This window comes from Apium graveolens, unplaced genomic scaffold (genome assembly GCF_009905375.1).
Source record: "Apium graveolens cultivar Ventura unplaced genomic scaffold, ASM990537v1 ctg936, whole genome shotgun sequence".
Classification (NCBI taxonomy): Eukaryota; Viridiplantae; Streptophyta; class Magnoliopsida; order Apiales; family Apiaceae; genus Apium; species Apium graveolens.
This window is the reverse complement of record NW_027421870.1, coordinates 463-72551: the sequence shown is the minus strand read 5'-3', so window position 1 is coordinate 72551 and position 72089 is coordinate 463. Positions and strand designations below refer to the sequence as shown.

Below are 72089 nucleotides of genomic sequence, written 5' to 3'. Positions count from 1 at the left end.
ACTGCAAGTGTGTGTTAGCCCAGCTTTTATATATGATGCGAGTATTCTAATTCACCTTGATATATATGATCCAAGTGGTTTCAAATCTATCTTTCGTATTATATACAAATGCCATGAACCCTTAAGTATCTATTGCAAGTAGTTTAACTTTGCTTGGAGATTGCCATGCAAGTAATTCAAAAGTCATACCATGCTAATATACCAAACAAATTGTGATAGTGAACCATGTGTAAGTTATACACAGTAACCTTATCTTGATACCTAAAAGTCAGTTATTCCTTAAAGTCGTTCATGATTTCTTGATAACCCTATTCTTACCCATAAAACATGATACCCTGTTATACTTTGAGCTGATGCTCACATTCTTTACATTTTAGTACCTATGTCTTATCTGAAATCATTACCTTGAACCTAGTTTGACTTAGTTCCTTTATACTATCCAACAACCCTGTGAAACCTCATTGTCAGATTCCTTGTGAATAGAAACTTTGCGATTCCATTTGATAAGGTATCAGTCTAGTTGATCATGGCTTTAAAGTTGATCTAGAACCCTTGATAAAGATGTTCATTATTTAATAGTTTAACCGTCACTTGGCATCAAATACAATTTTTAAATGAAAAAGTTAAAAAGTGGATTTTCAGTCCCAAAGGGGGACAAATATTTTCTTTAAATAGTAGATGTGGACTGAGACGCAAGTCCTTTCCGCTCTTAATTTGTAGGCTTAAAGGTTGCCTAGGGATCCCCATTAATGTTCTAGAACCCAGCGAGGTTCGGGATTACTTCGCGGCTGATCACCGGCTGTAATCCGTAGCGTCATAAAATGGTTTTTTAATAAAGAAATGGTTTTAAATTGTTTTATCACAAGAAAAGATGCCATCACCCTGAAAGTTTATCTCTTGTTACTATATTGTTGAATCTTTCATTTCCATTGTTATTCTTTTATTCTTGTTTATGTATAGTATAGTGCTTGAGCATATGGCTCACTACTTGCTTTCACCCTGATCTTACAGCTAGAAGATATGGTTAGATTCAAGTAGACAGCGCATAAGACTTGTGATGCCGATTCGTATGTTCGAGCTCAGGTAGATTAGTGATCGTTTTGTGTGAGGACTCGATATTAAAATCAGGCTGTAATAGTTAATAGTGTTGGGCTGTTCCAAACCCTAAACTATAAGATCTTGGATTCGGATGTATTTATTTCCTTTTTTCAACTATTGAAATAATTTGTATAATATCTATTGTAAAGTCGGGGCATGACAGGTTTTGGTATCAAAGCTACGGTTTAGAGTCCCTGGACAACCCAAATAGGTTATATACGTATATAGGTTTATAATATTATATGAGAGTGTAGGTATAGGTTATTCGAGTCATCCACTAATAATTCTCTTATATATATATGTATTATTTGGTAGCAAATGGCGCATTCTTCATCATCCTTTTTGGGTATATATTCACATGCTTTACTTACCCTTCACATTCCTGAAGGTCACTTCCTTCATCCAATTTCCTAATTTTTTGCTTTCCTGTCTCCTCAGTTCATCAGTGTTTTCTTAATAGCCCATCGATCTTGTTACAACCGGTATTTCTAATTCTTATATATATAATTGTGTGTTTATAATTAAGATTTAAATTGTGTGGAATGATAAATGCGGGTGATTATTGTGTTGAGTGCTTATAAATTTAGTGTTTACTGTATTAGTATATATATATATATTTTTTTTTTGAGAGGAAAATCTTATCATTTAGTATTTTTAAATGATAATCAAAAGTACCTCATTTATTATGAAAAATCGATTTTAAAAATCTTTTAACAATAAATTTTCAAATCTTATATCATTAAATTTCTAAAATCATGAGCTATGTTATGGTATAATTTTTTTGATTTATGGAATTGTACTTTATTTATTAAAATTCATTCTTTTTAAGCATATTTTGATTCTAGAAAAATGATTACTAGATTACTAATGTACCCTTGCATGCAAAATCCCTTATAATAGAGACCAAGGATAAGACCGTCATTTTTAACCCCACTAACTCACTTTAACCAAGCAAAGTACTCATCTACCCTTGCATGCAAAATGGCTTAAACTTGTAGGAAGGGCATAGAGGTCATTTCTCAATTCCACTACCACTTTAACAAGTTAAAAACCAAAAACACAAGCTTACTCTCTCATTTTGCACACACACTTCACTCTCTCCCCTCCCTTTCCTCTCCATTCGGCTGAAGCCACCCCCACCCCCTCTTCTTTCTTTTTTTATTTTATTTCTCAAACACTTTGATCAAGGAGATAATTCAATCATATTCCCACATTTATACTTGGAAATTTGGCTATTAAAAGGTATGTTTTATTATGTGTTGATGTGTTCTTGTAGCCAAGATTTAGGCCTTGAATTCATATGGATTTAAGGATTAAAATCATAAGGGCTTAAAGATATGGACTTGATATGGTCTTGGAGAATTATTATTACTTCAACTTTCTAAGTCATAATCTTGTTCATAGCATTTGGGAATGATTTATTAAAAGAGCCGAATGTATATGGATTGTTCTTTAGAAATTTCTATAAAAATGACTTTGCATGTTGCTTATAAAACGTTTTTACTTCTAAAAATGATGAATTATAATGTTTAAACTTTTGAAAATCATTTTTTTAATTTAATTTCAAAAATCATTTACTTATTATTTTAAATTCTAATAATTATTTACTTAATTATTTTAAATTTCAAAAATTATTTTCTTTTATTATTTTCAAAAGTCCAAAACAATTTATTTATTTAAATTAAGACTCTAGCACATTGTTCCTCTCACTTAAAAATAGATTGTTTTCTTTAATTTTATAATTTTCTTTGGTGAGGGACTTAAGAGTAACATGTAAGTGATATAATTCTGTGGACATGTCATTAATTGTATCATCACACTCATCCTTTGTCAAATGTGCTAGGTTAGTGGTGATTACCCGATTACTTGAAAAACTTGTTTCTGTCTCATCAGACTTGGCCATCAAGGCTAGGTTGACATAGCTTGTTTCTTCATCTTCATCTAGTCCAGTAGCTGCCCAGTCATTTTCTTGTGTTATTAAAGCCCTTTCCTTTTGCTTGAGCAACTCAAAGTACTTCTGTTTATAATCAACAGGCTCAAACTTTTTCTTGGAATCTGACTTTCTGCATTCATTTGCAAAATGACCAGTTAAGCCACATTTGAAACATTTGAATTTTGATTTATCCACAATGTTTCTATTTGGCTTAGCAGCTCCAAAGTTCTTTTTGAACTTGAGCTTGGAAAACCTTCTGGATAAGAATGCTAAGTGCTCATCAATATCATTCATGTCATCTTGACTCAATTGATCTTCATTTTCAGCTACCAACCCTTTGCCCTTGTTTTCACAGACCTTTGATGTAGATTCAACAACTTCTACCTTCATCTCCTTCTCTTTCTCTAACTCAGCAACCAGTGTTATGGAACCTCCTTTCTTCATTCCTTTCTCCATCTTTTCATCTTGCTCTATTTCAAGCTCATAAGTCTTCAGAATGCCATACAGTCTCTCTAGGGTAAAATCCTTGTATTCTTGTGAATTTCTCAAAGAGATTGTCATTGGCTTCCATTCTTTTGGAAGAGATCTAAGGAACTTGAGGTTAGAGTCTTTAGTTTGGTAGACTCTTCCATGCAACTTCAGAGCATTTAGTAGCTTTTGAAATCTACCAAAAATATCAGTGAGAGTTTCACTTTCTTCACAGTGGAAATGCTCATATTGCTGAATCAGTAACTACATCTTATTTTCCCTTACTTGTTCAGTACCATCACAGATTATTTGAATTGTCCCAAACCTCCTTGGCTGTTTTGTAGTTAATGATGTTATCAAACATATCACCATCAACTCCATTGAATAAAATATTCATGGCCTTCTTGTCTTTCCTAGACTTGTTCAATATCAGGGTCTGATCATGCATGCCTTGGTTTAGGAACAGATGGTTCATTTCCAGTTGCAGCTCTCATTGGTACATGAGGACCTCTCTCTTTGCAATTCACATAGGCCTCATCTTGAGAAAGAAGATGAAGATGCATTTTCACCTTCCAGTGGTGGTAATTATCTTTATCCAGAAAAGGAATTTTGACTCCAACATCCTTCTTGTTAATCTTGATGTTTGTTGATCTTTACACTCTTTGTACTTTAAGAGCTTGCTCTGATACCAATTGTTAGTCCCTTACAATACAACAAGAATTACAGAAGGGGGGTTGAATGTACTTTTGGGAACTTTTTCAAAACTAAAATGTTCTTACTTGATAAAATATGAAAGTAATTAAAACAAATGCTTTTAAAACTTTCTGGTGGATTTGAAAGTATTCACCAGATATATATATATATATATCAAATAGAACTATGTGAAGCTAAAATGGTTCACAACTGTAACGCCCCCAAATCCAGGGTTAGAGGATTTGGTCGTCACTATGAAACCTTAATCCAATTCAACCTGTTAAATCAAAATGCAAATGCTAGCGGAAGATATTAAGCATCTATGACCCAAACTAATCCAAGATCTTTTAAGGTTACAGTTCTAGAAACAAGAAATCCAAATTCCACAAATATATTTTTCACTTTCTTTTAAAACTCTTTTCAATAATTCTCAATCTCAAAACTTAACCCGCTAGTATAACTTCGAAAAGAAGTATACTAGGCTCTACTATAAAATACACAACTATAATATAATATAATATAAACAACTTTACACAAATGAACTTACACTAGTCCGCAAACCCTGGACCAACCACCTTCCAAAAGCTTCTTATTTGCTTCCTCGAATTATGTGGCTAAACAACGCAAGTTAATCCTCACTGGAGGTTAAATTTAAAAATAGGAAAGTATGAGCGGAATAAATGCTCAGAAAGATCATTATAATATTTATGTATGGTCGTTTTGATATAAAACCGACATCTGCAATAGCGCGGAATATTTTAAAATCATAATTGTTGAAATAGAAAATTTATTAAAAAAAATCGGATAATTGTTTCTCACTGTATTCAAACCCCTTTTTGATATTTTCTAGCGAAATGCTTCATCAATAATTTGAATCTTGATGAGAATAAAACTCGTAAAACAGTGTTTACGGAAATATCGTAAACAACAATAGAAGAAGCAATGATTATGGATTGAATCGTAATCTTTACTTAAAATCGAACTCTTGATATTAATACTCATTTTGTTGTCATATCAAATTAGATATCAATACGAACTTTGATGCTCTCAACATCTTATACTGAAGTCAGCATCAATCATCTATACCGATACCACCTTTGATATTTAACAACAAAGTAAGTATTAGCATAAACCAGAAACTGCATTTCACCTTTTATTCAAAACCAAAACACTTGATAAATCATTTATTCTATAATTATCAAAATAATTTAGAAATAATAGTTTAGATTTGAACCAATTATATTTCATGTTGTTTCTGATGATCAGTCACGAAACAGCACCGGTATCCCGCAACCATACCGTAAATATAGGTAATGCCCGTATCCAGCAGCCATACGGTACCAATAGGGCGCCAGAAAAGGCATATACTTGCCTTGAAAGATAGAACAACTGGATCGATACCTCGGTCACCTACGCTGTAACAAGTAACTAGTAATCATTCCAATCTTAAAACCTTTTTATTGAAAAAGGAGCCGAATCAATCAACATCTTAAACAATTTTATTCCCCCATTCACTTGGGCAGAAATACTCGCAACAAAATTATAACGACCCGTGAATTTTTGAATTATTTAAATATGTGATTATTATGGAAATTATTAAATAAAATATGTGTATTGGTTTTGACCGCTATGTGTTGTTTGATTATTATCTAGGTGAGATTTATGATGTACTGGATTGTTCGCGTGATTAATTAAGGAATTGTATTGAATTGTCTCACTTTTAAAGTGGATTTAATGAAAATTTAATTGCATAAATATTTGGAATATCTTTTAATTTTTTTTATGATTTTAAAATTTCAATATTTATTTTGGGACTTTATAGAATTTAGAAATCAATATTTCATTAATTATTTAGCCCTGTATGATTTTCTGATTGCATTTATTTGTAAAATCTATATTTAATTCTAGAATTATTTAAAAATTATGAAACTCATATTTATTTAAGTTTGAAATATTCCGAGAATTTTAAAATTATTTTGGGAATTTTCAGGATTAATTTCACCGTCGTGTCGATTCGTTTAAATGCTAAAATCGGGTATAAATTATGTTTCAGAAATTATTTTAAAATTACGAAATTTATGTCTTTATTTACCTCGGGATATTTATAACATTTTAATACTATTTTCGTGATTTTCTGAAATTGTTCTAAGTGCAACTTGGTTCATTAATTATGAAATACGGGTATAAAGCATGATTCAAAAATATTTTAAAAATTACGGGAAATTTATTTTATTAGTTTTGGAATATTTATGAAATTTTTAAGATTATTTTAATATTATTTTGATTAATATTTAGTGGCATATTGTACCATTAAATTCGATTAAAACGGATCAAATTGGGCTTGCAGTCAATTAAAAAGACAACACGTGTCCTATTAATCGGACACGTGGCTTGTGCACGGCTTAGCACGAGGTGATTCAGCTTATTTTTGGGAGAGAAACAGTAAAATTTCTCAAATCCCTCGATCTCTTCTCTCTCTCTCTATCTCGTCTCTCTCTCAAATCTCTCCTCCTCCTTCTCGTTTTGCTTCTCTGTTCATTGAATTATATCTTGTTCCCCTCATTTCTTATCATCCCGTTCATTCTCTGTGCCTCTCTTTGATTCTCCTGTACCGTTGTTGTTTCCGGTAACCGGCCGCCGCCTGTTTCCTTCTTTTCCGATGGGTGTGTGTACGGTATATATGTGTACATATGTGTGTGTTGTCAAGTGTGTCTGCATGTGTTATTTCTCTATGTGTGCTTAGTCTGGGTATATAGGGCCGTGTAGTTTCCGGCCATTTCTGTGTTGCTGTTGTACGGTGGTTCTGGTGCGTGCGATTGCACACGGATGATTTGAGTTTCTCTTAATTAATTATTAATTATTTTACTTTCTGCAGGCATAATTTTGACTAGTATTCGTGATATAATCCTCGTGCGGAAAACTATTTAATCGGTGAAATACGCGTTGGAAACCCGAGAATTAATTGGGTACCCACGATATTTTTCCGCCGTCTGCGATGACTATTTACGAGTGGACGGTGGACTGTGATGTTTATTCTGAGTCCTAAAATTTTAAATTCTTAATTTAATTCGTAACGTTGTTTTCAAAAAGGATAAACATTTATTGGGTATGTAGAGATTGCGATTGGGATTTATGAAATTTGACGGAGATTGTTGTTAAGTAGTTTGGATTATAAACGGTGGTTATTGAATTAACAGTCTGATTGATTGGTTGTTGTGACATCGAATTGTTTCGACGGGCAGTCCGATAAACAAAGGAGACGCTGTCCGATTTCCAGGAAATCAAACTACGGAAATACGGGAGCGTATCCGTGGATTATCGGGATGACGAGCGAGTATATGTAAATACCTATACGTATGTTTTATACAGAACCTGATTGTAAGTTGTGTTGTATGTTTTGTCCAAAACAAAGTAACCCTAATTTCGTAAAATGACGAGTATACGTATTTTCTGAAAACGAACACTGGATCGATTTCGAGAATGTGAACCCTAATTGTTGTCTGTGTTATTCTAATATGAATAATTGCGAGTCGGGTTTGAATATTGTTGGGTAAGAATTAGTATTGAGGATATGTCAAGCATACCTAGACGTCTAACGTAGGGTATTTCGACCCTGTAGGTTATAGTCGGGAACCTGAAAGTGGATGATGGACTGAAGATAACCTAGTGGTCAGTCGACGAGCTCAGTAGAGTTTCAACAGAAAGACCTGAGTGTTGAAGTTGAATCCAATGTGATCTAGTGGTTGGACGTTAAAGCCTGAGCGACAGAGTCGGCTCAGAATTGATCAGTAATAGTTGTGAATCCTGTAAGCCAAGTATTTCTGAACTTTTCTTCAAGATATATATTACCAATGTTTTTGAACTGTTTTATAACATGTCGCTATTATTCAAAATAACTCATGTTTTATATTGCAAGAGCTTTAAACGATTTAACCTTGAACCCTGATTTTCTTGATCTTGAGCCATAAGCCTTATTCTTTGTAATCCGTCCTTTGTTGATCCTCAGACACCAAACCATACAAATATAATACTACTCCCCAAAGGTATAACTACCAAACACCAAACACTGGAAGAGAATGGTTTGAAAACCCAGAAACTTTTATACTCCAATCATTCTTTATAACATCAAAGAACCATATCCTGAAAAATCATTACTGGTATAATACCTGACCCTTGTACAAACTGAAAACCGTTTCTTATACATACTCTGATATACCCTTGAGATATCAATGAGTTTCCTTACATTTTTATTCAAGTGTTTAACCATCATTGATTATGATCTTGTTTTATTGAATTATATTATTTATCATATTGAACTGATTTAGGATTGGATAGTTTTTATATATGTGGACCAGATTCATGGTCAGACCATACCAATGGTCAAGTTAGGCCAATGTGTGCCTTGGATCCAGTAATTAGAGCAGTGATGTGTGCTTGCTCGGGGTTAGTGCGTGACTGATCAACATCCTAACCTTGGTTTTTAAAACTTAAAATGAATATCCAATTCTAATGAATAGTTAAAAAGAAACTTGATTCCTTTGAATCATCTCATTTGATCATTGTCTAACCTCAGTTATCGTTATCATGACTTGATGAGCTAGTTAGCTCACCCTTGTGATTCTTTCATATATTTTACAGTTGAAAAGAATATGGATGATAGTGAAGTTCCTCAGTCCAAAATGCGGGCTAAGTTTTCAGTTGAGTTGGATCGAGCTAGCAGAAGCTTCATACGGTAGAGAGATAGTCAAATTGTAAGAATAATTTTATTATCAGTTGTAAGTTAAATTAATGGGGATTTGGTACATTGTAATAAAAGTTAAGGTTATGACTTATTTTTATACTTTAACCTGTTGCGATCCGTGATTTTGTGAAGCAGGGTCATTATAAATAATATCTCCTATATAGGTTTATATATTGTTTATGTGTTATGGACCCCAAACTTCTGACCCGGGTTTGGAGGGCGCCACAGGTTGGTATCAGAGCTACAGGTTATAAGTCACTGAAACAAGCCTAGATTTTCAGGATTGGGTAGAGGGGTAGGATTAGGAATATGAAATAGAAAGATAAGACGTTGTAAGGTTGAGTGCGATGGTATAGTAGGTCTCCGGCACGGTTCATATTGCGATTCGGGATTCTCAGCTTGCGACGTGATTTCCAGACAACGGCAATGACAGATTTTGATTTCCCGGTGTTATTTGATCGTTTAGAGCTTTCCGTTCGAGGATCGTCATCTTTTCTCAGATTGGATTTGCACCTTGTTCTTCCATCAGTATTAATGGCACTACCTTCCTTTATGACAGTTGCACCTCTTCAAGCTATTCTACGCTATTCTACTACCTTTTGATATGAGACTACCTATTCAAGAACCTCCCTCTATTTAATTTTATTTTACTGGACATTCGGTTGTGAGTGTATCTCTTTAGTTTACCCTACACCATATTCTATTCCCTCAGTTTAAAACTTGTCCTATGAAGCAATTGTACCTATGAGGATGGATGGGGGAGTCGCGGTAAATGGTGAGTATTGAGATATAAATAAAGGTGACAAGAAGTCTAGAAAGAAGATTCATGTATTCCGAAGGATAGTTGTTACCAGATTAAAAGAAGCCATTAGAGATTAGGCCACCCATGACTAGCTTGTGGAATGAATTAGATAAGTATTGAAAAGAGAGTTAGAGGAGATTATGGTTCTGGAGCTTTCTTGAAGATAATTAATGGTGTTATGACCATGTGATATATTTATAGTAACAAGGTGATGTGACATCAGCCGATTTGTTGATTATTGAATAGCCTATTCTACTTAACTACTGCAACGATAATGACGGGAGTATTACCAGTATGGAAGCTTTGAAATGAAGCTACGAACAAGATAATATGCAACGACAGTTGAAGTTTTCATCGATTAAGGAAGGTAATAGACCCAATGAAGGAGAGGAAATAAATGGAAATGAATGGACCTTTGTGTGATCATTTCTTTAACTTGGTATCTGGTTATAGGAAGAACAACCAACTCATATAGTAAGGACAACCAGATTTGTGATTTTCAAAATTTTAAACAAGTTTTTGAAAAAGATTTTCCCTTACAAAATTTTCAAAAGCCTTTTTAAATAAAATAAGTTTTAAACATTGGTTGTCAAGTTACTACTTGAGTTTCCTGTTCTTTAAAAGACCCGGATTACGTGGAAGGATACTAATTTTAGACCCAGTATTGTTAATTCATAGAATAAAGTGATCCGCGACTATGAAGAAGTTGATTATTCCTAACGGTAAGGTGTAAATATTGTTTGACAAGGATGAAAATAGAATCCGCGTATGGAGTAATTATTTTTCCAGTTGCAGAGACCATTAGAGCTAAAGAATTCATTGTTTAAGTCTGGGCGTGATCGAAGGAGATTGGGAAGATTTCCAGACCTTTCCAAAAGAAAAGGATTATTAATAAAAGGATCGCTATGTTAAATAATTCATGTTTATTCCAAATTAAAGAGGAGGACACTCGAGGTTATCTGGTAAGAACGTCATTATGATCAAATTGTTAAAGTATTATACGTGTAGGTGCGATGTTAAAGACGCAAGACATGACAAGTAGGAATTTACCATAATGCTTAATTTACGAAGACATTTCAGTGTACCTTCTAAAGTTGTTATATGACACAATTAGGATATGATCGATCAAGATCGAAAGATGAATACAAATGAAATGTGAATGGTGACCAATGGTGTCATTCTTGTCTTCAATATTGCAGCGTATATTCCTTTTTAATCCCTAAAAATATATGAACTTCTTTTCTTAATAAACTCCTTATGATGATATCAAAAAGGAGGATATTGCATTCCTTTCAAATTTAATTATTTTCCTCAAGTTTTGCTTTCTGATTGGGACAAACAGTGTTATGATGAGACACTTTGTCAGAATGACGAAGGGTCGGGTGGGACGCCACCTAATCATGTGCTGTATGCTACATGGTATGAAAGACCGGCCATCTTAAGTACCAATGTGGTTATCTCATTCATATTCAAATCCTTACTTCTTCTTTCTTTTCAACTCTAATTTTTGTTAAATTGTGAATCCTTCTAGTTGCTTCGTTGTACTGTCGTTCTTTGCAAGAGTTTTCCAAACAGAAATCAACGTATTATGGACCAAGCCGGCAAAGTTCCATCTACTTCTCACGCATGGGAAGTAAACAAGGGCATATGATGGGAATTGCAAATCACTAACCCAGTCAGGGATGTACTAAGAATCAAGGTAATCTACCCCAATAAGGAATACGTCTTCGAGAACGAGAATATGCGATTTTCCTGCGAAATATGTTATTCAGAATACGGACGTGATAATATGGATGATTATGGTGAATACCTTATGCGTTAAAGTATTGAAAGAGGTGGAAGCAACTTGATTGTTTATTCCCTAAGGTATTGTTGATAAAATGATTTACCTCGTTGAATTGGTAAGATTTTGATTAAAAGACTAGAAAATTCGAGAACGTGTATTTGTTAAGTAAATAAGTATCAATGGTGAAAGTGAGATTTCTGACAATATGGTTGTGAGGATTTAATATTATTCTAAGGAATAAATTAACTATTTAAGCGTGATGTCCAGATAGATCATCGTGATGAAAAGATAGTTCTGAGGATGCCAAATGAAAAGGTGGTGAGGTTCAGAAAATGAAAGAAGATAAAGAATTTGCTAACGATGACTTAAGCTAAGAGGTTACGGTGACCAAGAAGTAAGCACTATGGTGATTATGGATAGAAGTCAGGAGTAAACAGACTTTGAAGATTTTATTGTTTCAAGATATATTTCCAGACGAATAACCAAGATTTTCTCCAGATAGGGAAATGAAGCTCGCGATTGACTTAACACTTGAAACGAAGCCAGTGACCAAGGCCTTCCACGAAATGGCACCAGTTAAAATGAGGAAATTAGCAAAGCAGATGCAAGAGATGTTAGAAGAAGGAGCGATTAGACCTAGTGTACCCCATAAGGTGCACCGATATTAATTATTAATAAGAAAGATGGAAGTAGGAGATTATGCGTCAACTAGCGGAAGCTCAACAAGTCTACTATCAAGAGCAAGTATCTGTTACCTCAACCCAATGATTTGTTTGATGAAACGAAAGAAGCAAAGTACTTTCATAAGACTGATTCAAGACTTGGTATTTCACCAATTGAAGATTAAACCTATGGATGTATCAAAGATAATTTTCAGAACCAAGTATTGTTCTCGTATTGTCATTTGTATTAACCAATATACCAGTAATATTTGAACTTGATGGACAGAATCTTTAAGGAATATCTGAATAAGTTGTAGTGTAACACTTAAAGTCAACGGAGGATCATGCAAAGCATTTAATGATAACTGGGAAGTTGGAGACGAAAAAAAAAATTGTATGAAATAAAGTCCTTAGCATAAATGGTCAATGTGGAGAAGAACAAAAGAGATTCAGCAGAAATTAAAGTTACTATGAATGAAAGGAGACCGGAAACACCAACAAAAGTAAGAAGTTTTATCATGGGCCGGTTACTATCAGAAATTTGTGCAAGATTTCTTGAAGGTTGCAACATCTTGGGCGAAGCTAACCAGGAAAAGCAAGAAGTTTATATGAAGTAGAGAAGGGTGAAGAAAGTTTTACGAAGATAAATGAAAGAATGGTTACAACACCTGCTTTATCATTTTGAAAGTATTAAGGAAATTTGGTAGTGTATAGTGATGCTTCTCATAAGGAAGTAGGAAGTATATTGATGCAGCACCATAAAGTTATTGTATATGCACCCAGACAACCGAAACCTTATGAGCAGAAGTATCCTACTCATAATTGGGACTAGCAGTAATAATATTCGCTTTGAAAGATGGAGAAACATGATATGTATGGGGAAATGTGTAAGATCTATATGGACCATAAGAGTTTGAAGTATGTATTCACGAGGAAAAACAAATGTAGAGGCAAACGAAAAGCAAAAAGGGAGAGAACAAACATAGAAATTGTACCAGAAGAATTATTTAGAAAATTTTAGAAGTTGGAATTAGAATTTAGAGTTTATAATCCAAAAGGAGCAAGGATGGATAGTATGACCTTTCAGTTAAAGTTGCTAAGGGAAAGATAAGGAGAAGTCAAGAGAGGATAATGGATCACAGTGTCAGCAGTTAGTAAGAGGAAATTTATGTGCCCAGGAGAACGATCACGATATCCCCAGGTTTTCTTCCAGCACTTGGATGCTACAAGTAGAAGAATTAAGAAATGAGATCCCACAGGGAATTCACAATATAAAGTATTTGAGTTATTGAAGAAATGCCAAGATATATGAAAGTTTATAGAAAAAATAGTGATAACCAGGTATAAGAAGCGGATTTCAAAATAGATTGGGAAGTGTTAAACATACCAAAGAATTAAAGCGAAGTATCAGAAACCTAATAAACAAGGCAGACCAAGGAATGGTTTTATAAGAAGCGAATCGTAAAATGTATCAGTGATGTTGTTGGAGAAAAGGAATACAATTATGAGATTATGTACTGATTAACGGGAGTTCAATAAAACAACGAGTAAGAATAAATGACCCCTATGACGAATAAGTACCTATGAGACCTAATCTAAGAAGTGTGCTATGTCTCGAGGATTAACTTAAAATCCGACCTGAGAAAATATCAGAGACTATGATTAAAAGTGAGTTAAGAGCATTGCAAGCTCTGGTGATATTATGTGAAATAACAAGTGTATCAGGTGGCTATAAGGAATCAAGGAACGTGGTGTATAAGGAGTACTTGGATAAGCAAACTGTATTTATTGATAACATCCTCATTTACCCAAAGAATAAGAAGGTCTGCATGGAATTCCTAAGAATTTTTCTCCAAGGATCAGAAGGAAAGTAACTATACGTTGAGTCTTCAAGAATGAAATTTTGGCTAAGGATAACAAAAGATTCTGAATTAAACCACTAACAACTACCTAAGCAAAGCCGTATAGTCACAGATGCCTTATGCCGAAAGAAAGGATTGGATACAATTAAGGCCACCGAGGAATTAATAAACAAATTGGAAAGAGTGGAATCCGAAGTTCAAATACTTAAAGGTGATAATACGTGAGTATATGAGATTACTTTTCAGCCTTAACTGATGAAAAGGAGTAAGAAATGTTTAAATGTTTGGAAACCAAGTTGAAAACGAGCACTGCCTATCATCCTTAAACAAAGGGTCAGAATGATAAACAATTCAAGAAATATAAAGTATGTTGAGAGGTTGAATTTTAAGGAAACACCGGAATGATCATTTATCAGCAATGTCAGCTTTGGAATGCCACTTTACCAAGCTTTATGTAAACACAAGTGTAGGTCCCCATTTCTATTAAAATAAAGTGGGAGAAAGAAAGTTGTCAAATTCTAAGTTAAATCGGTACACCAGGAACATAGTAATATTGATTGAAGCAGCTCGGAGTAAACAAAGAAAGAAGGCGAAATTGTATTGAGAGAAAGTATGAGTATAGAAATAGGACCAGTAGTGTTAGTAAAAGTGTCATCTTGAAAGAGACCGGATAAGTTTAAATTAAAAGGGACAGATCAAGTCCTAAAATATAGATAAAGTTGTTCATGAGTTGATGTTACCATCACGACAGTGTGTACATATAATATGTTCTGCATGGCAATATTAAGGCGAGTCTTTGGGAATGAGTATATATCTATAATAAATACGTTTCAAATCCACGAGTAGAAGAGTCTACTTAGAAATTAGAGTCAGATATGCTTGACAAATATCCTCACTTGTTTAGCTAAACCAGATTCTGTGGACAGAATCTTTTAAGGAGGGAAAGATATAACGGCCCGTGTATTTTTGAATTATTTAAATATATGATTATTATGGAAATTATTAAATAAAATATGTGTATTGGTTTTGACCGCTATGTGTTGTTTGATTATTATCTAGGTCAGATTTATGATGTACCGAATTGTTCGCGTGATTAATTAAGGAATTGTATTGAATTGTCTCACTTTTAAAGTGGATTTAATGAAAATTTAATTGCATAAATATTTGGAATATCTCTTAAATTGTTTTTATGATTATTAAAATTTCAATATTTATTTTTGGGACTTTATAAAATTTAGAAATCAATATTTCATTAATTATTTAGCCCTGTATGATTTTCTGATTGCATTTGTTTGTAAAATCTGTATTTAATTCTAGAATTATATAAAAATTATGAAACTCATATTTATTTAAGTTTGGAATATTCCGAGAATTTTAAAATTATTTTAAGAATTTTCGAGATTAATTTCACCATCGCGTCGATTCGTTTAAATGCTAAAATCGGGTATAAATTGTGTTTCAGAAATTATTTTAAAATTACGAAATTTATGTCATTATTTACTTCGGGATATTTATAACATTTTAATACTATTTTCGTGATTTTCTGAAATTGTTCTAAGTGCAACTTGGTTCATTAATTATGAAATGCGGGTATAAAGCATGATTCAAAAATATTTTAAAAATTACGGGAAATTTATTTTATTAGTTTTGGAATATTTATGAAATTTTTAAGATTATTTTAATATTATTTTGATTAATATTTAGTGGCATATTGTACCATTAAATTCGATTAAAACGGATCAAATTGGGCTTGCAGTCAATTAAAAAGACAACACGTGTCCTATTAATCGGACACGTGGCTTGTGCACGGCTTAGCACGAGGTGATTCAGCTTATTTTTGGGAGAGAAACAGTAAAATTTCTCAAATCCCTCGATCTCTTCTCTCTCTCTATCTCGTCTCTCTCTCAAATCTCTCCTCCTCCTTCTCGTTTTGCTTCTCTGTTCATTGAATTATATCTTGTTCCCCTCCTTTCTTATCATCCCGTTCGTTCTCTGTGCCTCTCTTTGATTCTCCTGTACCGTTGTTGTTTCCGGTAACCGGCCGCCGCCTGTTTCCTTCTTTTCCGATGGGTGTGTGTACGGTATATATGTGTACATATGTGTGTGTTGTCAAGTGTGTCTGCATGTGTTATTTCTCTATGTGTGCTTAGTCTGGGTATATAGGGCCGTGTAGTTTCCGGCCATTTCTGTGTTGCTGTTGTACGGTGGTTCTGGTGCGTGCGATTGCACACGGATGATTTGAGTTTCTCTTAATTAATTATTAATTATTTTACTTTCTGCAGGCATAATTTTGACTAGTATTCGTGATATAATCCTCGTGCGGAAAACTATTTAATCGGTGAAATACGCGTTGGAAACCCGAGAATTAATCGGGTACCCACGATATTTTTCCGCCGTCTGCGATGACTATTTACGAGTGGACGGTGGACTGTGATGTTTATTTTGAGTCCTAAAATTTTAAATTCTTAATTTAATTCGTAACGTTGTTTTTAAAAAGGATAAAATTTATTGGGTATGTAGAGATTGCGATTGGGATTTATGAAATTTGACGGAGATTGTTGTTAAGTAGTTTGGATTATAAAAGGTGGTTATTGAATTAACAGTCTGATTGATTGGTTGTTGTGACATCGAATTGATTCGACGGGTAGTCCGATAAACAAAGGAGACGCTGTCCGATTTCCGGGAAATCGAACTACGGAAATACGGGAGCGTATCCGTGGATTATCAAGACGACGAGCGAGTATAAGTAAATACCTATACGTATGTTTTATACAGAACCTGATTGTAAGTTGTGTTGTATGTTTTGTCCAAAACACAGTAACCCTAATTTCGTAAAATGACGAGTATACGTATTTTCTGAAAACGAACACTGGATCGATTTCGAGAATGTGAACCCTAATTGTTGTCTGTGTTATTCTAATATGAATAATTGGGAGTCGGGTTTGAATACCGTTGGGTAAGAATTAGTATAGAGGATATGTCAAGCATACCTAGATGTCTAACGTAGGGTATTTCGACCCCGTAGGTTATAGTCGGGAACCTGAAAGTGGACGATGGACTAAAGATAACCTAGTGGTCAGTCGACGAGCTCAGTAGAGTTTCAACAGAAAGACCTGAGTCTCGAAGTTGAATCCAATGGGATCTAGTGGTTGGACGTTAAAGCCTGAGCGACAGAGTCGGCTCAGAATTGATCAGTAATAGTTGTAAATCCTGTAAGGCAAGTATTTCTGAACTTTTCTTCAAGATATATATTACCAATGTTTTTGAACTGTTTTATAACATGTCGCTATTATTCAAAATAACTCATATTTTATATTGCAAGAGCTTTAAACGATTTAACCTTGAACCCTGATTTTTTTGATCTTGAGCCATAAGGCTTATTCTTTGTAATCCGTCCTTTGTTGATCCTCAGACACCAAACCATACAAGTATAATACTACTCCCCAAAGGTATAACTACCAAACACCAAACACTGGAAGAGAATGGTTTGAAAACCCAGAAACTTTTATACTCCAATCATTCTTTATAACATCAAAGAACCATATCCTGAAAAATCATTACTGGTATAATACCTGACCCTTGTACAAACTGAAAACCGTTTCTTATACATACTCTGATATACCCTTGAGATATCCATGAGTTTCCTTACGTTTTTATTCAAGTGTTTAACCATCATTGATTATGATCTTGTTTTATCGAATTATATTATTTATCATATTGAACTGATTTAGGATTGGATAGTTTTTATATATGTGGACCAGATTCGTGGTCAGACCATACCAATGGTCAAGTTAGGCCAATGTGTGCCTTGGATCCAGTAATTAGAGCAGTGCTGTGTGCTTGCTCAGGATTAGTGCATGACTGATCAGCAGCCTAACCTTGGTTTTTAAAACTTAAAATGAATATCCAATTCTAATGAATAGTTAAAAAGAAACTTGATTCCTTTGAATCATCTCATTTGATCATTGTCTAACCTCAGTTATCGTTATCATGACTTGCTGAGCTATTTAGCTCACCCTTGCGATTCTTTCATATATTTTACAGTTGAAAATAATATGGATGATAGTGAAGTTCCTCAGTCCAAAATGCGGGTTAAGGTTCCAGTTGAGTTGGATCGAGCTAGCAGAAGCTTCATACGTTAGAGAGATAGTCAAATTGTAAGAATAATTTTATTATCAGTTGTAAGTTAAATTAATGGGGATTTGGTACGTTGTAATAAAAGTTAAGGTTGTGACTTGTTTTCATACTTTAACCTATTACGATCCGTGGTTTTGTGAAGCAGGGTCATTATAAATAATATCTCCTATACAGGTTTATATATTGTGTATGTGTTGTGGACCCCAAACTTCTGACCCGGGTTTGGAGGGCGCCACAAAAATCATTTTTCTCAAAACCCAAAAATTTATAAATCCATTCATTTGATAAGTAAAATCACTTAGTTATTCTGAACATAGAATAGCAGTAGAGTACTTGCATAAACAGAATCATTTAATTCAGCGATATGTAAAACATTTATTTATTCTGAACTGAGAATAGGGAAAGAAATACTTGCATAAGAAGATTTAAAATAAATATCACTTGAACAATAAGTGATGATAGGGATACTTGCCTTTGGGATTTAGCAGTTAGTCACACTCACAATGATGCATCTATTTTGACATTCTGTCTTAAACATCATCGTCCTTATTTTACTAATCATTTGGCCTTCTACTCATACAGTGCTGCAACCTCAATATTCCATACTATTCAACTCTAGTCTTCATCCATTCCATCAGGTCCTGATCGTCTTGAAAGACTCTTATCTATAATTAAAATATCTAACTTTAATAATCTAAACGATAATTACCCGGCGAACGACGCGTCAAAACCCTATCGTCTACCCATACGATAGCCCGCACATAAAGAAGACAGTCAAATACAAGACTATTGACCCACGTACACACGTAATTCACATAGCACATAAGCACATAACTCACATATCACATAATTTATATCACAAATGACTCGGTTCGTCAAAATATTCGACTCGGTACGCTTAAAACTAAAATCGGGTCAAAATATGATTTATCATTCAAAATCGATTTAGAATTAACTTGAAAATCAAACGACCTTTCAATACAAAAGAAATTAGGTCTCAAAAGTATTTTTATTGAAATCGGAATTTTTTTCTGAGTATAGAGGCGTTCATGTCGTATTAAACGGACGAACGACTTATTGATAAAATATCTTGTCCCAACACATAATTAGGTTTTGTAAAATTTCATTACATATCCTCGTTCGACGTCTCCGATAATTATAGCTTACGTTCCCGTATTTTTGGAATTAATTTCCTGAAAATCGGGCAGCGTCTCCTTTGTTTATCGGCCTACCCGTTGAACGTCCCGTCAAATCAATCACAACCGCAATCAATCACAATCCAAAAATCCAATTACCCACTTCAGTCAACAATGTCAATTCGCAAATTCATCAATACCAATTAAATACAATTATTAATCATTATCATCTGTATTTTATAATTTTTACTCATATTTTTTATTTTAAATCATATTACTCAGATCGAATCATCATAGTCCACCGTCGGCTCGTCGAAGCTCATCCCCGACGGCGATAAAATTTACGGGTTCCCGTAAATTCCGGGCATCCTACATAAATTCCATCGATTAATAATAATTATTTCCGCACGATAAATTTTATCTCACGAAACCTTAATCAATTAAATCCAGCCGAAACCAAAATAAATCATTAAAAATTTAATTCAGGAAATAACCGAATTAAACAGCTGGCATAATACACACGCGCCTACGCGCAACCGGAATAGGAACAGGGCACGACCCGGAAAATAACAGAAAAATCAAGGCGGCAAGTAAGAACACATATACGAATGCATATACACATACAACTTTGCCAGGATGAAACTGAATAAACAACAGGAAGAAAAAGGGGGGCAGGGCAACGATTTTGCCGGAAAGAGAACAGAGCAGCGGCGGCTTACCGACGGGAGGAACACAACCGGAAGGAGGGAATGGTAACAGAGGAAGAAAAATTGGAGAAGAGGAAGAAACAGCGGAGAAAGAGATTAAAGGAATAAAGATAGAGGGAGGAAACGAGGGTGAGAGATTAATTAAGGGAGAAAATAAGAAAAAAATGAATGCTGCAGATTGGCGTAAAGAATAGAAGGGAGTTGAGAAAACAAAACAAACAAACTAAAAAAATAAAAGAATTGAATTTGCAGAAGATAAAATAATTGCGTTTATCTGGTTCAGCTCATAATATTCTGAATCGAACATCGTAATTGTCAATATATTGAGCGATTAACGGGTAACAATAACCCTAAAATTTAACAAATCAGTTTTAAAATTCCTAAGATAATCTAAAACTAATAAAATAAAGTTTTCGTAATAATTTTTGAAGTATTTTAAAACACGTTATGTATCCACATTTTACAATTTAATGAATAAACGCGCGGGTGAATATAAACCAGAAAATTTCCGAAACAATTTTAAAATTCTAGAAATATTCCAAACTTAAGGAAATATGAATTTCATGAATTTTGAAGCATTCTAGGATTTAATATAGAATTTAAACTTAAATGCGATCAGAAAATCATTTTAGGTTAAATAATTAATAAAATATTGATGTCTAAAAATAATAAATAAAATTATCAAACAACAAAAAAATAATTTTAGAAACAATTTTAGCATTCATACGAATAAATATGCAATAAAATCATTTTAAAAGCAAAACAATTCGTATAATACAATAATTAATTATACGATTAATCTTTGTACCTAACAAATCACATACAATTAAATATAAAGCAAAACACAGCTGACAGAATCATCGCATATTTTATTCACTTAATAATTCCATAATTACATTTACATATTGGATTCGAAAATAGGTTACTTAGCCGCTAAGTAACTATAGCAACGATACAATTTAATATCAAATTTGGATAATTACCAAAACTAGGCTTCTTATAAAACACTTTATACGAAAATAATGTAATAATATCCCGCCTTTCGAAAATACGGGTTTTGTTGATTCATCAAAACGTTTATCATATCGAAAATTTTGCGCAGGGGCGCGTACGAGTCAAACCGTAATCCGGATCGAAAAAGTTAAAATACGGAAAATGTCCGGAATTACCAGATTAGGTTGTGAAGGAGTTTTCAGAAGAGTTTCAGGTTATAAAAACGCAAAAACGGTTAGAGTTGGACGATTCCTGACTTTATAAAAACAGTCTTATATTATTCAAAAAATAATTATTACATCTATAAATCCTTATAAAATCATATAACAATACAAAAATTACCAGAAAATACCATAATTATCTATACTTTATTCTGGACATATAAAAATTAGTATACTCAAAGAATATCGTATATAAACATCCAAAACATCAACTCAATTACCAGATAATTCGCTAAAATTCACATAAAATCACATAAACAAGTCCAAATAATAATAATAATAATTGAAAATATGGAGTATTACAATCTACCCCCTTATAAGGATTCTGTCCTCGGAATCAGCAGAAGAAAGCTCTAAGGGTCTTCTGGCCAACTTTCCATTTCCAAATAAATTCAATTTTCCATAATCTCAAATAAAGCTTGGAGTCCTTGTATAACATAATGATCGTGGGAGCTTCCCACCTTACCATTGTTCCTTCCACATCCTTTAATCAATTCTCAATAGAATCGCTTTTACTGATTGCGAGAAAGAAGAATAAAAAGAAAGATAGAGAGAAAGAAAAAGAAAGAGAGATAGAGATAAATAGAGAGAGAAATAAAGAAACAGATTGACTTCGTTGTACGCCACTGATATTTTAATCGCATTGCAGTCCACTATTGCTCTTGGTAATCCCATCACATAACCCTCCTATGACTTGACCAAGATAACTCAACTTAACTTGATTGGCATACCTTCGAATATTTGAGATGATAAAATCATGGAATTTCAAAGAGAAAAGAATTTCATGTCATAACAGGATCAAAATCTGAATTTGTGAAAAAGTGTTGTTGAAATACGAGAATAACTGAGAGATCAATATGATCAAATGAACTTGGTATTGCGTGTCCAAATTAAGACACTACTAAAGGTTGTTAACCTTCATGTATTCACAACACACACAAGTGATGGCGTCCCATCCAACTCCTATCACACAGACAGGTATACCTTGTGTCCCCTATAGTTAGGGTTGTTCATCTCAGTCTAAATAAAAGAGCATTAGAGGAATTCAAACTCAAATGAATAAAACTGAAAAAATTTCAAAGGTGATATTTCTGGAGGAATTAGAATCCAGAAAACAAGATTGTGGCATAAAATGATTGAATGAGTGTTAGAGAATATATCCTCTAACAAATACCTCTTTTTGAGAGATGACAAAGGAATTTATAGAAAGAGAAGGTATTGCCAAAGTCTTAATACTTATCTTTTGTTTGAACTCTTCTGTTGCCTCGCTATCCGATTGTAGACACTTCTTCATATTCCAAGGATATCGATAATCTTCATCGTCGTCGAATCGTAGCCTCGGAAGATTCCACAATAGAAGTTCGCAGCTTCCCAGAGTTCCATCCAGCTCAGCACAACCATTTCAAACAAATGCACCTATCTTAACTTACTCGTTGGTACTATATTCAATAGTCCAATAGGAACTCGATATGAGCTCAAACGTCCTTACATAACTATACACACTCCTACACACTCTCGTTTCTAGTTTACTATAACCTTAGATCTGATACCAACCTGTAACGCCCCCAAATCCGGGGTCAGAGGATTTGGTCGTCACTATGAAACCTCAATCTAATTCAACCTGTTAAATCAAAATACAAATGCCAGCGGAAGATATTTAGCATCTATGACCCCAAACTAATCCAAGATCTTTTAAGGTTACAGTTCTGGAAACAAGAAATCCAAATTCCACAAATAAATTTTTTACTTTCTTTTAAAACTCTTTTCAATAATTCTCAATCTCAAAACTTAACCCGCTAGTATAACTTCGAAAAGAAGTATACTAGGCCCTACTATAAAATACACAACTATAATATAATATAATATAAACAACTTTACACAAATGAACTTACACTAGTCCGCAAACCCTGGACCAACCACCTTCCAAAAGCTTCTTCTTTGCTTCCTCGAATTATGCGGCTAAATAGCGCAAGTTAATCCTCACTGGAGGTTAAATTTAAAAATAGGCAAGTATGAGCGGAGGAAATGTACAGCAAGATCATTATAATATTTATGTATGGTCGTTTTGGTATAAAACCGACATCTGCAATAGCGCAGAATATTTTAAAATCATAATTGCTGAAACAGAAAATTTATTAAAAAAAATCGGATAATTATTTCTCACTGTATTCAAACCCCTTTTTGATATTTTCTAGCGAAATGCTTCAGCAATACTTTGAATCTTAACGAGAATAAAACTCATAAAATAGTGTTTACAGAAATATCGTAAACAACAATAACAAGAAGCAATGATTAGGGATTGAATCGTAATCTTTACTCAAAACTAAACTCTTGATATTAATACTCATTTTATTGTCATATCAAATTAGATATCAATACGAACTTTGATGCTCTCAACATCTCATACTGAAGTCAGCATCAATCATCTATACCGATACCACCTTTGATATTTAACAACAAAGTAAGTATCAGCATAAATCAGAAACTGCATTTCACCTTTTATTCAAAACAAAAACACTTGATAAATCATTTATTATATAATTATCAAAATAATTTAGAAATAATAGTTTAGATTGGAACCAATTATATTTCATGTTGTTCCTGATGATCAGTCACGAAACAGCACCGGCATCCCGCAACAATATCGTAAATATAGGTACTACCCGTATCCCGCAGCCATACGGTACCTATAGGGCGCCAGAAAAGGCATATACTTGCCTTGAAAGATATTACAGCTGGACCGATATCTCGATCACCTACGCTGTAACCAGTAACCAGTAACCATTCCAATCTTAAAACCTTTTTATTGAAAAAGGAGCCGAATCAATCGACATCCTAAACAATTTTATTCCCCCATTCACTTGGGCAGAAATACTCGCAACAAAATCATTTTTCTAAAAACCCAAAAATTTATAAATCCATTCATTTGATAAGTAAAATAACTTAGCTATTCTGAACATAGAATAGCAGAAGAGTACTTGCATAAACAGAATCATTTAATTCAGCGATATGTAAAACATTTATTTATTCTGAACTAAGAATAGGGAAAGAAATACATGTATAAGAAGATTTAAAATAAATATCACTTGAACAATAAGTGATGATAGGGATACTTGCCTTTGGGATTTAGCAGTTAGTCACACTCGCAGTGACGCATCTATTCTGACATTCTGTCTCAAATATAATCGTCCTTATTCTACTAATCCTTTGGTCTGCTGCTCATGCAGTGCTGCAACCTCAATATTCCATACTATTCAACTCTAGTCTTCCTCCATTCCATCAGGTCATGATCATCTTGAAAGACTCGTATCTATAATTAATCTAACTTTAATCATCTAAACGATAATTACTCCGTGAACGACGCGTCAAAACCCTATCGTCTACCTATATGATAGCCCGCACATAAAGAAGACAGTGAAATACAAGACTCTAGACCCACGTACACACGTAATTCACATAGCACGTAAGCACATAACTCACATATCACATATGACTCGGTTCGTCAAAATATTCGACTCGGTACGCTTAAAACTAAAATCGGGTCAAAAATATGATTTATCATTCCAAATCGATTTAGAATTAACTTGAAAATCAAACTACCTTTCAATACAAAAGAAATTAGGTCTCAAAAGTATTTTTATTGAAATAGGAATATTTTTTTGAGTATAGAGGCGTTTGTGTCGTATTAAACGGACGAACGACTTATTTATAAAATATATTGTCCCAACACATAATTAGGTTTCATAAAATTTAATTACATATCCTCGTTCGACGTCTCCGATAATTATAGCTTACATTCCCGTATTTTTGGAATTAATTTTCTGAAAATCGGGCAGCGTCTCCTTTGTTTATCGGCCTACCCGTTGAACGTCCCGACGTCAAATCAATCACAACCGCAATCAATCACAATCCAAAAATCCAATTACCCACTTCAGTCAATTCGCAAATTCATCAATACCAATTAAATACAATTATTAATCGTTATCATCCATATTTTATAATTTTTATTCGTATTTTGTATTTTAAATCATAGTACTCAGATCGAATCATCATAGTCCACCGTCGGCTCGCCGAAACTCATCGCCGACGGCTATAAAATTTACGGGTTCCCGTTAATTCCGGGAATCCTACATAAATTCCATCGATTAATAATAATTATTTCCGCACGATAAATTTTATCTCACGAAACCTTAATCAATTAAATCCCGCGAAAACCAAAATAAATCATTAAAAATTTAATTCAGGAAATAACCGAATTAAACAGCTGGCATAATACACACGCGCCTACGTACAACCGGAACAGGAATAGGGCATGACCCAAAAAACAACAGAAAAATCAAGGCGGCAAGTAAGAACACATACACGACTGCATATACACACACAATTGTGGCAGGAAGAAACTGAACAAACAACAGGAAGAAAAAGGGGAGCAGGGGCGGCAATTTTGCCAGAAAGAGAACAGAGCAGCGGCAACTTAACGGCGGGAGGAACAAAATCGGAAGGAGGGAACGGAAACAGAGGAAGAAAAATCGGAGAAGAGGAAGAAACAACAGAGAAAGAGATTAAAGGAATAAAGAGTGAGAGAGAGAGAGAGAGAGAGAGAGAGAGGAAACGGGGGTGAGAGATTGATTAAGGGAGAAAATAAGAAAAAAATAGAGATTGGGGTAAAGAATAGAAGGGGATGAAATTGAGAAAACAAAACAAACAAAATAAAAAAAATATAAGAATTGATTTTGCCGAAGATAAAATAGTTGCGTTTATCTGGTTCAGCTCATAATATTCCGAATCGAACATCGTAATTGTTAATATAATGAGCGATTAACGGGTAACAATAACCCTAAAATTTAACAAATCTGTTTTAAAATTCCTAGGATAAAATAAAGTTTTCGTAATAATTTTTAAAGTATTTTTGAAACACGTTATGTATCCGCATTTTACAATTTAATGAATAAACGCGCGGGTGAATATAAACCAGAAAATTTCTGAAATAATTTTAAAATTCTAGAAATATTCCAAACTTACGGAAATATGAATTTCATGATTTTTGAAGCGTTTTGGGATTTAATATAGAATTTACACTTAAATGTGATCAGAAAATCATTTTAGGTTAAATAATTAATAAAATATTGATGTCTATATTTTATAAACTCCTAAAAATAATAAATAAAAATATCAAACAACAACAAAATAATTTTAGAAACAATTTTGGCATTCATACGAATAAATATGCAATAAAATTATTTTAAAAGCAAAACAATTCGTATAATTCAATAATTAATTATACGATTAATCTTTGTACCTAAAAAATCACATATAATTAAATATGAAGCAAAGCACAACTGACAAAATCATCGCATTTTTTATTCACTTAATAATTCCATAATTACATTTACATATTGGATTCGAAAATAGGTTACTTAGTCGCTACTATAGAAATGATACAATTTAATATCAGATTTGGATAATGACCAAAACCAGGCTTCTTATAAAACACTTTTTACGAAAATAATGTAATAATATCCCACCTTTCGAAGATACGGGTTTTGTTAATTCATCAAAACATTTATCGTATCGAAAATTTTGTGCAGGGACGCGTACGGGTCAAACCGTAATCCGGATCGAAAAAGTTAAAATACGGAAAATGTCCGGAATTACCAGACTAGGTCAGGTAGGAGTTTTCAGAAGAGTTTCGGGTTATAAAAACGCAAAAACGGTTAGAGTTGGACGAATCCCGGCTTTATAAAAATAGTCTTATAATTATTCAGAAAATAATTATTACATCTATAAATCCTTATAAAATCATACAACAATCCAAAAATTACCAGAAAATACCATAATTATCTATACTTTATTCTGGACATATAAAAATTAGTATACTCAAAGAATATCATATATAAACATCCAAAACATCAACTCCAATCACCAGATAATTCCCTTAAATTCACATAAAATCACATAAACAAGTCCAAATAATAATAATAATAATTGAAAATATGGGATATTACAACAGCTGCTTTACAAGTTGAACAATCAAACTACAGAGAAATTCTTAACAAGTACAACTTTATCTATCTCTCTTTGAAAATGTGTTTGCTTTGTTAATTGTTCTACTAGCTGCACTTGGTTTATATATCACCAAGTTCACAAGATAATAAGACAAGATAATAAAACAAAACATATCTAGTCTAATTCCATGCTGCTTCACTACTCTGTTGCAGTATCTTTGAATATCTTCATAATAGCATGGAAATGGTAATGCTTCTTTGTTCTCAATTTCCTGCTTAACAGGCTGCCACATTCCTTTTGCAAACACCCGACGCATGTGACTGTGTTGTCACTATCAACAGATATTTGAATTTGATCATCCGTCGGAAGTCTTGTAAATCATCCGTCGGGTAGCTTTGTTGATCATCCGTCGGGTAGCTTTGTTGATCATCCGTCATGTAGCTTTGTTGATCATCCGTCGGATAGCTATTGTCACTTGACTCTATTTCACTTATATAGAATTACAAGACATCACTTATATACAGTTGATTAACCTATTCTACATATCCACTAGTAGTCAACATGACTCATCTATTCTACAGAATCTGCACAAAGTTGTTTGCAGAAATATGCTACAATACTTATTTATTACATAAGCTACTCACTCAATGGATGTCAATTAGTCATCCTCCGGGACTATAATGTTCATCCGTCGGGACTATATTTGAACATCCGTCGAGTGCTACAATTTTCACTAAGTTGAATCTACTAAGGTGTTTTGTTAAACTAATCATCAAGTACACAACATATTCTTAACAAATGATGTTAGAATCTAATGTTTATCACATATAGTTAATTCAATCACTTTTATTCTTAGTTAATTGCCTATTTGTTTAATCGTAGTTATAAACATCTCAACTTGTTATTGTCTTAGCATTGAGCGATATATATACCATTATTGCATATGTGCATAATCTTAAGTTAACCAAAAAGAGTCTCTGTGGGAATGAATCTGATTTATATCTTATACTACTTGCGAACGCGTATACTTGCATGTAATTTTAGCGTGTGTTTTCGCCCTAACAAGTTTTTGGCGCCGCTGCCGGGGACTCGGTGTTAATTCTTAGCTTATGTTCTTGACATCAGTGGTCGTTAAAGTTCAGTGACTCGGATTCTTTTACTTTCACGGTTTACTAGTATGTGTTTGAAGTACTCTAGTTTCCATTTCAATGGGAGATCCAGCAGCAACAATGAAAGCATTGATGGATTATTCTCAACCAAAGATCAATGACATTCAATCTAGCATTGTCAGGCCAATTATCGCAGCTAATACCTTTAAGATCAAGCCTGGCATAATTCAGATGGTATAGAATTCAGTCCAGTTTGGGGGTTCTTCAACGGAAGATCCCAATATGCACATTAGGGATTTCATCGAGAACTTCGACACCTTTAAGTTCAATAATATTTCTGAAGATGCTGTGAAATTGAGACTTTTCCCATTCTCTCTGAGGGACAAAGCTAAGAGTTGGTTACACTCACTACCAACTGGTTTGATTGCTACTTGGAAAGATCTTGCTCAAAAGTTTCTCACTAAATTCTTCCCTATGGCGAAGAAAGCTGGAATCAGAAATGCTCTTACTTAATTTGCACAGCAATCGAGAAAGTCTCTATGTGAAGCTTGGGAGCGCTACAAGGAGATGCTTAGGAAATGTCCTCATCATAGAATGCCTGATCGGATGATCATCTATTGCTTCTATAACGGTTTGGAAGCACAGTCAAGACCCATGCTCGATGCAGCATCGGGTGGAGCATTATGGGCAAAGAGCTATGAGGAAGCTTATGAGCTAATTGAACTGATAGCTGCTAATGAATATCAGTATCCAACCTAGATATTGCCACAGGGCAAGGTAGCAAGAGTTCTTGAAGTGGATACAACTAAGGCTATCACTTCCCAACTAAAGTCGTTGTCTATGAAGATCGATTCTCTGGCTAACTATGGTGTTAATCAGATAACCAGTGTTTGTGAGATGTGTGCAGGTTCGCATGCGAAGGAGCAATGCGCTATATCTAGTGAATCAGCTCAGTTTGTGAGCAACTTTCAGAGGCTGTAGCAACCAGTTCTAGACACTTATCATCCTGACAACTGAAATCATCCTAACTTCAGCTGGAGTAACAAACAGAATATGATGCAGCAGCCGTTCCAGCAGTTTGGAAACAAGCAATTCAATCCTTCTGGTTTTCAGCAACAATTTACACCAAGGCAATAGTTTCAGCCAATGGGAATGCAACAGCAAACTCATGAAGGTGCAGGTCAATCATCGAATGAAAAATTTGAATTGGAGGAGTTGAGAATTATGTGCAAAAACCAGGCTCGTATATGCTAAAGCCAGGCTATTTCCATCAAGACTCTAGAGAACCAAATAAGGAAAATTTCTAACGTCTTATTAAATCGAGCACCAGGAACGCTTCCTAGTGATATAGAATCCAATCCAGGAAAGCGGGAAGTTAAAGAACAGGTAAACCCCATCACCTTGAGGTGTAGAAAGGTCGCAAGTTCCCAAATTCAGCAAGACGAAGAGTCTAAAAATTCTGTTCAGAATACAGGTGCATCTGCACCCTTGCCTATTCCAGAAAATAAGATTGTAGCTGAAAAAGTGGTGCAGAAGGATGTTTAGGTGGAACCGAAGAAGAAAGCTGTTCAAAGCAATCCTCCTTAGGGTAATATAGGGGAGAAACTGGTCTACCCACCTCCGCCATATCCTGAAAGACTTCAAAAGCATATGTTTGACAAATAATTTGCTAAGTTTTTGGATGTTTTCAAGAAGCTTCATATCAATATACCTTTTGCAGAAGCTCTAGAACAAATACCGAGCTATGTTAGGTTCATGAAGGGTATTCTATCTCGGAAGCTAAAACTTGATGAGTTGGAAATTGTTGCTCTTACGGAAGAGTGCAGTTCTAAGCTGCAACAAAAACTACCTCCTAAGTTTAAGATCCAGAAAGCTTCACGATTCCTTGTACCATTGGAAACTTGTCTTTCGACAAGTGTTTATATGACTTGGGAGCTAATATGTCTTCAAGAAACTTGGTTAGCCTGAGCCAAAGCCGACAAACATGTCCTTACAGTTGTCCGATCCAACCATCACTTATCCACGAGGAGTAGTGGATGATGTCTTGGTCAAGGTGGACAAACTCATCTTCCCTGCTGATTTTGTAATTTTGGATTTCGAGGAGGATAAAAAGATTCCCATAATCTTGGGAAGACCATTCTTGGCTACAGGCCGAACTATGATCAATGTGCAAAAAGGAGAGCTTATGATAAAGGTTCAAGATCAGAAGGTCATTTTTAATGGGTTCAAGGAATTATAGTTACCCACAGCTAAAGATGAGTGCTTTAAAGTAGAGTGGGTTGACTCTGTCGTGAATTCGGAGCTTGAGCAATTTCCAAAGTCAGATACCTCAGAGAGAGCATTAATAGGGGAATCAGTTATTGAAGATGAAAAAGGAGCAGAGCATCTGCAGGTTGTGAATGCACCTCCGTGGAAGAGGAAGTTGGATATGCCATTTGATTCTCGTGGGTTAGCAGAGCTGAAAATTTCTCAGGAGCATCTCGAGCCGTCTATTGAAGAAGCACCCACACTTGAGCTCAACCCACTGCCAGATCACTTGAGTTATACATTCTTAGGTGCACCCCCTGACAAGGGGTTGTAATATATCTCTGATAATATAAAGGGTGACCGGACGGTTCCTCCCGTGCTTATAGAGGGTTCCTCTCATGCACCACATACAGTTGATAGGTTTGTTCTTGGTTATACGTAATATAGAAGGTTGATTCAGTGTATTGAGGCCATGCATAACATCCACCGATGTTTTGCTGAAGATTTGACACACGCTCTCGGTACTATTTTCCGAGACACTGGTGTCGAGGTTGATTGGCCACTTGATCCTCTACCCGAAGAGGGTAATCCTCCCGCTAACAAGGTATGCCTTGTATTCTTATTATTACCTTCAATGAGGACATTGAAAATTTTAAGTTTGGGGGTGATAATTTAAGGATTAATGAAGTGTGTCCATATAGATTCATATAGGTTCATGTTGAATGTTTAGTTGTATTTCATTCATATTTTTGCATGATTATTCATATAGTACTTATTTGTTTATGGTTTTATGTGGGTTCATATAGTTGCATGTGCATGCATATAACATGATCCCTTAGGTTGAGCTATTTCTGATTGATAAGTTGATGTTGATTTGAGTGTGGTGATGACGAATAGAGGGTTGTTTAAGTCCTAATGAATTGATTTGCATGCCCAGAAACAAAATTCATTCAAAAGTCTTATAGGTTGCTTTTGAACTAGATCATGATTATACTTGTTTATTTGTTGAGATTTACTCTCTTGTTTATATCTAGAATTTATGGTATTCTCGTAATGGCGTAAGAACCTAAATTTTAATCTGGAGGAAAACTTGGATTTCATTGCTAGTTGTGAATAAGGCTAGGCATCAAATAGCTAATGGTTGGCTCTTATTTTTATGAGTTGTCTAGGGTTGAATGAGATGGAGCGAAACACACTCATTCGGAAATTATTAAGAAAAAAAAGAGAAAAAAAGAGAAAAAAAATAGAAAAAGAAAAGGATGTGTTTAGGCATAATTGATCAGGAGTGAGCTCTTTAATACTCGAGTTATTAAGTTCTAGGGGACTTTGTGCCTAGTGACCTAAGGCTGTGATAGTTTGGGATCCGCTAACCTAACGCTCGCTACATGGGTATTATTGTATAATTCTTTTAAGACCTCATTCATTGCATGGTCAAATAAGCATATTTGTTATGTGTTCAATAATAGTATGAATCCTTGTATAACTCTAGTAGAAAGGAGGTGTTGTGAGCTATTATGCGTTTAACAACTATTCTGTTTATAAACTCATGATTGTTTTGATGAAAGATAGGATATGGTTATTGATCTGGTATCGAAAGTATATATGTTAAACATTTACAAACGTACATTCTAGTTTGTGAGTTGATTTATGAGATCTATTATATTTAGAGTCATTGCATTCTTATTGGAATTCGCTTGTTGGTTGGTTATGGTTATTCTGAAGGGATCGATTGCATTATCATGTAGTTGCATTCACGTATTTGCATTCAAACATTGAATTTGTTTTCTAGTTTTGAGTTCCTTTATGCTTGAGGACAAGTGTCGATTCAAATTTGGAGGTGTGATAAGTGGATTTTATATCTACTTAGAACGCTTCATTACAAGTTTAAGTTGGTATTTTGGACTCAAGTTGTTGGTATTTTTGATATGTTTTTGTGTTATTGCATTTCAGGAATCCATTAAATAAAGAAAGGAACCTTTCAAGGAAATATGCTGAAAAAATCTAAGAGTTGTAATCCTAGGACATTATTAAGTAGAAGCGAATCTCGTTAGCTTCGCGTGGACAGTTGAATCACCTAATTCTGACGAGCAGAACTCAAGATACGGCCAAAAGAAGAATCAGCAGAAAAATCAAGAAACCAGCGCGGCCGCCCCCAAAACCAGCGCGGACGCCCCGACTTTCTGGAAAAAAACCAGTGCGCCCATGCTGATTTTAGCGCGGTCGCTGCCCTTTTTGCCCCAGAATCCTGATTTTAGTAGAAATTGATGATTTTGAGGGTCCAGGTCTACTAGGGGCTTATACATACCAATAAAAAGATGTTTTTAATGACAAGGAGCGAAGGGAGAGCAATAAGAAGACCTAGAGAGCACGAGATGACTACGGAGAAGAAGACATTTGTTTTCTTTAGTATAGTTGATACTTGGATGCTTGTTTTCGATTTGTCTTTGAACCCTAGTACTCTTATATTGTTTATTATCATGCTTTCATTGGAACCCATGGTGACGATGAGTTCGGTTATGAACTAATCGTTATCGTGGGGTTCTAATGGATTTACTTATGGATTTCCATAGTTAATTTATTTCAATATCTTGGTGTGTGGTGATTGATTAATATCCTAGTATTGGTTGTGCTTATTCGTCTTATGTACGTAGATAACATATAAGATATCGTGTTAATCTCTATTGAAGCGACAATGAATATAGAGATTTAAAACTTGCCATGCTAGCATAGGTTCATGTATTTATTATGCATGATTCGTATGTAATTTTAACCATCTTACTTTCCCTATGTAATCATGAGAGATAACTTGTTCATCAAACCTTTATGTTGTCAAATTCTATAGACATTTGGGTCTCAACATAATTGATGGCTATTCAGCTTCTATCTCTTTTGTGGATGTCTGGTAGTAGGGTATTCGTACAACGAAAGTTGGCGTTTACTAGTTTTGTGTTATCTGACTAATTGTCATCACCATTGCATGCTAAGGTTAAGAACAATGACTTTGAATGAAGTATTTAATGATGTTAGAATCCCATGTTTGTCTCATATAGTCAATTCAATCACTTTTATTCTTAGTTAGTTGCCTATTAGTTTAATCTTAGTTATAAAAATCTAAACTTGTTATTGTCTTAACATTGAGCGATAACTATACTATTGTTGCATAGGTGCATAATCTTAAGTTAATTAAATATTGTCTCCGTGCGAACGAATCTGATTTATATCTTATACTACTTATGAACGTGTATACTTGCGTGTAATTTTAGCGCATGTTTTCGCCCTAACAAGTTTTTGGCGCCATTGTCAGAGACTCAGTGTTAATTTTTAGTTTATGTTCTTGACATCAGTGGTCGTTAAAGTACACTGACTCAGATTCTTTTACTTTCACGTTTTACTAGTGTGTGTTTCAAGTACTCTAGTTTCCGTTAGAATGGGAGATCCAGCAGCAGCTACGAAAGCGTTGATGGATTATTCTCAACCAAAGATTAATGACATGCAATCTAGCATTGTCAGGCCAGTTATCATAGCTAATACCTTTGAGATCAAGCCTGGAATAATTCAGATGGTACAGAATTCAGTCTAGTTTGGGGGTTCTCCAACGGAAGATCCCAATATGCACATTAGGGATTTCTTCGAGATTTGCGAGACCTTCAAGTTCAATAATATTTCTGAAGATTCTGTCTGGAGGACAAAGCTAAGAGTTGGTTACAATCTCTACCAGCTGGTTCAATTGCTACTTGGAAAGATCTTGCTCAAAAGTTTCTCATTAATTCTTCCCTATGGAGAAGACAACTGTAATCAAGAACGCTCTTACTCAATTTGTGCGGCAATCGGGAGAGTCTCTATGTGAAGCTTAGAAGCACTACAAGGAGATTCTTAGGAAGTGTCCTCATCATGGAATGCCTGATTGGATGATCATCAATTGCTTCTATAATTATTTGGGAGCACAGTCAAGACCCATGCTCGATGCAGCATCGGGTGGAGCATTATGGGCAAAAAGCTATGAGGAAGCTTGTGAGCTAATTGAACTGATGGCTGCTAATGCATATCAGTATCCAACCTAGAGATTTCCACAGGGCAAGGTAGCAGGAGTTCTTAAAGTGGATACAGCTAAGGCTATCACTACTCAACTAAAGGCATTGTCTATGAAGATCGATTCTCTGGCTAACTATGGTGTTAATCAAATAACCAGTGTTTGTGATATGTGTGTAGGTTCGCATGTGACAGAGCAATGCGCTATATCTAGTGAATCATCACAGTTTGTGAGCAACTTTCAGAGGCTGCAACAACTAGTTCCAGACACTTATCATCCTGACAACTGGAATCATCCAAATTCAGCTGGAACAACAATCAGAATGCGATGCAGCAGCCGTTCCAGCAGTTTGGAAACAAGCAATTTAATCCTCCTGGTTTTCAGCAACAATTTACACCAATGCAACAGTTTCAGCCAATGGGAATGCAACAACAAACTCATGGAGGTGCAGGTCAATCTTCGAATAAAAAATCTGAATTGGAGGAGTTGAGCTTATGTGCAAAAACCAGGCTCTTATAAGCCAAAGCTAGGCTGTTTCTATCAAAACTCTGGAGAACCAAATAGGGGAAATTTCTAACATCTTATTGAATCGACCACCAGGAACGCTTTCTAATGATACAGAAGCCAATCCAAGAAAAGAGAAGTTAAATAACAGGTGAACGCCATCACCATGAGGTCTGGAAAGGTCGTTAGTCCCCAAATTCAGCAAGACGAATAGTCTGAAAATTCTGTCCAGAATGCAGGTGCGTCTGCACCCTTGCCAATTCCAGAAAATGAGATTATAGCTGAAAAAGTGGTGTAGAAGGATGCCGAGGTGGAACCGAAGAAGAAAACTGTTGAAAGCAATCTTCTTGAGGGTAATACAGGGGAGAAACAGGTCTACCCACCTCCGCCATATCCTAAAAGGCTTCAAAAGCATAAGTTCCACATATAATTTGCTAAGTTTTTGGAGGTTTTCAAGAAGCTTCATATCAGTATACCTTTTGCAGAAGCTCGAGAACAAATGCCGAGCTATGCTAGGTTTATGAAGGGTATTCTATCTCGGAAGCTAAAACTTAAGGAGTTGGAAACCGTTGCTCTAAAGGAAGAGTATAGTTCTGTGCTACAACAGAAACTACCTCCTAAGCTTAAAGATCCAGGAAGCTTCACGATACCTTGCACCATTGGAAACTTGTCTTTTGACAAGTGTTTATGTGACTTGGGAGCTATCATCAACCTGATGCCCTTATCTGTCTTCAAGAAACTTGATTTAGTTGAGCCAAAACTGACAAATATGTCCTTAAAGTTGGCCGATTGTACCATCACTTATCCACGAGGAGTAGTGGAGGATGTCTTGGTCAAGGTGGACAAACTCATCTTCCCTGCTGATTTTGTAATTCTGGATTTCGAGGAGGATAAAAAGATTCCCATAATCTTGGGAAGACCATTCTTGGCTACAGGCCGAACTATGATCGATATGCAAAAAGGAGAGCTTATGATAAAGGTTCAAGATCAGAAGGTCATTTTTAATGTGTTCAAGGAATTATAGTTACCCACAGCTAAAGATGAGTGCTTTAAAGTAGAGTGGGTTGACTTTGTCTTGAATTTGGAGCTTGAGCAATTGCCAAAGTCAGATACCTTAGAGAGATCCTTAATAGGAGAATTGATTATTGAAGATGAAGAAGGAGCAGAGCATCTGCAGGTTGTGAATGTACCTCCGTGGAATAGGAAGTTGGATATGCCATTCGATTCTCGTGGGTTAGTAGAGCTGAAAATTTCTTAGGAGCATCTCGAGCCGTCTATTGAAGAAGCTCCCACACTTGAGCTCAACCCACTTCCAGATCAACTGAGTTATGCATTCTTAGGTGCACCCCCTGACAAGGGGTTGGAATATATCTCTAATAATATAAGGGGTGAGCAGACGGTTCCTCTCATGCTTACAGAGGGGTCCTCTCGTGCACCACATACGATTGATAGGTTTGGTGTTTGTGATGTGCAGTATAGAAGGTTGATTCGGCGTATTGAGGCCATGCATGACATCCACCAATATTTTGCTGAAGATTTGACACGCGCTCTTGGTACTATTTTCTGAGACACTGGTGTCGAGGTTGATTGGCCACCTGATCCTCTACCCGAAGAGGGTAATCCTCCCGCTAACTAGGTATGCCTTGTATCCTTATTATTACCTTCAATGAGTACATTGAAAATTTTAAGTTTGGGGGTGATAATGTAAGGATTAATGAAGTGTGTCCATATAGATTCATATAGATTCATGTTGAATGTTTAGTTGTATTTCATTCATATTTTTCCATGATTATTCATATAGGACATATTTGTTTGTGTTTTTATGTGAGTTCATATAGTTGCATGTGCATGCATATAACATGATCCCTTAGGTTGAGCTATTTCTGATTGATAAGTTGATGTTGATTTGAGTGTGGTGATGACGAATAAAGGGTTGTTTAAGTCCTAATGAATTGATTTGCATGCCCTGAAATAAAATTCATTTAGAAGTCTTATAGGTTGCTTTTGAACTAGATCATGATTATACTTGTTTATTTGTTGAGACTTAATCACTTGTTTATATCTAGAATTTGTGGTATTCACGTAATGGCGTAAGAACCTGAATTTTAATCTGGTGGAAAACTTGGATTTCATTTCTAGTTGTGAATAAGGCTAGGCGTCAAATGGCTAGTAGCCGATTCATATTGATCAAGAGTGAGCTCTTTAATACTCGAGTTATTAAGTTCTAGGGGACTTTATTCCTAGTGACCTAAGGCTGTGACAGTCTGGGATCCGCTAACCTGACGCTCGCTACATGGGTATTATTGTATAATTCTTTTAAGACCTCATTCATTGCACAGTCAAATAAGCATATTTGTTATGTGTTCAATAATAGTATGAAATCTTGTTCAACTCTAGTAGAAAGGAGTTGTTGTGAGCGATTATGCGTTTAACAACTATTCTATTTATAAACTCGTGATTGTTTTCATGAAAGATAGGATATGGTTATTGATCTAGTATCGAGAGTACATCTATTATGTAATATCCGGGAAAATTATGTGAATATTATATGTTAAATAAATAAATGTTAAGTGTTTAAATAAGTTTAAAATGTTCATTGTCATGATATTACGTGTTATAAATGCTATTTGTATTTCCGTGTGAGCCAGAAAATGTTTCGAGTAATTAATATGTGTTTAAACTGTATTTATGTGAATCGATTTACAATCTGGACTCGTATTTATCTGCGTCTTTAATCGAGGTACTCGTTTTATCTCGTTTTATGTGTGTTTGAATGTATTTTATGTGTTTTCGGGGTTTTCTATTAATTTAAGTATCGTTTCTGTTTTCCAAAAATAAACGGACCAGGACCCCACCGGGACCTCAAAGCCCACAAAATTTGTGTTTTTTATTTTTATAAAATCATTCGTATCTCAAATACCCAATATCTTTATATTTTTGAGTTAATTACAAATTTTTGGAAATTTTGAAACAAATTTTATATTTTATTACTTTTAAAATTATTCCCCATAATTATTATTTTGAGGTTTATTTATTATAATTATGGGAATAAAAACACCCTTGATTTTTATTAATTAATTATAAAAAATATCATAAAAAATCAGTTTAATTATTAAAAAATCTGGAAAAATCAGTTTTACCAGATGATCAAGGAAATTTTGTAATCTACAAGGGCGCGTCGTATAAAGGATTAGGATGTGTTTTGATGCAGCATGACAAAGAGATAGCCTACACTTCAAGACAGTTGAAACCACATGAGGAAACGTACCCAACTCATGATCTTGAATTGGCAGCCATAGTGTTTGCATTGAAGATATGTGTGCAATATCTTTATGGAGAAAAGTGTGAGATCAACACGGACCATAAGAGTTTGAAGTATATCTTCACCCAGAAGGAATTGAAAATGAGCCAGAGAAGATGACTCGAACTGATCAAGGATTATGACTGTACCATCAACTATCATCCATGCAAAGCAAATGTGGTGGCAGACGCTTTGAGCAGAAAAGAAAGGCTAAACATGATTACTTCATCTGAGGAATTGATCAAGGAATTTGAGAAGCTTGAAATAGAGGTCACTATTTCCAGCATGTCTACAAATATGTTGTGTGCAATGTCTTTTCAACCAGAGCTATTAGAGCAAATAAGAAGATGTCAGGAAAAAGTAATGAGCCATGAACAAGACCAGTTAACAGGAGAAGAAATAAGGAATCAAAAAGATGATAAAGGGATATTAAAATTTTCTTCCAGAATATTGATACCCAACGTACCCGAGTTGAAAGATGAGATTCTTCGAGATGCTCAAAACTCCAGATATTCAATTCATCCCGGAAGTACGAAGATGTACAGAGACTTAAGAGAAAACTTTTGGTGGCCAAGTATGAAGAAAGAAATCGCGGAATGGGTAAGTAAGTGTTACACTTGCCAGCGAGTCAAAGCGGAACATCAAAGGCCCAGTGGATTGCTACAGCCATTGGACATTCCAGAATGGAAGTGGGAACATATTACGATGGATTTTGTAGTTGGATTACGAGGACCAGGGCAAATCATGATGCTATTTGGATTATTATTGACAGATTGACCAAGTCAGCACATTTTCTTCCTATCAACGAGAGATTCTCATTGGATAAATTGGTCCAGTTATACTTGAAGGAAATTGTGGTTCGACATGGAGTTCCAATATCCATAGTTTCAGAGAGAGATCCTCGATTTAATTCAAGATTTTGAAGAAGTTTTCAAGATTTATCAGAACGAAGCTGAATATGAGTACCGCGTATCATCCGCAGACAGATGGTCAAAGTTAAAGAACAATTTCGACTATTGAAGACATGCTGGGAGTATGTGCTCTAGATTTTGAAGGAAGTTGGGACGAACATTTGCCATTGGTTGAATTCTTTTAAAACAAAAGTTATCATGCCAGTATTGGAAAGCCTCCTTACGAAGCCTTGTATGGGAGAAGATGCAGATCACTAATATGTTGGGAAGAGTTGGTGAGAGAAAATTTTTTGGTCCAGAACTGATTCGGCAGACGAAAGAGAAAGTAGAACTCATTCGGAAAAGATTAGTGGCAGCTCAAGATCGTCAACATAAATATGCTGATCCTGCCAGAAAGGATATGGAATTTGAAGTTGGTGAAGCAGTTCTATTGAAGATTTAACCTTGGAAAGGTTTATCAAGATTTGGAAAGAAAGGAAAGCTGAGTCCGCGTTATGTTGGACCTTTTGAGATTTTGAGGCGGGTGGGAAAAGTCGCTTACAAGCTAGCTTTACCACCTCACATGCAGCATATTCAGAATGTGTTCCATGTGTCAATGTTAAAGCGTTATTTTCCTGATTTGTATCATGTGATAGAATACGAGTCGATCGAGATTCAGCTAGACTTGTCTTTTGTAGAGCGACCGGTGCAGATTTTAGATAAGAAAGAAAGAGTGCTTAGGAATAAGTCTTTGTCTTTAGTGCGAGTTTTGTGGAGGAATCCCAAGGTTGAAGAGTTGACCTGGGAGTTGGAAAGCGACATGCGAACCAAATACCCTCATTTGTTTTCCTGGGCTGATTCTGAGGACAAATCCTCTTAAGGGGGGAAGGATGTAATATCTGGGAAAATTATGTGAATATTATATGTTAAATAAATAAATGTTAAGTGTTTAAATAAGTTTAAAATATTCATTGCCATGATATTACGTGTTATAAATGCTATTTGTATTTCCGTGTGTGCCAGAAAATATTTCGAGTAATTAATATGTGTTTAAACTGGATTTATATGAATCGATTTGCAATCTGGTCTCGTATTTATTTGCGTCTTTATTCGAGGTACTCGTTATCTCGTTTTATGTGTGTTTGAATGTATTTTATATGTTTTCGGGGTTTTATAGTAAATTTAAGTATCGTTTCTATTTTTCAAAAATAAACGGACCCAGACCCCACCGGGATGTTAAAGCCCACAAAATTCGTGTTTTTATTTTTATAAAATCATTCATATTTCAAATACCAAGTATCTTTATATTTTTAAATTATTCGCATTTTTTGGGGAATTTTGATACAAATTTTATATTTCATTACTTTTAAAATTATTCCCCATAATTATTATTTGGTGCTTAATTATTATAATTATGGGAATAAAACACCCTTAATTTATTTTGGGGTATTAAATTTCTGTAAGTATTAATTAATTATAAAAAAATCATAAAAAAATCAGTTCAATTATTAAAAATTCTGGAAAATCAGTTTTGGGGGTGTTCTTGAGCTGTGAGAATTAAACGGAAGTTTGAAGGTGATTTCAGTCTCTGTTTTTGCAGTTCGAGTAATCGAATCGAACCTCTCGATGATTACTAGCTAATTTCATCAATAAAAACATCAAACAACTGGTAAATTTTGAAATCAATAGGGTTCTAGTTTGGATTTAGGGGTTTTTTTAATCTTTGATTATTTGATGTTTTTGGCACTTGCTTAAGATTCTTGGAACGCTTAGGAGTAAATTCGTATATTTGATTGTGTTAATTGATTACTATAATTAATAGTTCGAATTCGATCTAATAAGTCGAATTTTGACTCAATTTTCTGTTCTTGTTGTCAATTAGCTGTTGTGTTGATGATAGGGATTTAACTGTAGGTATTATAAGCTATGATTTGGTATCTAACATGTTAATTTTAGTCAAGGATTGAAGCAAATCGTTATTTGGCCGGATAATTCAAGGTGTAACTGTTGATTTCTACGGTGGCGAACTCAACGGAGTCAGTTATAGCTCCGCCGGGTTCAATGGTTGTTTTCGTCGGATGTTATGTTTGAGCAGATGATTGTTGATGTTCAGTGTATAATTGGATTGTTGGATTGATTCTAAGCAGAACGAACAAGAAATCCCGATCGAACGATGCTTATTCGACTGAGATCGGAGCTTTGCCGGAATTTGGCCTCACCGGATTCTGGCAATTAACCGACTGGGTTCTTGATGGGTGGTTGACCCATTTTCCCACCCTGACCCGTTTTTCAACCCGGAGAATAACCCGATTTTAATCCGGAAATTCCCCAATTCAATTCCCCGAACCTGTTAATGCTAATTTCTTTTTACTTTTATTACAAAATTCTTTTTCTAATTTCTAAAAATCTTTAATTTAATTTTAAAAATCATTTACTTATTATTTTAATTCTAAAAAAATTGTTTACTTATTATTTAAAATTCCAAAAAGTATTTTCTTTTATTTTTGAAAATACAATTTGATTTAATTATTTCTAATTTATTTTAGTTAATTATTTATGAATTTAACTAATTAATTAAATTATTAAATCAATTGATTTTATTTATAAATAGTTAAATAAAATGTAAATTATTTTTAATTAATACAAAATATTCGTAAAAATTACTTTTAAACTTTTAAATACTATATTTTGGTATATAACAGTTAATTAATATTATTATTAATTGATTTATTTCCATTTATTTCTTATTTTATTCGTAATAAATAAATCGTTCGTCCGTTTAATAAGAAACGAACGCGTACAGACTCAGAAAAATATTACGCTTTCAATAAAAATACTTTTGAGACCTAATTTATTTTGCATTAAAAAGTCAATTTGATTTGTAATCCATTCTGAGTCGGTATGTAATCGATAAATACTGTTATTGACCTGATTTCAGTTCTGAACGTACTGAGACCTATCTTGTGACGATCTGATTTATGTGTTGCATGAAATATGTGATTATGTGTTATATGAATAACATGATTACGTGCTATGTGATATGCATGCTATCTGTTTACAATTTTAAAATGCCATGATTAGTTATAAACGATCGGGTAGACGTCAAGATTTATAGTTACGTCGATTGAGTTTGGTTATATTAATTAAGATAGTCCTTTTGTTTATAGAATCGAGTAGCAAGGAGTGCAGTCAAGTGTTAAACGGAATCAATAGCCAGCAGTTATAAGCCATGGTTTTAGTGAAAGGTTTTAGAGCATACCAGGAAAGTTTTCTACGCTATTCTAATTTCAGAATAGTTTATCATTCTACTTAACACATTGTTAATTATATCATACAAATATTCTCGAACCTCCTTGTGTTATATTGCAAGTACTATTTCCCTATTCTAAGTTCAGAATAGTTAAACGTTTTTACATTTCGCTACTAATTATTCTATACAGTGAAACTTTGAGTTGAAATTAGCGAATAACTAATTGTTCTAGTTACTTCACCATCAGTTGTTGAGATGACTCTGGACCATGAGAAATGGGGAGTTATGTTTTTAAGGATGTCATTTCTCATGGTCCGGAGTCATCACTGTAAAAAGATATATAAAATTGTTGTTTAATTATCAAAACGTATATCAGTTTTTAATACTGCTTAGGTATTATCGTTTGGTTTTGTTCTTCAGATATATTGATATTGTTAGTTTAAATCATTATCTATATACTGCTTGATGGGCATTTCTTTCGCTCATACTTGTCTATTATTTTGATTCTTTCAGCTAGGTCAGAGCAGGCCTGAGTTCCAAGTTTGATCAGAAGTCGAGTGCTTGTAAATAGTTTGGTGTATTTTCCAGGTAGACTGTTTTGGGACACTTGACTAGTCTCGAGGTTTGTAATAAAATTTGAATAGTTTGTAAAACTAAATAGACTTATGGGTTGTAATATCCTTTGGTTTGTATTAGTGTATGTTTCATACTATAACATGTGATAAATCCAGTTGCATGCAAGGGGTCAAATTTATTATATTATTCCGTTGTTCCTAATTTAGTTTTGTTTATCGGTTAGTGACCCCCAAATCTAGACCCCGGGTTTGGAGGGCGTCACAGGTTGGTATTAGAGCTACAAGTTATGGTCACTGAAACAAGTTTAGGACTATCTTAAGTGAGTCATAGGAAGATCACATAAGATAGGCGCGTGTTGTTTAACTCTTATAGAGTTAAGTTTAGGTTATTGGGCTGGTTTATAGCTAAGTTGTTCAGGTTCCTATTTTATATTTAGCTCTAAGCTTTTGTGCCATTGCTTTGCTATTTTGTTGATTTCTGAGGATAGTAAGAAGTGATGAAAGAGGTTGGAAGGTTGTGTTGCAAACCTATCCACCATTTGTTGGTTTATTTGAAATTTTGAGCAAGAGTTGAAAGGTTTGGATAATCCTTCGTTAATTTTCTTTGTGTTATTATTCTCGAGATAATAAGCAGGATTATGTGATTGTTATGGATCAAAAACTAGGGTATATGATTGCTGTATTTATTACTAAGGAACGTGAGCTTCGAGGCTCGATTTGACTGCTCTTGTGTTTCGTGACTCAATCTGCCTTAACAAGATGCCTACGTACCTTGCTGATTGCCAAGGATCAAGTCAAAAAACATAGTTCTTGGTGATACTTGCCCTCGGGGCTATGGCGGCGAGGGCTCACCAAGGACGTAGTGACTTTCATGCCCTCCAAGGACTAAGTCTAAAAACGTCCCTCTTATTGGTAGGGTGAGGCCCCTTATATAGATGTTGGGAGTCCTTGAATTGGACTTGGGTTAGGAGACTTGGTTGGCAATTCTCAGAATTAGAATGGACTTTGGAGTCCTAAGTGGTAGGAAACTGATTCATTATCCTTTTAGGTCCCTTGGAGGCTAATCTACTAGGATTTATGTCCTTATTGGGACTCTTCTTAATAGCTGATTTTTCCCTTATTAATTAATTATGAAATTAATTAATAATCAGGGTTTTGGGCCCTTTCTAATTGGGCTTCATTGTTGGACCTTATCTGGTTTAGTTAACTTAATACCAATTATATTCCTGGGCTATTTTTGGGCCCTTATTCAAAGGTCTTGGGCCTCTTTTAATGGGCTTAACTGTTAGCCCAATGTTAATACAATTAATGCGATATTAATTACGCAATCAGGGTTTATTTTATTCCCTATCATTTTCCCCCCAACTCCTGGGAAATCGTAAAAGATTTCACAGAAGTTAAGTTCATTCATTCCCTTACAGGGTATCGTTTTGGCGTAAAGTGTGGAGCGACCTACACATTTACAACGATTTGCCTTGTACACGGCTTCAGGGTTGTTTTTTAGAACTTCCCTATCATTTCCTTACCTTTTTCCCTTTCTTTAGGAATTTTCTGGTATTTTTTAGGAATTTTCCCTTAATTTCTGGAATTTTCCCTGAATTCAGAGATTTTTCCTTAATTTTCTGGAATTTTCCCTTAATTCTGGGATTTTTCCTTAATTTCCAGGAATTTTCCCTTAATTTTCTGAAATTTTCCCTGAATTCTGAGATTTTTCCTTAATTTTCAGGAATTTTCCCTTAATTCTGGGATTTTTCCTTAATTTTATGGATTTTTCCCTGATTTTCTGGATTTTCCCCTTAATTATGGGATTTTCCTTAATTTCCAGGAATTTTCTCTTAATTTTCTGGAATTTTCCCTTAATTCTGGGATTTTTCCTTAATTTTTTGGATTTTTCCCTAACTTTCTGGATTTTTCCTTTAGTTCTAGGATTTTTCCTTAATTTCCAGGAATTTTCCCTTAATTTTCTGGAATTTTCCCTTAATTCTGGGATTTTTCCTTAATTTTCTGGATTTTTTCCTGATTTTCTAGATTTTTCCCTTAATTCTGGGATTTTTCCTTAATTTCCCAAAATTTTCCCTTAATTTTCTGGAATTTTCCCTTAATTCTGGGATTTTTCCTTAATTTTCTGGAATTTTTCACAATTTTTTTTTTTTTAGTTTTCAGCCCTTTTTCAACCAGGATCCTAGTCAAAAATTCGACCTGGATCCTAGTCGAATTTTGGGCCAGCCACTCAATCCTGGTCGAAGGATTTCGACTAAGATCCACGACCTGGATTTCGACCAGGATCCTAGTCGAACCTTCGACCTGGATCTTGGTCGAAAATTTGTCCTTGTTTTGATTCTTGGTCGAAAGGTTTCGACTAGGATTCACGACCTGGATTTCGACCAAGATCCTAGTCGAAGAAGTGATTCTGGTCTCTGTTTTTGCAATTCAAGTAATGGAATCGAACAACTTTGTAATCTATAATGACACGTCGTATAAAGGATTATGATGTGTTTTAATGCGGCATGACAAAGTGATAGCCTACGCTTCAAGATAGTTGAAACCAAATGAAGAAAAGTACCAAACTCATGATTTTGAATTGGAAGCTATAGTGTTTGTATTGAAGATATGGATGCATTATCTTTATTGAGAAAAGTGTGAGATCTTCACGGACCACGAGAGTTTGAAGCATATCTTCACCCAGAAGGAATTGAATATGAGGCAGAGAAGATGACTCAAATTGATCAAGGATTATGACTATACCGTCTACTATCATCCAGGAAAAGCAAATATGGTGGCAGACGCTTTGAACAGAAAAGAAAGGCTAAACATGATTACTTCATTTGAGGAATTGATCAAGGAATTTGATATGCTTGAAATAAAGGTTAATATTTTAAGAATGTCTACAAATATGTTGTGTGCAATATGTTTTCAACTAGAGCTATTAGAGAAAATAAGAAGATGTCTGGAGGAAGTAATGAGCCATGAACGAGATCAGTTAACAGGAGAAGAAATTGGGAATCAAAAGGATGATAAAGGGATACTAAGATTTTCTTCCAGAATATGGATACCCAACGTAGCCAAGCTGAAAGATGAGATTCTTCAAGATGCTCAAAACTGCAGATATTCAATTCATCCCGGAAGTACGAAGGTGTACAGAGACTTAAGAGAAAACTTTTGTGGCCAAATATGAAGAAAGAAATTAGTGAATGGATAAGTAAGTGTTACACTTGCCAGCGAGTCAAAGCGGAACATCATTGGCCCAGTGGACTTCTACATCCATTGGACATTCCATAATGGAAGTGGGAACATATTGCGATGGATTTTGTAGTTCGATTACTGAGGGCCAGGGCAAATCATGATGCTATTTGGATTATTATTGACAGATTGACCAAGTCAGCACATTTTCTTCCTATCAAAGAAAGATTCTCATTGGATAAATTGGTCCAGTTATACCTGAAAGAAATTATGGTTTGACATGGAGTTCTAGTATCCATAGTTCCAGACAGAGATCCTCTATTTAATTCAAGATTTTGGAGAAGTTTTCAAGATTGTCTCAGAATGAAGCTCAATATGAGTACCGCGTATCATCCGCAGATAGATGGTCAAAGTGAAAGAACAATTCAGACTATTGAGGACATGTTGAGAGTATGTGTTCTAGATTTTGAAGGAAGTTGGGACGAACATTTGCCATTGGTTAAATTCTCTTACAACAATAGTTATCATGCCAGTATTGGAATGCCTCCTTACGAACCTTGTACGGGAGAAGATGCAGATCCCCAATATGTTGGGAAGAAGTTGGTGAGAGAAAGCTTTTGGGTCCAGAATTGATTCAGCAGACAAAAGAGAAAGTATAACTCAATCAGAAAAGATTAGTGGTAGCTCAAGATTGTCAACACAAATATGCTGATCCTTCCAGAAAGGATATGGAATTTTAAGTTGGTGAAGCAGTGCTATTGACGATTTCACCTAGGAAAGGTTTATCAAGATTTGGAAAGAAAGGAAAGTTGAGTCTGCGTTATGTTGGCCCTTTTGAGATTTTGAGTCAAGTGGGAAAAGTCACTTCCGAGCTAGCTTTACCACCTCACATGTATCATAACAAGAATGTGTTCCATGTGTCGATGTTAAAGCGTTATTTTCCTGATTCGAATCATGTGATAGAATACGAGCCGATCGAGATTCAGCCAGACTTGTCTTTTGTAGAGTGACCGGTGCAGATTTTACTTAAGAAAGAAAGAGTGCTTAGGAATAAGTCTGTATATTTAGTGCGAGTTTTATGCAGGAATCCCAAGGTTGAAGAGTCGACCTAGGGGTTGGAAAGAGAAATGCGAACCACATATCCTCATTTATTTTCCTAGGCAGATTCTGAGGACGAATCATGTTAAGGAGGGAAGGACGTAATATCCGGGAAAATTATGTGAATATTATATGTTAATTAAATAAATGTTAAGTGTTTAAATAAGTTTAAAATTTTCATTGCCATGATATTACGTGTTATAAATGCTATTTGAATTTCCGTGTGAGCCAGAAAATTTTTCGAGTAATTAATATGTCTTTAAACTACATTTATATGAATCGATTTGCAATTTGGACTCATATTTATTCGGGTCTTTAATTGAGGTACTCGTTTTATCTCATTTTATGTGTGTTTGAATATATTTTATGTGTTTTCGGGGTTTTCTGTTAATTTAAGTATCATATCTGTTTTTCAAAAATAAACGTACCGGGACCCCACAGGGACGTCAAATCCCACAATATTCATGTTTTTATTTTTATAAAATCATTCGAATTTCAAATGAATGAATCACAACTTTTCTTCTATGATTGATCATTTGTGAATGAGAAATACAAGTGTCCTATATTCATAGGAATCAATGGGAGAATGGAAAATTGCTCAAGTGGGAACTGGTTGTTCGCTGTTCAACATGTGAAGAAATGATGAAAAGGGCTATATTTGTCACATGAATCGTAAATGCATGAATGTGATGTACCGTATCTTTATATTTTTGAATTATTCGCAATTTTTTGGAAATTTTGATACAAATTTTATATTTTATTACTTTTAAAATTATTCCCCATAATTATTATTTTGGGGCTTAATTATTAAAATTTGGGAATAAAAACACCCTTAATTTATTTTGGGGTATTAAATTTCTGTAAGTATAAATAGCTTGATTTTTATTAATTAATTATAAAAAAATCATAAAAAAATCAGTTCAATTATTAAAAGTTCTGGAAAATCAGTTTTGGGGGTGTTCTTGAGCTGTGAGAATTAAACGGAAGTTTGAAGGTTATTTCGGTCTCTGTTTATGCAGTTCGAGTAATGAAATCGAAGCTCTCGATGATTACTAGCTAATTTCTTCAATAAAACATCAAACAATTGGTAAATTTTGAAATAAATTTCTAGGGTTCTCGTTTGGATTTGGGGCTTCTTTAATCTTTGATTATTTGATGTTTTTGGCACTTGATTAAGCTTCTTGGAACGCTTAGGAGTAAATTCGTATATTTGATTGTGATAATTGATTGCTATAATTAATAGTTCGAATTCGATCTAATAAGTCGAATTTTTGACTCAATGTTTTGTTCTTGTCGTCAATTAGCTGTTGTGTTGATGATAGGGGTTTAACTGTAGGTATTATAAGCTATGATTTGGTATCTAACATGTTAATTTTAGTCAAGGATTGAAGCAAATCGTTATTTGGCCGGATAATTCAAGGTCCGCCGGGTTCAATGTTTGTTTTCATCAGATGTTATGTTCGATCAGATGATTGTTGATGTTCAGTGTACAATTGGATTGTTGGATTGATTCTAAGCAGAACGAACAAGAAATCCCGATCGAACGATGCTTGTTCGACTGAGATCGGAGCTCTGCCGGAATTTGGCCTCGCCGGATTCTGGCAATTAACCGGCTGGGTTCTTTATGGGTGGTTGACCCATTTTCCGACCCTAACTGTTAGGTCCCAATATGTTTGTAGAAGGGGGGTTGAATACAAACTATACTGTTTAATCGAATAAAATACGGAATAAAAAAGTGAAACAAAATTCAAGTTAAATAAAACTATTATTAAACTTGAAAGGTGTTACAATAACGGTATCGTTTACAAGGGATTAATCTCAAATAAATTATTCCAAATCTAGAATAAATTCGACATGAACTTTTTCTATTTTTGAAATAAAAAGATCAAATGCTAAAAGCAATTTGAGATTAAATTCTAGGGATTTTGATCCGCTAGATAGTTACACAATAACAAGATAATGATTTCTAGTGGTTTGAATTTAACATTAAAGACTAGAAATTAATAGGCTCGAAATGCAGTTGAGAGAGATGAAATGCTTCTGCTGTTTGTTCTTCAGGTTGTTGTTCTTTTTAATTAATGAGCTTCTGTCTGAGTTTTTCGTTTATATTCATTCAACAGAAATTCACTGAATTGGCAAGACAATCCGTTGAGCTAGATAGACAATCCCAACAGCTGGTAGAACTTTCGGTATGACAAATGAATGAACTAGCAAGACAATCCCAACAGCTGGTAGGACTTTCAGTAAGACAATTAAATGAACTGGCATGACTTTCGGTATGACTATTGAATGATATACTGATTGTCATACTAGTACAAAAGATTGTCTTGCTGAATTAATATTGAATTTAAATTCAAAATCAATTCTGAAAATGCATAATATTAATTCAGAATTAATTAATCAATTAATCCAATTAATCAATAAATTAATCTTTGTAGATATAATTTATTTTCTTAATTAAATTATATGACTTAATTAATTAATAGAGAATTAATACTACTCTTGAACAACAACCATTCTTCTGAAAATCTTCTGATAATTATGAATCAATTCCACACTTCAATGTTGACACTCGATGTACAGTCTGGTTCGTGAATGACTAACTTCCGTGACGTTTCTTCATGTCTTGACTTTAATAACTTGATTTTCTTCAGATTAAATCCCTGTAAATATATGATACCCTGATGAGATCTCTATCACTTGATTAAATCCACAATCTTGATTTATATCACTGAGGCTTGATCAATTTCTTGAGCTTCTTCCAGTGAATTAAGTCCTCAAGTCTGTAGATGAACAATGTTACTTAATCCTTTGACATATGTTACTTAGTGAGATCTCTTTGACGATAGAACCACTATTTACTTGTTACATCCTTATTTGAGTTGAGTTAAATTCTCGAATAAACAAATAGTCTATGACATATGCCTTTCAATCTCCCCCTATTTGTTTGTTAGAGAATAACAACAAATACCTAGAGGATAACTCAACTAACAAATAAGAAAAAGATATAAACAGTAATGCAAATTAAATAGCAGAAAAGTTCTGGATTATATTTAACATTTTCCAGATTCCAAAAGAAATTTACAAGTGAATACAAGATAGATGTTCCTCTAGACTGAACATATGACTACATTTGTCTATCTTGATTCATAAGGCTCTAAGCATATTACATTAAGTTGAGCTAATTGAATTCAGTTGTCTTCCCTTCCGAATTCACCTTCTTCCAAATCTTGAAGCAACTCCTTGTCAAAGACACGATCCTTTTCTAAAGTGAAGCCGGCTGGTCTAACTGCTTGAACTCCAACTGACTTCAGCTTATTCTTAAACTGATTATACCTTTTAATGTTCTTTTTATAATAAGCTTGAATCAGATCAGCAGCTTTAGTTTTCAACTCAGATGAGTATCCAGCAGTTCTTAAGTGATGTTCCATCCAGACAAGATGCTTAGCAGAGTAGTCTTTAAGAGATTGTGAATTGAGCTGGCTGATTTGAAGACAGTCCGACTTAAAGAATCTTACTTGAAAGGGCAAGTTGAACACTTGAGGACTAGGCCTATTAGCAAACTCTTTTAGCCTTTCACGAAGGACTTCATTCAATTCTGAGCTTCTTTTGACTTTGTTGAGAAGAACCCAAATCTCTGATAAAGAACGATTCTCAAACAGATGAAGTGATACCTTGAAAGATCCTTCACTCTAACAATATACAAATATGCTCATTTCATTTAGAGATCTGTCAAAAGCAGCTGTGATCCTTGAGATTTCAGTCTTAATAACACGCATGTACACATCATTGTTTGGATTAGAAATTTCCAGCCTGTCGAGAAGATGTAGAAACTCCATATCATTGTTTGTACTCAGTTGAGGTATATCAATAACTCTTCTTGCTTCATCCCATTTTTCACCAATCTTTAGTTTGACATCTCTTCTTCTTTCCTTAGCTTTAATGTCATGAAGATGTTGATTTTCAAGAGTTTCTGTTCGTTGGATGTCTTTCCTCATGTCAATGATCTGGGATATCTTTTTAAGTTCAGCTTCTTTTCTATTCAACTCTGACTGCTGCTGCTGGAACTCTTTCTCAAAAACAGGATCCACTGGTGCTTCCTCTTCCCAGTCTTCAAAATTACTTTCCTCCTCAGCTTCAAAGAAACCATCTTTATCTTCCAAGACTGGTTCAGTGGGAACGTCAAAAATATCAGTCATCTTGTTCTCCACTATAGTAGACATCATCAGAATCTTTTTCTTTACCCTTTCCACTTCTCCCTTGCTTCTCCCCCTTAGTTGAGGAATGTTCTACAGATTTTCCTTTAGACCCTCCCTGACCTCCATTACCTCCAGAGCCTGAGCCTCCACCAGACGTCCCTTCAAAGAAAGTCCTTTGTTCTTTATTAGGGTAGTGAGAATTTTTAATCATGAAATACAAGTGCTTCATCCCTTCATTGAGATGTTCCATGCCCTTTTCTATCTTCACGAATCTGGAAGAGTCTAGTGAATGACTCATTTCAACCAGGTCTTCAAGAGAATTCATTCTAGTATGGAGAGAGCAGAATTTTGCAATATCGTCGGCTGATAAAGTTGGAAATTCCTGAATGGAATTAAGCTTTGGTATCACAGTGGTCTTGAAATCTGAGATATCATTTCTAATGAATGCCAGCTGATTGTTAACCGAGGTGGAAGAAGAAGACCGTTCAACCACTTGTGCTTTGAATGTTTGAGCCTCAGCCTGACTTTTAGCAAGTTGTTCTTTCAGAGCAGCAATTTGAGCTAACAGATTTTCAGTGTTTGTGTCTGTGTGTGCGCTCACCTGAATATCTCTCGTGTCTGGTTCACTCAGCTCACGTGCTTGTGTTTCTCTAAATATAAGTGCTCGTGAGGAGCCATCTTGTAGCTGGTCTTCTATACCTGCAATTAAAATCACCCTAGCCTCTTCAAGAGAGGTCAGTGGTGGTGCAATGGGAATTCGCGAGTCCCGATCCTCAGTCAAATTTATCTTTTCATGTGAAATAGATGTTTGAATTGCTTCAGGGATAGATTGACCGAGTTTCCCTCCACTTTCTCCAGATAAATCTGCGAGTGGAGAATCCCGTGAGGGAGCCAGAGGTGTTGGATCTGGGAGGGGAGAAATTGACTCTATTAGAGGTGGCTGAGAGTCAGATTTTCCCTCTGAAGCATTTGACTGCTCTTCTTCCATAACTATGGCAGGCACTGTAACCGACTCAATGTGTACTCCTCTCTATGTGTCCTGAGTATCATCTATTGGTCTATATGCTTCCATTGTGAGCAATGGAAGTGTGCTTGACTCAGTACAAGATGCCATGGCCCTATGGCGAATTTCAATAGATCCATCATGTTGAGAGAATGTCTCTAGTAATTGTTCATTGGCCATTTCAAAGTCCATGTCCTGTTGGGAGGACAAGGATGGGCTTTCAGATGCCTCAGTAAGTGTTCTTCTTTTCTTGGGAGGAGGCAGAGCTGAGGGTTCATTCACATCCAGAAACACTACTTCCTACTAACATCCTCCGTAACATTTTTGACAGTGGGGGAGAGTTTGAGACAGTTTGTGACTTTGTGTTTGGCTCTATGACCTGGGATTGAAGCTGCGGTTCTACAACTTCATGGTCAGCCCTATCAACCACTAAGGGTCTTTCAACAGAAGTAGGAATAGTTTGAGAGTGAAGAATTATTACCTGCAGTGGAAGAGCATCAGATGTTTGTGCCTGGGTGGCTTGAACCACTGGAGGTTGAGGTTGCTGTTCATGACCGCGAAGATTGAAAATGTAAAGGAATGAAAGTGGCCATTAAAGCAGATACAGGTACTGGAACTTGCATGAATTTGAAGGTAATGTCTTGGCGTGTGTAGATCGTTTTGCTTACCGGAGGGGGTTCAGCTATTGATGAGTTAGCAAAAAGAGCCTTATGCTCAGGTGTGAGAAGATGTTCTGCTATAAGCATAAGAAAACGAGCGTAGTAGCATGAAACCCTACGATTCGTAGAATGATCACGCAAAGCTGTAGTGAGACGTCTCAGAAGAATGGGTAGAAGTAGTTTGCCAAAATTGATCCTTTGATTGAAAACAACCGCAAGATCAATATACTGCAGAGTGGAAGTGATGTTGTGAAAGTTGGATTTCGTGCAGTTGGAAAACACTTTGGAAAGTGTATCGAAGAAAATATCCCATTCAGAAACCGAATTGGATTTAGACAGCTTGGTTAAATTAATCACCCCCTGATAGTGAATGGCATGGAAAAAGTTTGAAATCTCATTTTCAGAGGGTAAATTACAGAAATTGTCCATTGGAAAATTTAACGCTCGATTGATGATTGTTTCATCAACTACATATTGTATGTTTGCCACGGTGAATGAAAAAGATTTAGAATCATCGGCCACAGTAGAGGTTGTGCAAATCAGTCTAAGCAGATCGACATTTAATAGAACATTTGATTTAATAGCAGTGCTAACAATCGAATGGTCATTTAAAAATCTAATCCAAGGCTTAAATTTTTCCACATCACAATTTTCTGGATTAAAATAACCAACATGATTATGCGAGACAATTTGGAAATTGAGAGCCATAAAAATATAATAAAACACACACTTTCAGAATTTTAAGAATTAAATTAAGAAAATTCGAATTAAAAAAAATTAATAATTTGAATTAATTCAATTATATCCGAAAAATTTAGAAAGAAATGTATCTCGTTAATATTCTTAACTCACAAAAGCAGATTTGCAAACTCACAAGACACAAAACCAAATTGAAATACCAAAAAAAACTGATTTTGGAAAGAAAAAAAACGAAGTGAAAAAGTTAAAAAAAAATTGGCAGCACTTCCTCACTGTATGTATACACACGTATATGTATATATGACAGTTAAGTGTGCTGAGTAAAAACTCGAGCAAGAACAATGGTGATTGCGATGGTGGTTTTGATCGGAAGAAAAAAACAAAAGGAGAGATAGTACGCGGTTTATGAGAGATTTGGTTACAAAAACTGAGAAGGAAGAAAAAAAACAGAAATCAATACTAAGTACTACAACTGGTATGATAATCCGGGATTGTCATACCGATTGTCATACCAGGAAAACGGTTGGATTTTTTAAAGAAAATAAAAATAACCGGTATGACAATCTGATAGTCATACCGATTGTCATACCAGTATAAAATACATGAATTTTAACCGAATAAACTAGGAAGACAATCGATAGTCATACCGATTGTCATTCTAGTACAAAATAAAAAGAAATATATAAGACTATATTGAATATATAAAATAAACACATATAAACTAGAATGACTTTTAGCAAGACAATTTCAATAGTCTTGCCGATTGTCATTGCAGTTATAAAACAAATTAAACAGAATTTACACGTACATAATATATTTACAAAATTAAAATATTCAGAAGTAATTATATTTAATTCCAAAAATAGATTTCTGTTGAATTTTAGCAAATAAAATTCATAGAAAAATATTTTTAGAGAAAATAAAATATTCTGAGATATGAAAATTAACAAGTAGAATAAATAAAGAAGATAAGATAATAAAACTTACATAGAAATAAGCAAGAAAAATGATAAATATGATAAAATAAATGTGCAAATGAATTTTTCATTCATGAAAAATTTATTTGTAAATTCATTCAAGAACAGATCTCAGATATTAACTAGTTTAATCACTAAAGCTATTCAACATACCCAATTTACCAACTAATCTGGTAAATGTGGATTCATCAAGTGGTTTAGTGAAAATATCTGCTATTTGTTCTTCTGTTGGAACAAAAAATAGTTCAACAGTACCATTCATGACGTGCTCTCTAATAAAATGATACCTGATGTCAATGTGCTTGGTCCTTGTGTGCTGCACAGAGTTGTTGGTGATGGCTATTGCACTTGTATTGTCACATAGAATAGGGATTTTGTTCAATACAGAGCCATAGTCCCCTATCTGATTCCTAATCCATAAGATCTGAGCACAGCATCTTCCAGCAGCAATATATTCAGCCTCGGCCGTTGAATTGGAAACTGTTTATTGTTTCTTGCTGTACCATGAGACTAGTCTGCTACCTAGGAATTGACAACTCCCTGAGGTGCTTTTCCTATCTATAACACTTCCTGCGTAATCTGAATCTGTATATCCAACAAGGTTAAAACCAGATTCTTTAGGGTACCAAATACCTAGATTTGGTGTTCCCTTAAGATATCTCAAGATTCGTTTAACAGCAACGAGATGAATATCTCTAGGATCCGCTTGGAACCTTGCACATAAGCATGTAGCATACATAATATCTGCTCTACTTGCAGTAAGATAGAGTAACGAGCCAATCATACCTCGGTAGCTTGTGACATCTACCTTAATGGAGTTTTCACATAGTCCAAGCTTGACAACTGTAGTTGACGGAGTCCTTGCTGATGCAGAATCCTCTAGATTGTACTTTTTAAGGAGTTCCTTGAGATACTTGGATTGACAAATAAAAGTTCCATCTAACCTTTGATTTACTTGTAATCCAAGAAAGAACTTCAGCTCTCCCATCATGCTCATTTCAAATTTGCTGTGCATTAACTTAGCAAATCTCTTACAGAGATTATCATTAGTAGACCCAAATATTATATCATCCACATAGACTTGGACTAATATAGTATCATTCTTATGCTTTTTAGAAAAGTGAGTTTTGTCTATGACACCTCTAATAAAGCTATTTTCAATAAAAAATTCAGAGAGAGTGTCATACCATTTTCTCGAAGACTATTTGAGACCATAGATAGCCTTGAAAAGAAAGTAGACAAAATCCAAATGATCTGGATCTTCAAAACCAGGAGGTTGCTCTACATACACCTCTTCATCCAGCTTTCCATTCAGAAGGCACTCTTAACATCCATTTGATAAACTTTAAAGTTCGAGAATGCTGCGAATGCCAGAAATATCCTGATGGTCTCTATTCCAGCTACTGGAGCATATGTTTCATCATAATCAATGCCTTCAGCTTGAGAATACCCTTTAGCTACCAGTCTTGCTTTGTTTCTTGTAACCACACCATCTTCATCTAGTTTATTCCTGAATACCCACCGAGTACCAACAACTTTCTTGTGTGTAGGTCTAGGTACTAGTTTCCAGACTTGTTGATGTTCAAACTAATTGAGTTCATCTTGCATAGTAATCACCCAATCTAGATCCATCAGTGCTTCTTCAATCTTCTTAGGTTCCGTCTCAGAAAGAAATCCTGAGAACAGACATTCATTTTGAGTAGCACGTCTAGTTCTGACTCCAACATCTGGATCACCAATAATCAATTCAAAAGGATGAGCTTTATTCCAGACAGTCTGTCTTAGAAGATTTGATCTTGATGATTCGCCTTGAAATTCATTGGGATGTTGTGTCCTACTAGTTGATCCTTCAGCATCTTCCCCTGAGTTGTTGCCAGGTTGACTTGATGATTCTTCATCAGTAGCAGTGGTATCTCCATTGTTGCCAATGTTTCCATCACCATTACCTTGAGTATCATCATGATTAACAGGTTCTTCACCAGAAACAACCTCAGGTTCTTGATCATGTTCTTATTCTGAATCTGACATATCATCAAACTTCAGTTTCTCAGAAGGATCTTCAGTTTGGATACTAGGGAGTTTAGTGTCATCAAATGTAACATTGACACTTTCAGTTACTTTATGTTGATCAATGATATACACCCTGTATGATCTTCTTCCATATCCAACAAAAATACCCTCATATGCTTTTGCCTCGAATTTACCACGACGATCATCTCCATCCTTGAGCACGAAGCATCTGGCACCAAATACATGAAAGTATTTGATAGAAGGTTCCTGTTCATTCATAATCTCATAAGGAGTCTTCATGAAGTCTTTGTTGATTAGAGTTCGATTCTAAGTATAACATGCAGTATTGACAGCTTCAGCCCAAAAGTATATTGGAAGACCTGATTCACTTAACATAGTTCTTGCAGCTTCAATCAATGTACGATTCTTCCTTTCTACCACTCCATTTTGCTGAGGGGTACTAGGAGCTGAAAATTGTCTGGTAATCCCTTTGTTTGTACAGAATCTGTTACGACCGGCATTTTATGTAATATTATTTGTGGATTGGGTATAATATTAAAGTCAAATGAAAATATATTCAATGATTGTACACTAGTGTGAGTGAAAATTTCTGCATTATAAATTTGCTTTGTGTAGTATATGATTTTTCAAAGCAAGAGTTTATTTAATTTCTGTATTTTTGATTTATAAGGAATATTCTAAGCTTTGGAAAAATTTTCTTTTAAAAGGTATTTTGTTCACAAATTTTGAAAATGATTTTATAAAGTCTCTAAAAATCCAAGTTATTTTATGGTATAAATTTTATAATTCTTGAACTTGTATTTTATTTTATAAAAATAAATCTTTATAAATTTTATTTGTTATAATTAGCAAATTACATGGCTACCCTTGCATGCAAATACTCTTCCAATTCAACTAAGGGGCAAGGAAGACATTTCTAACCCCACTCACTTTCATTCTACTAACCAAATTACCACTTTGCCCTTGCATGCAAATCTACCTAACTATATTGGAAGGTTACTCTTGTAAAATCTCAAATCCACTCACTTTTGGCCAAATAAAAACCAAACTAACATGATTATTACTCCACATTCACCCCACCATTTCCACACTCCTCCTTTCCTCCCCCTCCCTCTCGGCTTTTCCCCCTCCCCTCTCGGTAATTCCCAAAAAACCGAGCCCCCATCCCCTTCTTTCTTCATTTCTCACTCAAAAAATCATCCTATTTTCAAGTAATCCTACTCCCTACATGTTGTTCTTGTATATCTTAAGAGTTTAGAGTAGAAAAACTTATGTGTTGACCTTGCATGGTGGTGTTTTGTTAAAACTCCAAGTGAATATCCTTGATTCTTGTGAATTCAAGGCTTTCACCATGAGTTATAGTAGCAAAGGGTTGAGAATGGCTAGACATGAGTATGCTACACTCATGCAATTATTGTTTTCACCCTAATCCATTCGGCCATGACTTGATAGGAGCCGAATGGATGGTATTTTGGTTGTCATGTTCTACTTTGTGTGTTTTTGTGATGATAACATGAAAATCTTAGTGAAGTCTTGATAAAACTCTTTGCATGCTAAGTGATCATCTAGGTATATCTTATTCTAGGCTTGCATGTCAATTTTATGATAGAACATATGTAGAAAATGTGTTGTTTTGGTTTGAAAAACCCGAAGGCATACATGCATGTGGATTTCTCTTAGAATATTGTAAGATCTTGATCATTTGAAAAGATTTTGTTAGTGAGCCTTAATTTCAGTAGGAATAATGTGTTAATATTGATTTATGCTTCTTGTTGCATGGTAATAATTCGTGGTTATCTTTTACAAAAATATATATCTTGTTGTTTCAAAAGCATGAAGATTTGTGAAGTGTAGTCTCTTTTGTTTTGCCATAATTGTACCTTAGGTAAGGATGATCTCACCAAGGTTATTTTGAGAATAAGGGAGTTAGTTCAGTATAATACCATGTATAAGTCTTGGTTTAAGTATTGAGTTGTTGTTAGTAGAGTTGTCAAGTCAAAACCTTGGAAAATGAGAGTTATAGTTTCTGCAGAAAAATCAGTATAGCACCCTGAGGTTTAGAGTGAGTTTTGACCATGTCATTGGTGTGCACTTTGAGGCCCAAGCTACCCGAAGTTAGTAATGGGAGTATATAAAAGGTTTTAGGATTTGATTGGAGGTTTGCATGTCATTTGGTTAGGTGCACAAGTAGAATAACAAAATCTGTCCAGCAGGAGACAGTTTTGTTGCAACTTAGAAATAGGAAGATTTGACCATGTCATGGGTAGGCCCTCATTAGGCCCAATTGGGCCTTAGTTAGAGGGAGTGTCAGAGAAGTTTTTACAATCATAGTTCATAGGATATGAGTTAGAACCATGTGTCACAAGTTAATTCAAGTCAGGGCATTTTCTGCCCAGAAAAACAGGGGAACCTTGGACTTTTAGCTTAGGCCCAAGAAGGCCCAAGCCAGGACCTTGAGCCACATCAAGTTTGTGAGATGCCCTTAGGTCAGGAGAGTCTTGTGTAAAAGGTTTGAAGGAAAACTTGTAGTTTAAGAGTGTCTAATATACTCAAGAAACCATAGTTGTCATTCTGAAATTTGAACCAGTGAGCACTTTCACTTATCGCATAGTTTTAGAACACTTAGAAGTGAGTATTAGGTCGACCACCATAGTTGTAAGATAGTATAAGGTCAGTAGAGAAAAAGGCACAAGTGAGGGTCAATAGGTTTTGGATAATTTAGGAAAGGCACATCGAGTTAGGAAGCCAAAATTTGAAGATCTTGTCTAGTTTAGCGACCAAGCGACTTAAGTTGTGAGTCGAGATCATCCAAGCCTAGTGTTGCATTATGGTGTTATTTGGTATTAATATACGATATGTGATTATGTGGCTACGTGTGTGCATTTTGAAATATAAAGGTGGATATAAACTAAGTGCATATAGGCCTAAGTGTCATCCGTGTTTAATTTCGGGTTGTAAATAGTTTGAGATGGTAAGGATATATTATAATGAGGATTATTATTATTTATGTAGGATCTCGAGATGAGGGAAAACTTGCCATAAAAGTCGAGTGAAGCTCCAGTTGCTCCTACCAGTCAGACCAGACCAGCCTATCTCAAGGCAAGTGATTCAACTTGACCTTCATATTTACTATAAATAGTTCATATTTATCGATGCAATTATCCTGAGTCATTTTGATATGTTTAAATCAAGAGTATCTCTCGCTTATCTTTGAATTACATATAGATGCCATGAACCCTCAAGTATGTACTGCAAGTAGTTCAAAAGTCTTTTCATGATAGTTAAATGCCATGATAAAATAAAGAGTTGTTATATTACTTGATTGATCCTCTTGATTAACATGATGATGATTCCTAAGTATTGATATCTCATCCTGATACTTGAACCCCTATAGAAGCTTACCTTGAACTCTGATAGTCAGAAACTTACCAACATGATTCCTCATTGATTGATACCTTCTTTCTTATCTTAAAGCTTGTCAATTATGTTATATCCTGAGCTAAAAATCATCCTTCATACCTTAACACCCTTAGTATTCATGAAGCTTACATTCTTGATGATCCAGCACTTGAACCTTGATGAGAAACCATTGCCTTAAGCCCAATTTGGCACTTCCTTTCATGATATCCAATAGCCTCACTAAATTCCCTTGTCCAAACTTTGATACATGAAAACCATTCAGTTACCCTCACAAAGTTTAGTTTTGTGATTCATGGCTCTGAGAGTTAGCACCAATTCCCCGTGTTTCGAGTTTATCTATAATCCTTTGATAAAGTTGTTTACTGTAAAAAGAGATTTTGTCATAATTCGGCATCAGCTTTTGAAATAAATAAAATGTGGGTTTTCAGTCCCAAAGGGGGATAAATGTTTTCTTGAATAGTGGATCTGGACTGAGACGCGAGTCCTTTCCACACTTATTTTAGGCTTAAAAGTTGCCTAGGGATTCCCGTTAATGTTTTAGAACCCATCGAGGTTCGGGATTACTTCGCGGCTGATCACCGGCTGTAATCCGTAGCGTCATAAAATGATTTTGATTAAGATATGATTTTTTTAAAATTGTTTTGATACAAGCAAAATGATGCCATCTCACATAGTTTTATCTCTCGTTATCATTAGTTATGTCTTTCCATTGGCATTCTTACAAGTATATCTCGATTTATGTTTTGTGTTGTGTTGTTAGCACTTGTTGAGCATTTGGCTCACTTCTTGCTTTACCCTGATATTACAGCTAGCAGCTATAGTTAGATTCAAGCAGACTGCCCGTAAGACCTGTGATGCTGATGCTTATGTTCGAGCTCAGGTAGAATAAGTAATAATAGTTGTGTGAGGACTCGATATTTGTAACCAGATGTAATAGTTGGTAGTGTTGGGCTGTTCCAAACCCTAAACTGTAAGATCTTGGATTTGGTTGTGTATTCTTCATTAAAATGATGTAATAGCTATATTTATTTTGCTGTTAAAGTTGGGGGTGTGACAGGTTTTGGTATCAGAGCTAAGGTTTAGAGTCCCTGGACAGCCCAAATAGGTTATAGGATATGTGTGTAGGTTATAGATAATATGCGAGAGAGTAGGTTAAGTAAATTATTATTAATACTCCTCTTATTGGTTATCAGCAAAGGGCGCATTCCTCGTCATCCTCTGGGTCGGACGACACTATTGCTTTCACAGTGTATGCTGAGTTGAGGCGCGAGTTCGACATGCTTCAGGGCAAGTACGACCGACTGATAGACCGACTCAAGAACGTGTATCCGGACAGCCGAAACTACGAAGGGAAGCCCAAGAAGCAGATGACTGCGAGACTTGAGACCTTGGTTCAGTACGTCAACACTAAGCTTGAGGAGATGCTAGCGCACCGGGACCGTACCAGCCAGTATGTCATTCAGATGGTGGCAGATGAGCTCCAGAGCATTGTGAAGACGCTTCGAGAGGAAAAGACTACCAAGCCCCGTTCAGATGGAGTGGAGCCTTAGTTCTTTCCATTTACCTTTCATGTTGTTGTACTGTCAGACTTTGTGGAATCCCCAGTTGTTTCTGTTGTTTCCTTTAAATAAACCTGTTATTCCTAGAATCAGACCTTGTCCTAATCCTATGTACTGTGACCTTTAAAATTTCAATAATTATGTGCTATTGTTCCATTTGCTCTCAACTGTTATTTTATGTTCATATCTGCTTAATTTTGAAACTTAACCCCATATGTAAATGAGAATGCCATGCGATACCCTCGAATCATTTTATCATTCATATCTGTTTTGACACAACTCTTATTTCAGGATCATGCCTCCCAAAAAGAAGAACCCAACAACCACCTCCACCACAGACCCAAATATTCTTCGACTACTGGAAACCTTGCAACAGCAAACCAATGCTATAGCTCAACAACAACTAACTCTTCAACAACGAATTGAAAACCAAGATAACCGTGAGCCACACCAACAACCCGAACCACCAGTACCACCTAGACAAATTGTCACTTTCAAGGATTTTCAGAATGTGAATCCACCTGTACTTCATGATACCACTGATCCAGTGATAGCTAACACATAGATCAAGGAGATGGAAAGGGCTTTTGAGTTGGTACAGTTAGGAGATGATCAGAAGACGCCATATGCTACTTACTTCTTGAAGGGAGAAGTCATCTATTAGTGGGAATCAGTAAAAGCTATGGAAGTCACTCAGCAGGTTTCTTGGGAGAGATTTAAGAAGTTATTTCTGGACAAGTATTACCCTAAGTACATGCAGAATTAGATGGAGCTAAAATTTCTTGAGTTGAAGCAAGGGAACATGACTGTATTGGAGTATGAGAAGAAGTTCACTGAGTTGTCAAGGTTTGTGACAAAGTATACCAGCACTGAGGAGGAAAAAGCAAAGAAATTTCAGCAAGGATTGGAGCCTTGGATCAGAGATAGGGTGGCTATGTTTGAGCTTGAAACTTATGCGGGAGTAGTACAGAAAGCTGCTCTGATTGAGAATAATGGGATGCAGTCAAGGAAAGAGAGGGATAACAGGAAGAGGAAGGTTCTATTTTATGGAGAAAAGTCTGAAGCTGGAAGTTCGCAAGATCAGAATATAAAGAGGATTCGTTTCCAGAAGGGCGGAAATTTTCAAAAGAAGGGAAATTTGGGCAAAAGGCAAGAATCAAAAGGGAACAACCAGGCAAGCCAAGGGCAAGTTGGAGAAAACAGGTTCCAGAGACCGGAATGCAAGCACTGTGGAAGAAGGCACCCCGGAGTATGCAATAAGCTGAGCATGACCTGTTATAGGTGCAATCAGAAGGGACATTTGGCGAATGAGTGCAAGATGCCGAAGCCTGGAGTTATGTGCTACAAGTGTGGGAAGACTGGACACATGGCTAGGGAGTGTAAGGCAACAGGACCAGTCAAAGCTTTGATGAATGTGGCAAATACTAGTGCGAGTGTGCTAGTTGAGGTATTGGCATTACCTTCACCACCCGCACCAACCCCGCAAGCAACAGCAAGGACATTTGATTTGAAGATGAAGGATGCTGTTCAGAATTATGAGGTGATAGCAGGTACACTTTTACTCAATAATGTCAAAGCTAAAGTATTGATTGATTCGGGAGCAACAAGATCTTTCATATCACAATCTTTTGTTGATAAGCTCCAATGTGATAAAATGGCTATGAGTGAGGTAGTAAATGTGGTAATTGCGAAGCAAGAGAAGATTCCTGTGAATCAATTTTGTCCAAAGTGTGAGATTGATATTTCGGGGTATAAGTTCTCAGCCGACTTAATACTCTTCAAGTTGGGAGAGTTTGATATAATTTCAGGAATGGATTGGTTAGGAGAGAATAGCGCTTAGATAAATTGTAAGACCAAGAGAGTGTATTTAAAGATGAAGAGTGGAGAGAAGGTAGTATTTAAGGGGCAGAGGCAAGAGCAACTATTTCTTACAGTTGTTCAGGCTAAGAAGTTACTTAGAAAAGGTTGTGAGTCATTCCTAGCATATGTAGTGGATTCAGGGAGAGGCAGCCTCAGAATAGAAGATATTCCTAAGACCGCATTCAGGACCAGATATGGGCATTATGAATTCCGAGTAATGTCGTTTATATTGACCAACGCTCCGGCCGCATTTATGGATCTGATGAATCGGGTATTTAAGAAGTATTTGGACAAATTTGCCGTGGTATTCATTGATGACATCCTTATTTATTCTAAGTCGGAAGAAGAACATAAGCAGCACCTCTGGATAGCATTGGAGATACTCCGACAAGATAAGTTGTATGCCAAGTTTACCAAATGTGAGTTTTGGTTAAAGGAAGTTCAATTTTTGGGGCATGTTATTGTAAATGAGGGAGTTAAAGTGGATCCGGCAAAGATTGAGGCAGTTATGAGCTGGGAGAGGCCAAAGACTCCTACGGAAGTGCGAAGTTTTCTAGGATTGGCCGGATACTATAGAAGATTCGTCAAGGATTTCTCGAAGATCGCCACGCCATTGACCAAGTTAACCAGAAAGAATCAAAAGTTTGAATGGAGTGCAGAATGTGAAGATAGCTTTCAAGAGTTGAAGCAGAAGTTAGTAACAACTCTGGTGTTGGTACTTCCAGATGATTAAGGAAATTTTTTAATATTCAGTGACACTTCACATAAGGGTTTGGGTTGTGTGTTGATGCAACACAGCAAAGTGATCGCATATGCATCAAGACAGTTGAAGCCGCATGAGTTAAAGTACCCGACGCATGACTTGTAACTAGCCGCCATAGTGTTCGCACTCAAGATCTGGAGACATTACCTCTACGGAGAGAAGTGTGAAATCTACACGGATCACAAGAATTTAAAGTACATTTTTACTCAGAAAGAGCTCAATATGAGGCAGAGGAGATGGCTGGAATTGATCAAGGACTATGACTGTTCGATAAATTACCATCCTGGAAAGGCGAACGTAGTGGCCGATGCTCTGAGTAGGAAGGAGAGACTGAATATGATGATAACATCAAAAGAGTTATCTGACGAAATCGAAAGATTGGAATTGGAACTTTGTGCTTATGGAAAAGTCGAGGAAGTTTGTCGTGCAATGACCTTTCAGCCAATACTAGTGGAAAAGATAAAGAAGTGTCAAGAGGAAGTAATGGAAAAAAAGAAGAATCAGTTATCTGGAGAGGAGATTAATACTCAAAGGGATGAGCAAGGGATACTAAGGTTTTCATCCAGAATATGGATTCCCCATGTACCTGAATTAAAGAATGAGATCCTCCATGAAGCCCACAATTCGAAATTTTCAATCCACCCGGGAAGCACCAAGATGTATCGAGACTTAAAGAAGAACTTTTGGTGGCCAAATATGAAGCGAGACGTGGCGGAATGGGTTGTGAAGTGCTATACTTGTCAGAAAGTAAAGGCAGAACATCAACGACCAAGCGGATTAATTCAGCCCCTGAAGGTTCCAGAATGGAAATGGGAAAATATCGCTATGGACTTTATAGTGGGACTACCGTGAACGAAATCTGAGCATGACGCAATATGGGTTATAATTGATCGTCTTACGAAGTCGGCGCATTTCCTTCCAATAAATGAGAAGTCGTCACTGGACAAATTGGTTCATCTGTATGTGCGTGAAATCGTACTAAGGCATGGAGTACCCGTATCAATAGTTTCAGACAGAGATCCCCGATTTAACTCAAGATTCTGGAAGCAATTTCAGGAATGTCTTGGCACAAAGTTGAATATGAGCACGGCGTACCACCCGCAGATTGATGGCCAGAGTGAAAGGACAATTCAAACGATTGAAGACATGTTGCGCAGTTGTGCAATCGATTTTGCAGGAAGTTGGGACGACCATTTGCCGTTGATTGAATTCTCTTACAATAATAGCTATCATTCCAGTATCGGCATGCCACCATACGAAGCTTTGTACGGGCGAAAATGTAGATCACCAACAAGTTGGGATGAAGTAGGAGAAGGAAGAATTCTCGGCTCGGATTTGGTACAACAGTTGCATGACTCGGTGAAGTTAATTCAGAAAAGGTTGCTTGCTGCTCAAGATAGACAGAGGAAGTATGCGGATCCAGCGCGTAAGAACGTTCAATTCCAAATTGGCGAAGCTGTGTTGCTGAAGGTATCTCAAATCCACTCACTTTTGGCCAAATAAAAACCAAACTAACATGATTATTACTCCACATTCACCCCACCATTTCCACACTCCTCCTTTCCTCCCCCTCCCTCTCGGCTTTTCCCCCTCCCCTCTCGGTAATTCCCAAAAAATCGAGCCCCCATCCCCTTCTTTCTTCATTTCTCACTCAAACAATCATCCTATTATCAAGTAATCCTACTCCCTACATGTTGTTCTTGTATATCTTAAGAGTTTAGAGTAGAAAAACTTATGTGTTGACCTTGTATGGTGGTGTTTTGTTAAAACTCCAAGTGAATATCCTCGATTCTTGTGAATTCAAGGCTTTCACCATGAGTTATAGTAGCAAAGGGTTGAGAATGGCTAGACATGAGTATGCTACACTCATGCAATTGTTGTTTTCACCCTAATCCATTCGGCCATGACTTGATAGGAGCCGAATGGATGGTGTTTTGGTTGTCATGTTCCACTTTGTGTGTTTTTGTGATGATAACATGAAAATCTTAGTGAAGTCTTGATAAAACTCTTTGCATACTAAGTGATCATCTAGGTATATCTTATGCTAGGCTTGCATATCAATTTTATGATAGAACATATGTAGAAAATGTGTTGTTTTGGTTTGAAAAACCCGAAGGCATGCATACATGTGGATTTCTCTTAGAATGTTGTAAGATCTTGATCATTTGGAAAGATTTTGTTAGTGAGCCTTAATTTCAGTAGGAATAATGTGTTAATATTGATTTATGCTTCTTGTTGCATGGTAATAATTCGTGGTTATCTTTTACAAAAATATATATCTTGTTGTTTCAAAAGCATGAAGATTTGTGATTTGTGAAGTGTAGTCTCTTTTGTTTTGCCATAATTGTACCTTAGGTAAGGATGATCTCACCAAGGTTATTTTGAGAATAAGGGAGTTAGTTCAGTAGAATACCATGTATAAGTCTTGGTTTAAGTATTGAGTTGTTGTTAGTTGAGTTGTCTAAGTCAAAACCTTGGAAAATGAGAGTTATAGTTTCTGCAGAAAAATCAGTATAGCACCCTGAGGTTTAGAGTGAGTTTTGACCATGTCATTGGTGTGCACTTTGAGGCCCAAGCTACCCGAAGTTATTAATGGGAGTATATAAAAGGTTTTAGGAGTTGATTGGAGGTTTGCATGTCATTTGGTTAGGTGCACAAGTAGAACCCAGCGAGGTTCGGGATTACTTTGCGGCTGATCACCGGCTGTAATCCGTAACGTCATAAAATGATTTGATTAAGACATGATTTTTATTAAAATTATTTTGATACAAGCAAAATGATGCCATCTCACATAGTTTTATCTCTCGTTATCATTAGTTATGTCTTTCCATTGGCATTCTTAAAAGTATATCTTGATTTATGTTTTGTGTTGTGTTGTTAGCACTTGTTGAGCATTTGGCTCACTTCTTGCTTTACCCTGATATTACAGCTAGCAGCTATGGTTAGATTCAAGCAGACTGCCCGTAAGACCTGTGATGCTGATGCTTATGTTCGAGCTCAGGTAGAATAAGTAATAATAGTTGTGTGAGGACTCGGTATTTGTAACCAGATGTAATAGTTGGTAGTGTTGGGATGTTCCAAACCCTAAACTGTAAGATCTTGGATTTGGTTGTGTATTCTTCATTAAAATGATGTAATAGCTATATTTATTTTGCTGTTAAAGTTGGGGGTGTGACAGAATCCATTGAGAAGTGAATTCTTGAATTTTGTTCCATTATCTGACCTTATTGCTCTAACAGGGACATTAGAATCTAACTCGATCAACTTGATATGATCAATCACAACTTGTTGTGTTTCATCCTTAGAGTGAAGGAATAAAACCCATGAATACTTGGAATAGTCATCAACTATCACAAGACAGTAACACTTCTTTGACATCGAAAGAACATTAACTGGTCCAAACAAATCCATGTGCAATAATTGAAGAACACCAGTTATGGAGGATGTGTCAGTGCCTTTGTGACTTGCTTTCTTTGACTTTCCTTTCTGGCAAGCCTCACACAGTCCTTCTGGGGAGAATTGCAGCTGAGGCAGACCTCTGACCAGTTCTCTCTTGACAAGAGAATTCATTGATTTGAAATTGAGATGGGAAAGTCTCTTGTGCCATAGCCAACTCTCATATGAAGATGCCTTTGTATAGAAACAATTGACTTCAGGATTGCTTCCAGAGTTCATGTCAGCTACGAATAGATTTCCTTTCCGGATTCCCATCAAGGAGGGTTTTTCACTTTTCTTGTGCAGAATCTGACACTTCAGCTTGTCGAATAAAACATTGTAGCCGTTGTCACAGAACTGACTAATACTAAGCAGATTGTGTTCAAGTCCTTGCACAACATACACATTTTCAATGATAACATTACCAGCTTGCAAACAGCCATATCCCTCAGTTAAACCTTTGTTGTTATCTCCAAAGGTAACCACTGGGCTAGCTTTCTCAACCACATTTGATAGCAGGGCTCTATCTTCGGTCATATGTATTGACGATCTGCTATCAAGAATCCACACTACCGGTTCCACCTTTTTAATGCCCTGCAATACAAATGGATTAGACCTTCTTCGAAACCCAAATTTGATTGGGTCTGGCATACTTGTAGAATTGGCCTTTATCAGGAAAAACAACATTCTTAACTTTTATGTTCTCAACTTTCTCAACGACTGAACATTTGACCTTGTAAACAGCCTTGACAAATTTCTATTTAGGCTTAGGCATAAATGTCTCCTTTCTAGCTTTAGGAGGACTACCAGTCTTAGACCTATTATGCTTCTTATTATTCACATGCTGACGAGGAGTAGTCTTATCACTAGAAACGTGCTTACCATAAAAATAAGCAACCATCAAATTAAAAGCACAAGACATGCAATTAGGAACACCACATACTTTATGAGAGGAATTATCAATAGGAAAATTATGCATGGTAGGCATGGCATTTTTGTTATCCAACTCAGGTGTGTCTGAGTTAGTCTTAGTTGCTTTCACAACTTTGACTGGAACTTTCGACACACTTGACTTGAAAACAACCTTCTCATTAGCAAGATCTTCAGCATGTATTTCTTCTTGAATAATAAAGGAGGTCTCATCAAATGGTTCAGCAATTGATTTTTTATAGAGGGGTTTATCAACACCCTTAAGCACATGTGGTACTTCCCTACCTTTTGCACAAACATGAGGAGGGGATTTTATGCCTAATTCTCCAATAGCAACACTGTAATCATAACCTACTCCAGATGTTTGATTAATATCTTGCTTATTGTAGAACTCTTTAGCCTTAGAGCAAGAATTAAAGTAAGCTTTGACCTTAGTCTCAAGACCGATGATCTTGTCTTCGAGAATAGTTTCGATTTGTCTATAACAGTCAACTCTATTCTCTAGAAAAGATACTTGTTCTTTTAATTTGTCTTGATTAATGTGCACAAGTCTTAATTCATTGACCTCTTTCTCAAGGTCTTTAATTTGTTGAGTTAACATTTCATTATCACGACGAGCACAATCTAAGGAGCCTCCTAAATGATAAACTAATTCAGCATCAGTAAATTTTACCTCTTTTCTTGACGATGAGGTGTTTGCATCACTAGCAATAAGAGCAAGATTCCCAACTTCTCCATCTTCACTATCAGTATCATCCCAGCTTCTTCCCTTTTCCAGGTAAGCCCTTTCAGATTTACTCTTCTGATTAGAATCATATGAGTTCTTCCTAACTTGCTTTGGCTTTCTGCATTCTCTGGCAAAGTGTCCCAACTCATTGCAGTTAAAGCATCGAATGGTGCTTCAATCAACCATCCCTGTTTTGATCCACCACTGCTGGTGTTAGAGGATAAAGATCCACCATTCTGGAATCTGTTATAGTTGGACTTGTACTTGAACTTGGGATTCCTCTTGAATCTGACATTGGAGAATCTCTTGACAATCAAGGCCATTGACTCATCTTCCAATTGCTCCAGTTCTTCCAAGGAGTAAAAATCATCTCCTGATTGATTTGTAGTAGGAGGATCAAATTCTGCTACTATCACATTTTCTTCAGCCTTGGAAGACTGTACCATTCTCTCTGACTGTTGAGATTGTTGTTGTTGTTGTGGTTGTTGTTGTTGTTCTTCAGCTACTAGAGCAGTAGACGTGCTGACCACTCTTCCTTTCCCGTAGACTTCCTTCTGTTGAATCTGCTCCAACTCATAGGTTTTTAGCACACCATAGAGCCTTTCCAAAGAAATCTCATTCAGATCTCTCGCTTCTCTTATGGAAGTGATTCTATGTTCAAGATGAGTTGGCAGTGTTAAAAGGAACTTTTTGTTGACCTCCCTGATTGAATAATATTTTCCATTTATGTTCAGGTTGTTGATCAATGCATTGTACCTCTCAAACACTTCAGTAATTCCTTCTCCTGGATTGGATTTAAAATGTTCATACTCCGATGTTAGGATCTCTAACTTGTTCTCCCGAACTTCCTCTGTGCCTTCATTAATCACCTCAATAGTTTCCCAGATGTATTTAGAATTTTTACAGTTCATCACATAATATAATTTTCTTCCACATAATATAATTTTCTTTATCGAACAGTGGAATTTTAACGGTTCCAACTTTTTGTGTAGTCATTATGAATTTTTTGAGTAAATAAAAATTCAACTAACAAACAAATAGGGGGAGATTGAAAGGCATATGTCATAGCCTATTTGTTTATTCGAGGATTTAACTCAACTCAAATAAGGATGTAACAAGTAAATAGTGGTTCTATCGTCAAAGAGATCTCACTAAGTAACATATGTCAAAGGATTAAGTAACATGATTCATCTACAGACTTGAGGACTTAATTCATTGGAAAAAGCTCAAGAAATTGATCAAGCCTCGGTGATATAAATCAAGATTGTGGATTTAATCAAGTGACAGAGATCTCGTCAGGGTATCAATATTTACAGGGATTTAATCTGAAGAAAATCAAGTTATTAAAGTCAAGACATAAAGAAACGTCACGGAAGTTAGTCACTCATGAACCAGACAATACATCGAGTGTCAACATTGAAGTGTGGAATTGATTCATAATTATCAGAAGATTTTTAGAAGAATGGTTGTTGTTCAAGAGTAGTATTAATTCTTCTATTAATTAATTAAGTCGTATAATTTAATTAAGAAAATAAATTATATCTACAAAGATTAATTTATTGATTAATTGGATTAATTGATTAATTAATTCTGAATTAATATTATGCATTTTTAGAATTGATTTTGAATTTAAATTCAATATTAATTCAGCAAGACAATCTTTTGTACTAGTATGACAATCGGTATGACAATCAATAGTCATACCGAAAGTCATGCCAGTTCATTTAATTGTCTTACTGAAAGTCCTACCAGCTGTTGGGATTGTCTTGCTAGTTCATTCATTTGTCATACCGAAAGTTCTACCAGCTGTTGGGATTGTCTTGCTAGCTCAACGGATTGTCTTGCCAATTCAGTGAATTTCTGTTAAATGAATATAAAAGAAAAACTCAGACAGAAGCTCATTAATTAAAAAGAACAACAACCAGAAGAACAAACAGCAGAAGCATTTCATCTCTCTCAACTGCATTTCGAGCCTATTAATTTCTAGTCTTTAATGTTAAATTCAAACCACTAGAAATCATTATCTTGTTGTTATGTAACTATCTAGCGGATCAAAATCCCTAGAACTTAATCTCAATTGCTTTTAGCATTTGATCTTTTTATTTCAAAAATAGAAAAAGTTCATGTCGAATTATTCTAGATTTGGAATAATTAATTTGAGATTAATCCCTTGTAAACGATACCATTGTTGTAAACACCTTTCAAGTTTAATAATAGTTTTATTTAACTTGAATTTTGTTTCACTTTTTTATTCCGCATTTTATTCGATTAAACGGTATAGTTTGTATTCAACCCCCCTTCTACAAACATATTGGGACCTAACACTAACCCATTTTTCAACCCGGAGAATAACCCAGTTTTAATCCAGAAATTCCCCAATTCAATTCCCCAAAACCTG

General features: G+C 35.4%; 2 non-coding genes across 2 annotated transcripts; both read right to left on the bottom strand.

Moving 5' to 3' along the window:
* Nucleotides 1-28843: 28843 nt before the first annotated feature.
* LOC141705730 (small nucleolar RNA R71) lies at nt 28844-28950 on the bottom strand. Its single transcript, XR_012568463.1, has one exon. It is a non-coding gene; the product is annotated as a small nucleolar RNA R71 (small nucleolar RNA).
* A 5442-nt stretch (nt 28951-34392) lies between these two features.
* Nucleotides 34393-34499, bottom strand: LOC141705732 (small nucleolar RNA R71). Its single transcript, XR_012568464.1, has one exon. It is a non-coding gene; the product is annotated as a small nucleolar RNA R71 (small nucleolar RNA).
* Between the last annotated feature and the right edge of the window lie 37590 nt (nt 34500-72089).